The sequence below is a fragment of the Panicum virgatum genome, chromosome 9N (genome assembly GCF_016808335.1).
Source record: "Panicum virgatum strain AP13 chromosome 9N, P.virgatum_v5, whole genome shotgun sequence".
In the NCBI taxonomy this organism is placed as follows: Eukaryota; Viridiplantae; Streptophyta; class Magnoliopsida; order Poales; family Poaceae; genus Panicum; species Panicum virgatum.
Window position 1 is genome coordinate 6,831,855 of NC_053153.1, and position 64,420 is coordinate 6,896,274.

The 64,420-nt window shown below is 49.5% G+C and overlaps 4 protein-coding genes, 2 long non-coding RNA genes and 1 pseudogene across 7 annotated transcripts; 5 read left to right on the forward strand and 2 right to left on the reverse strand.

Annotated features, from left to right (window-relative positions):
• The window catches only part of LOC120689996, a 14,283-nt pseudogene extending 8,370 nt beyond the window's left edge, over positions 1 to 5,913 (forward strand).
• Positions 5,914 to 6,742: 829 nt separating this feature from the next.
• LOC120688648 lies at positions 6,743 to 8,676 on the forward strand. Its single transcript, XM_039971045.1, has 4 exons — positions 6,743 to 6,936; positions 7,103 to 7,563; positions 7,635 to 8,199; positions 8,487 to 8,676. The coding sequence occupies exons 1-4, from the start codon at positions 6,743 to 6,745 to the stop codon at positions 8,674 to 8,676; spliced, it is 1,410 nt and encodes a 469-aa protein (XP_039826979.1).
• A 7,768-nt stretch (positions 8,677 to 16,444) lies between these two features.
• On the reverse strand, positions 16,445 to 17,810 carry LOC120688649 (transcription factor APG-like). The gene is made up of 4 exons (XM_039971046.1): positions 16,947 to 17,810; positions 16,782 to 16,847; positions 16,628 to 16,693; positions 16,445 to 16,537 (listed from the first exon to the last, which is right to left on the reverse strand). The coding sequence occupies exons 1-4, from the start codon at positions 17,808 to 17,810 to the stop codon at positions 16,445 to 16,447; spliced, it is 1,089 nt and encodes a 362-aa protein (XP_039826980.1).
• An 8,281-nt stretch (positions 17,811 to 26,091) lies between these two features.
• LOC120689997 lies at positions 26,092 to 26,601 on the forward strand. The gene is made up of 3 exons (XR_005681540.1): positions 26,092 to 26,136; positions 26,217 to 26,390; positions 26,471 to 26,601. It is a non-coding gene; the product is annotated as an uncharacterized LOC120689997 (long non-coding RNA).
• A 398-nt stretch (positions 26,602 to 26,999) lies between these two features.
• Positions 27,000 to 27,540, forward strand: LOC120689998. The gene is made up of 2 exons (XR_005681541.1): positions 27,000 to 27,130; positions 27,321 to 27,540. It is a non-coding gene; the product is annotated as an uncharacterized LOC120689998 (long non-coding RNA).
• A 9,966-nt stretch (positions 27,541 to 37,506) lies between these two features.
• Positions 37,507 to 38,876, forward strand: LOC120690000 (zinc finger protein 1-like). The gene has a single exon (XM_039972503.1). The coding sequence runs from the start codon at positions 37,680 to 37,682 to the stop codon at positions 38,517 to 38,519; it is 840 nt and encodes a 279-aa protein (XP_039828437.1). The 5' UTR covers positions 37,507 to 37,679; the 3' UTR covers positions 38,520 to 38,876.
• Positions 38,877 to 54,990: 16,114 nt separating this feature from the next.
• LOC120690001 (probable N-acetyltransferase HLS1-like) lies at positions 54,991 to 57,916 on the reverse strand. Of its 2 annotated transcripts, XR_005681542.1 has the most exons (4): positions 57,122 to 57,904; positions 56,637 to 56,791; positions 55,370 to 56,536; positions 54,991 to 55,259 (listed from the first exon to the last, which is right to left on the reverse strand). XR_005681542.1 is itself a non-coding variant. In XM_039972504.1 (3 exons), the coding sequence occupies exons 1-3, from the start codon at positions 57,311 to 57,313 to the stop codon at positions 55,687 to 55,689; spliced, it is 1,197 nt and encodes a 398-aa protein (XP_039828438.1). In that variant the 5' UTR covers positions 57,314 to 57,916; the 3' UTR covers positions 54,991 to 55,686. The 2 variants fall into 2 exon arrangements, 1 of the variants encoding a protein (XP_039828438.1); XM_039972504.1 differs by having other exon boundaries at positions 54,991 to 56,536; positions 57,122 to 57,916.
• Between the last annotated feature and the right edge of the window lie 6,504 nt (positions 57,917 to 64,420).

Here is a 64,420-nt window from a genome sequence, read left to right on the forward strand (position 1 = left end):
TCGACCCCGAATCTGGTGACTATGGGGCTGAGAGCTTCCACACCGCCACCTACTTGCTTAACTGTCTTCCGTCCACTGCTTCTCCTGCTCCCACTCCACACCACGCTCTTTTCGGTACCCCTTCTCGCTACGACCACATTCGGGTCTTCGGGTGTGCGTGTTACCGTAACACCTCCGCCACTGCTCCTCACAAGCTGGCGCCCCGCTCGACTCGTGTGTTTCTTGGTTACTCCCCTGACCACAAGGGGTACCGATGCTTTGATCTCACCTCTCGCCGCGTCCTGATCTCCCGACATGTCATCTTTGACGAGTCAGATTTCCCCTACTCCACCTCCTCCACACTCTCTCCTGACCCCGAGCTGGAGTCCCTGTTTTCGACTGACCCGGTGGTTCAGCCACCGTTACCTGTCTGTCCTTTTCCTGCAGGTTTTCCCGGCAAACCGGCACTGCTTCCGGTGATCCCTGCTGCGCCGAGCGCGGCCCCGATGCCCGCGGTCGCGGCACGCGCGGCCCCCAAACCTCCGGTCCTGCCGCGCGCGGACCCGGTGTCTCCTGCTGCACCACGCGCGGCCCCGGTGCCTTTCCCTGTACCTGCGCGGTACGCTCAGCCGGTGCAGGTGTACCGGCGTCGTTCGGCGCCGACACCGGTGCCGCCTCCGGCTCCGGAGGCTCCTGCGGCGCCTACACCGGAGTCGTCGCTGCCGCCTCCTACACCGGAGCCGCCGCCGCTCCCGCTGACTCGTTCTCAAGTTGAGCCGGCGGTGTACCACCCACCAGTCATCCATCGGGATCCTCGGCATATCCATCCCATGGCGACTCGGCGGATGACGTCTCTCGCTCCTGGCCTGTGCACCAGCTGGATGTAAAGAATGCCTTTCTTCACGGCACTCTGGTAGAGACAGTGTACTGCTCTCAGCCAGCGGGATTTGTGGACTCGAGTCGTCCGGATATGGTCTGCCGGCTCAACAAGTCTTTCTATGGTTTGAAGCAGGCTCCTCGGGCTTGGTACTATCGGTTCGCCACATTCCTGCTGACTTTGGGATTCACCGAGGCCAAAGCTGACACTTCTCTGTTCATCTACCGCCGTGGGGATGAGACTGCCTACCTGCTGCTCTATGTGGATGATATTGTGCTCACCGCCTCAAGTCAGCAGTTGCTTGAGCGCGTCATCTCCTCTCTGCAGCAGGAGTTTGCTATGAAGGATCTTGGTCAGCTCCACCACTTCTTGGGCGTTACTGTTGAGACTCGCCCGTCTAGCCTGTTCCTTCACCAGCGGCAGTATGCACTCGACATTCTGGAGCGGGCTGGGATGACTGATTGCAAGCCATGCTCCACTCCTGTCGATACTCAGGCGAAGCTGTCTGCTGATCTGGGTGATCCCGTGGCTGATCCTACTGCCTACTGAAGCCTTGCCGGTGCCTTGCAGTACCTGACCTTCACCCGGCCGGATCTCACCTATGCCGTTCAGCAGGTCTGTCTTCACATGCATGATCCCCGGGAGTTTCACCTTGCTGCGCTGAAGCGTCTCCTCCGCTACGTCCGTGGCACTGTTGGCTTCGGCTTAGTTCTTCACCGCTCTCCCACCTCTGAGCTGGTGATCTACACCGACGCTAACTGGGCTGGCTGCCCGGACACTCGCCGCTCCACTTCCGGCTACGCCGTCTTCCTGAGCGGCAACCTGGTCTCCTGGTCGTCCAAGCGGCAGCCGGTTGTCTCCCGCTCCAGTGCGGAGGCGGAGTACCGGGCTGTCGCTAACGGCGTGGCGGAGGCGTCTTGGCTCCGACAGCTCTTGGCGGAGCTCCACAGCCCGCTCGCCAAGAGCACGCTCGTCTACTGCGACAACGTCAGTGCCGTGTATCTCTCCACCAACCTCGTCCAGCATCAGCGGACGAAGCATGTGGAGATTGACTTGCACTTCGTGCGCGACAGAGTCGCCATCGGCGATGTTCGGGTACTCCATGTCCCGACTACCTCCCAGTTTGCTGACATCTTCACCAAGGGACTGTCCTCCTCGACCTTCTCGGAGTTTCACTCCAGTCTAAATGTAGCCGGTGGCTAGTTGTGGCTGGGGGGAGGGGGTATTAGCCCTTTGTACTCTCTTCTTGTCCAGTCTTTTGAACACCGCTGCGCCGGTTGTTCAGACTACGGGGGTGTTGGCTTTCTTGTTGTCCAGTCTTGAACACCGCTGTGCCTGTAGTTCAGACTGCGGGAGGGGGTTGGTGTATATTGAGCCCATGTGTATAGAGGCCATCTATATGAATTATATATACCCACCCTTCTAGAGTTGGAGGAATACATCTCATTATTCTCTCCATCACCTGGAACAAGGTGCAGCAGGAGACAGGCCTGAGAGTTGGAGGAATACGTCTCATTATTCTCTCCATCACCTGGAACAAGGTGCGGCAGGAGACAGGCCTGCTGGACTGCAGCACGAGCTGTGGAGCTGCTGGCTTATGGTCTGACTGGAGTGGGGACCTATATTTTTCAATTTCAAAGTCTGACCTATAGAATTCTTATGATGCAAGTTTTCCTAGCATGGACTATGGTCTATGGTTTCTTAATTATGAATCTAGGAAAAACATCTTATAATGCTATGTGACGATCACATTGTCCTCTGCCTCTGACATTGAGACAACACGCCAGCAGAAGCGCTCGAGCGCATCACTTGCTGCTTTGCCTCAAGCCATCTTAGGCAGGAGTTTGAAAGAGAGAGGCATGTCTTCAATCTAAGAGCAATTCCAAGAGCCTCTCTAAAATAAGTTGGCTAGCTAAAAATAGCAAACTTGGGATAAAAATAGGATCCAACAGACTCTCCAAACCCTTGCATAGCAATCTGGCTCTGTATTGAGCCCTCTCCGTTCGTCATTTTCCCCTAACCCCCACTGCTCGCTATCGCTTCCTCTGGTCCTCCAGCGAGCCCCCTCCGCGCCCCTCCCAGCGAGCTGGGCAGCGTGGCCTGCGTCCGCCTCCGCGGCGAGGAGGACCCGCGGCAGCGCGCTCGGCGAGGTGGAGCGGTAAGCCCGTGCGGCCGCGCGGAACCAGGCAGCGCGGGCGCCGGCGCGCGATGCCGCTCCTGAGCCACGGCCACTTGGGCGCCTGCTGCTTCCTGAGCCACGGCCGCCGGATCTGTTGACGCGGCAGACTGGAGGGAGGCGGCGGCAGCGCACAGGAAGGAAGTGAGGGGGACTGAGAGTGGGGCGTCGGGTGGTCAGGGCCTCGCCTCGAGGCCAGTGAGCTTTGCTCGTCCAGAGGAACGAGGGAGGAGGAGGCAGATGGGCTGCAGCCTGCAGCGGCGGACGGGTGCCGGCATCCTCCTCGGCGTGGTCCTTGCAACCTGCTGCTGCCGCCGCCATGGATGGGAGCACAAGGAGGAGGTTGCAACCTGCTGCTGCTGCCGCCATGGATGGGAGCAAGAGGAGGGGAGTTGATGATTTTGTGGGGTCCACGCATCAGTGAGTTGGAGTGAGGAGAGGAGAGCTGGATATGAGGAGGGAGATTTAGCTAGTCTGTTGGAGGAAGAAGAGATATAGAGGGGGAATTCTAGCTAAATGACTAGCTAAGCAGAAGTTTGACTAGTATGATTTAGAGCAGGGGCGGAGCCAGGCTGAAGGATTAGGGGGGGCTGAGCCAACGTGTGATTGTGTTTAGGGGGGCTAAACACTGTTATTTGAATGCTAGACAAGATGATGAAGCATGGAGGCTCCATGTGCAGCCCCCCCTGGCTCCGCCACTGATTTAGAGAGTCTCTTGGAGATGCTCTAACGAGAATAATGGGCACTAGGAAAATATGCTACTAAAAAAATAACCATTCAATCTTCCCAAGGTAGGGTGTATTTGTTGATACTTTTAGTGGATACTTGCCTTCATGATTAATTTTCACATTAGATACTGTGATGACCTCTTGTAACAATTAAGTTTTATCACCTTGCTGGTGGCTGTGCTATTGTTTATTTTGTTTGAATAAATTACTTGCTTATTTCAAATTAGAGGTGTAGTGTAGTCACACTAATACATTTTTATATTGCAGGTTGTTCGGGCCACACTCGATAAAAATGCAGGTTATGATCTTGCTATTGATATTTGGAGCCTTGGTTGCACAATCATTGAGATGTTTACAGGAAAACCACCTTGGAGCGGTCTTGAAGGGGTAAGTTGTTTGTGGAGGTTTCCCTGTGTTTTGAGTTGTATTTATGTAATCGGAGTTAGAACATCTTTCTTTACCTTAAGTTCATCTGATGAATGCTGATAATTTGTTTTACATAGCACCTTGGCCTGATCGAAGATGTGAATACGAAACAAATAATGAATTTTTTATTGGTACATGTGTGATTGCCTGCCTAATCTTGGCCATATGAGATAACTCACTGTTTCCATTTATGGAGAGTGGTTTGTGATCAGCGGCCTAAAAAATGAATTGGTGTCTTAAGATTCTTAAACCATGAACTATGTATATTTTGTGGTGCTACAGCCTGCTGCAATGTTTAAGGTGTTGCGCACGGACCCACCAATCCCAGATAATCTGTCCCCTGAAGGGAAGGATTTTCTGAGATGCTGCTTCAAAAGAAACCCTGTTGAGAGACCAACAGCAAGCAAATTGCTTGAACACCCATTTATCCAAAATTCAAATCATTTCAACCAGCATGGCTCTACACCCTACAACCAGCATGGCTCTACACCCTCATTTGCAGCAATCAAATCCCCAGTAAGCTTTCCCACCTTTTCTTCTTCCTACATTCACATGATATCCAATGTTTCAACTTTGAAACTTTATGCACTTCTATAATTCAGCTCCTTGATGACAGGATACTGGGCACAACGGTGCAAGAGACAAAGTACCCTGGAAGAATGATTCGTGCATGAGAGGGAAACATGCAAATGGGTGAGTATTCTGTTATATTGATGAAAGGTTCGTGTTATTTGAGACTGTCAATTGTTAACCCCTGGCATTTTTTTTATTCTAGTAGTGAAACAAGCAGTGCTCGGTCTTCTGGGTCATTGGCGTTTCGATTGACAACACCCCTACCCAACTCAGGAACCAATACCTTGTCTCCTCCACCTTTGAGTTCGGCCTCCAGTTCTGGCTCTGCAGCCCATACACCAAATGGTATGAATTTTTCAGTCACATACCCTAAGCCTAGTCCATTGCCAAAGCCTAACGGGAAGGAAGCAATAAATTTGATTTTACATTGAAGCACGGCATGCCACCTATAACAATATCCTGGCCAAAAAGGCACACAAACAGTCTGAGGGTACCACCTTTCCCTAACCTCTGATCCGTGTATCGCCAGTCATATTTGACAATTTTCTGGGTGTTGTAAAGTATTTTCCATGTAAAGGAGATCGCCACGGTATGATCACAGGAAAATGCTGCTAAATGAGGGGACCTTGTGAAAGGGTGCCTAGCCGGATTGGTCAGGTGGCCTCAGTAGCACTCCTCAGGTGCTGGGTTCGACTCCTAGTGGGAGTGAATTTTAGGCTAAGGTTAAAAAAATCCCCTCGCCTGCCTACACGCCAAAGCACATGGAAATAGGTCCCGGCTCACCCGGCCCGCTCTCACACGGGTGGGGTAGGGGTTCGGGTGTTTTCTCGGCCTGCGTGAGGTCTTTTTCTTACATTAATGTCCGGAGGGCGGCTTGCCCCTCGCAGGTCGAGTTTTTTTTAGGGGGCCTTGTGAAGTCTGTTGTAATATTTGGTTCTGGGGGGAATGATTGCATTCCCCATGTAACATAGTATTTATTAGGATTTAGCTGTAGGTAAAACTAATGGTCCTGTTTGTCGACACATAGGACATTAGGTTTAGCATGTGTTGTTGATGTTGTATAATGGTCATACTTGATGTAATCATTGTTGATGATTTTTTGGGCCCAAGTAATAATATGTCAACTGGCAAGGTGGCTGCAGATCACGTATCAATTTCTTCGTCGTGGCATACTGCTCATTTGGTTGTTTATGAAGAAAGGGTTCATTCGTGTGACTTAACTGCCATTTCTTGACTCTTAGAGTTTGACCACCTTTTCGTGTGTACCCCTTACCAGACGATGCAACATTTTTGTGCATTGAACATAACATTAAGCGTGCTGGCGAGTGGTGTCATTGATTCTATATGATGTATTTCTTTGAAAGCTATAGGCTAATTGATTACGCAGGTTTTATTTCAACAGTGATGCGGTGTGTAGTGGGTAAGGAGTGGCAATCAGCATCCATGTTGAGATCTGTACTCTCCGGCTAACGGAGATAACTCTAATCATTACTTACAAAAAGCAACAACATACCATGCTGCCAATTAGTAATGTTAAAGTTATACAACAACATCAACAAAAAAAAACTAGCGGAACGCTTCATTATTGTTAGAAGATTGTGTAGCTGCCCTTTATGGGCTGTAGCTGGCTGGCCCTCTGGGCCTTGGGCGCCTAGCCGCACCAGCCTTGTTGGCTGCTGCGCCGGCCCTAGGGTTGATTAGTTAGGCAAGGACTCTCCTGATTGGCTCTGTTTCTATAAGCCCTAGGACTTCTTGCCTATATATGTGTACTACCCATGTACTCATCTAATCAATCAATCTGTTATCCGGTCATACTCTCTTTCATGGTATCACGAGTCCGGGTCTCCTCCCCGATTCGCCTTCGCCTTCTGCTGTCCTAGCGCGCCGGCACCCAGCCGTGCTGCGCCCACCTACTACGCGCCGGCAATCCGCCGTGCTACGCCCACCCCTGTGCGCCTGCTCCTGCAGTGCTGCACCCTACCCATGGCCAGGTCCCCTCCCCCATCTCCTACCGCCTCCGCTAAGGCTAGGGTTGCCGCCCAGCCGAAGCCGCCGCCGCTGCCGCCAAAGCCAAGGCGGATCGCCGCGCCGCCCGCGAGGCTGCCCGCACTCGCCTTGCCCAGGCGGAGGAAGAGGCTGCCGCTGCTGCTCGGGAGCGCGATGCGGCTGTTGCTCGCGTGTGCGACACCCAGGCGCGCGCTGAGCGCGAGCAGGCCGCCCTTCCCCTGCCTCCAACGACGAGGAGGACGGCAACCCTCCTGATCTGCACCACGCCCTGCTGCTTCACGAAGCTGCCGCCATTGTGAACCTTCATGCGCAAGCCGTGGCGGTTTAGAACATCAGGAGTCTGATCTCCGTCGTCCTCGACGTTTCCTCCGGCAACTACACTCGTTGGCGTGACCAGTTCCTGCTCACTGTTGGGAAATTCTCCCTTCAGGAGCACGTCCTCCCCGCCGATCCTGTCGCCACCTATCCAGACTGGGCACGCATGGATTGCGTTGTCAAGTACTGGATCCTCGGCACGATCTCGGACAACCTCGCCGACACCATCTCCTCGCGTGGCTCCACTGCTCATGACACCTGGGTCGCCATCGAGTCCCAGTTCCTAGGCAACCGCGAGACTCGAGCACTCTACCTCGACACCCAGTTCCGCGGCTTCGTCCAAGGTGATCTCTCCATCACTGACTACTGCAGGCGTCTGAAGCGTATGGCGGACGACCTCGGCGACCTTGGCGAGACGGTCACCGATCGCACGCTCGTCCTCAACCTCATCCGAGGCCTCAACGAGCACTACGCCAACATCGGCATGCATCTTCGTCGCAGCCATCCGTTCCCCTCGTTCCTTGAGGCTAAGGATGCGCTGCTTCTGGAGGAGCTCACCCTAAGGCACCAGGCTCCACGCCCACCGCCCTCGTCGCCTCACACGCTTCCGCCCCTGCCCCGGCGTCGGCAGGGGGCGACAGTGTAGGCGGTGGCAGTGGGGGCTCCGGGGGCGCCAACCCCAAGGCGCCCAAGAACCGCCGCAGCAAGCGCGGCAGCAAGAAGGACACCACTGGCGGCAACCAGGGCGGCCAAGGCTCCTCAGGCGGGAAAGGTGGCCAGTCTTGGCCCTCTTTCTGGAACCCCTGGATCGGGTCCATCCAGATGTGGCCCGGTTCCAGGCCTCCCCTCGCGCCGATTCCTCAGCCTCGGCCTGCTCAGCACCAGCAGCAGCACCCCCAGTACCAGCAGCAAGCGCTGCTAGCCTACCAGCAGGCGCTGCTGTCTCAGCAGCAGCAGCAGCCGCCTACTCCCTCCAGCGTCTCCACCGCCTTTGGACAGTGGGCGCCTCCGTCACCGGGCTTCTACAACCTGCTTGCTGGTCTCCCTGCCTGGGACCAGCAGTCGCTTGCTTCAGCCATCAGCACTACTACGCTGAACCTGCCACAGAACACTGACTGGTATTTCAACACAGGTGCATCTTCTCATATGACTTCCCGTTTATCAGCCCTGTCTCGTTACCTGCCACCTCAGGGTCTCACATCTCCTTCCATTGTTGTCAGTAATGGTTCGTTACTACCTGTCACGGCCACTGGCTCTACTGACTTGTCTTCTTTTCGTCTTAATAATGTTCTTGTCTCACCACAGCTTATTAAGAACCTTATTTCAGTTCGCCAGTTCACTACCGACAATAATTGTTCTGTTGAGTTTGACCTGCTGGTTGTTCTGTGAAGGATCTTCTGTCCAGGAAGCTGATCGTCAAGTGCAATAGCTCCGAGGCCCTCTACCCACTGCACCTTCCTGCTACTCACTCCCTAGTCGCCTCCACCTCCCCCTCGCTGTGGCACCATCGCCTTGGACATCCCGGTCATGACGCTCTCGCCAAGCTTGCCTCCACTCTTCCGGCGTGCCCTAGTGATGGCGCCTCCACCCTGTGACATGTCAGCTTGGACGTCATACTCGTCTTTCGTTTAGTGCATCATCGTCTCGTGCTACTCATAATTTTGATCTAATACACTGTGATTTATGGACCTCCCCTATTGTCAGTGTATCTGGTTTCAAATATTATTTGGTTATTCTTGATGATTGCTCTCACCATTTGTGGACGTTCCCTTTATGTTTTAAGTCTGACACATATTCGACACTCACCAATTTCTTTGCTTATGTGCGTACCCAGCTCAACACCACCGTCAAGGCAGTCCAGTGCGACAACGGCAAGGAGTTTGACAACTCCAATGCCTGCACGTTCTTCTTGACTAATGGCGTACACCTGCGCATGTCTTGCCCCTACACGTCCGCCCAAAATGGTAAAGCTGAGCGCATCATTCGTTCCATAAACAATGTGATCCGCTCACTTTTGTTTTAGGGTTGAGGCGCTCCACACTGCGACTCACCTCCTCAACATCCTTCCCACCAAGACACTGGACCTCTCCACGCCGCATACAGCCTTGTTCGGCTCCCCACCGACGTATGCGCATCTCTGTGCCTTTGGCTGTCAATGCTATCCAAACATCTCTGCCACCACCCCACATAAACTCGCCCCTCGTTCTGTCATGTGCATCTTTCTGGGATACTCGGCTCATCACAAAGGTTACCGCTGCCTTGACCTTGATTCCAACAAAGTCATCATCTCGCGTCATGTCATTTTTTATCAGTCCGTTTTCCCTTTCGCACAACAGCCCACTCCACGTTCTCCGGCAGACTTCAACTTTTTTGGATATCACTGACATTGTGCCGTCCCCCATAGGACCGCCACAACCCTTCTGCCTGCAAGTTCTCCCGGTTGTAGCGCTGGCTCGAGCCCCCAGCTCGCCAGGCGCTCCCTGTCTTCGCCACCAGCGTCGGCGTCGCCTCCTCCCACGCCTACGCTTGTGGCCACCCTTGCTGCACTGCCACGTGCGGCTGACGTCAGCCCAGGCGCTTCGTCCTCCCCCGCACAGCCACGTGCGGCTTGTGCCGATCCCGGCGCATCCCCGACCTCCGCACTGCCACGTGCGGCTACTGCGTCACCAGGCGGCGTCTCGTCTCCCTCGCCGCCCGCACAGCCATTTGCGGCCTCCTCTCCTGCGCCCTCACCACCTGCGGCTGGGTGGGTGTCTCCGGCGCAGGAGCTTCGCTTCGTCTACACTCGGCGCGCCCCTCGGGTCCCACCACCAGACCCCATGCTGGCCCCAACACCGCCCCTGCCAAAGGGGACTGCGCCTCGAGCCCCTGTTGTCAACCAGCACGGTATGACCACGAGGGCCAAGAGTGGCTTCTGGATGCCTCCCCGTCCACTGCTCCACGCCTCTCCGCTGTCTCTAGTGCCGAAGACCCTCCGCAGCGGCCTCGTCGACCCCAACCGGCGGGCTGCTATGGAAGAGGAGTTCGCTGCCCTTCTGCAGAACAACACTTGGGATCTCGTTCCGCGTCCCTCGCAGGCTAATGTTGTGACTGGGAAGTGGCTGTTCAAGCACAAGTTCAATGCGGATGGTTCTCTGGAGCGGTACAAGGCCCGTTGGGTTCTTCGCGGATTCTCTCAGTTGCCTGGTGTTGATTTTGATGAGACCTTCAGTCCGGTTGTGAAGCCGGCCACTGTGCCCACTGTGCTCTCCTTGGCACTCTCGCAGCACTGGCCCATCCATCAGCTCGACGTGAAGAATGCCTTTCTTCATGGCACACTTACGGAGATAGTCTATTGCGCTCAGCCTTCTGGTTTCGAGGACTCAGCTCATCCGTACTTCGTCTATCGCCTCAACAAGTCCCTCTACGGCCTGAAGCAGGCTCCCCGAGCATGGTACAGCCGTTTCGCCACTCATCTGCTGTCCCTGGGATTTGTGGAGGCCAAGTCTGATATTTCGTTGTTCGTCTAAGTCTGATACTTCGCTGTTCGTCTATCGTCGAGGCTCAGACATTGTCTATCTTCTTCTCTATGTGGATGACATTGTCTTGACTGCATCTTCAGCTGCTCTCCTTCGGCGCATTATCTAGTCTCTTCAGCAGGAATTCTCTATGAAGGACTTGGGCGAGCTCCACCACTTCTTGGGCATGGAGGTTCAGCGCCGTGGTGATGGTCTGTTCCTATCACAGCGATAGTATATGATTGACATCCTCGCCCGTGCTGGCATGGCTGAGTGCAAGCCCTGTTCCACTCCGGTTGACTGCAACCCGAAGCTCAGTTCAAATGGTGTTCCTGTTCAGGATGCTACAGCCTTCAAGAGCCTTGCTGGTGCTCTCCAGTATCTGACTTTCACCAGACCAGATATTGCCTATGCCGTTCAGCAAGTCTGCCTCTATATGCATGATCCTCGGGAGCATCATCTGGTAGCTTTGAAGCGCATACTCCGGTACATCCGTGGTACTTTGCACATGGGACTGCTTCTGCGACCTACCTCCACGACGGAGCTGATAGCCTATTCTGATGCTGACTGGGCCGGTTGTCCCGATACGCGCAAGTCCACATCGGGCTATGTTGTGTTTCTTGGTGATAATCTCGTCTCCTGGTCCTCCAAGCGCCAGAACACTGTCTCCAGGTCTAGCGCTGAGGCTGAGTATCGGGCTGTGGCGAATGTTGTCACTGAGGTGTCTTGGCTGCGCCAACTTCTTCATGAGCTTCATGTGCCACTTCGTCAGTCTGTCCTCGTCTATTGTGACAACATCAGTGCTGTATATATGTCTTCCAACCCTGTTCAATATCAGCGCACCAAGCACATAGAGATCGATCTGCACTTCGTTCGAGAAGATGTGGCTCTTGGTGATGTTCGTGTTCTACATGTGCCGACCACTTCACAGTACGCCGACATCTTCACCAAAGGCCTACCTTCGTCAACCTTCTGTGAGTTCAGATCCAGTCTGAACGTTCGCGGTGCTGCCGATCAGACTACAGGGGCGTGTTAGAAGATTGTATAGCTGCCCTTTATGGGCTGTAGCTGGCTGGCCCTCTGGGCCTTGGGCGCCTGGCCGCACCAGCCTTGTTGGCTGCTGCGCCGGCCCTAGGGTTGATTAGTTAGGCAAGGACTCCCCTGATTGGCTCTATTTCTATAAGCTCTGGGACTCCTTGCCTATATATGTGTACTACCCCTGTACTCATCTAATCAATCAATCTGTTATCCGGCCATACTGTGGCAGAACTGCCCGACATAAACCGGCTTAAGTGCGCCAACCATCTTTGCAAAGGCAATTAGGTTTAACTCGCACATCAGACGGAGCACATCGGCAGTCCGTCGGGTAAAATCCCGATGAAACCACTTAAACCTGGATCGAACAAAGCAGCATAACTCACGCGAAGGCGAGTCCAGAGATTACAACACTTCACCGAGAGTTTAACATAATTTTAGGATTACAAACCGAGTTCCACACTTAACAAAGTACTTTTGTAGAGCCAACATAAAAGAAGTTCACCAGAGTCCTTTATTTTTGCGGAAAGAAAACACGAGAACTAACGACGGTAGGGGTGTCACGATGAAGCCCAAACATGACATCACTCGCTCTTGTCATCGTTGGCCGGAGACGTATCCCACTCCACGGACCAACCAGGCGGGAGAGTGCAGGGCCAGGTCAGACTATCAATCATATCCTCGAAGGTTTCACCTAAAACAAAATTAGAGCCACAAGCAAGGCTGAGTACACTAATACTCAGCAAGGCTTACCCGACTGAGGGTATACTTAGCCTATTATCTAGACATGCTGGGTTTTGGCTTGAGGGGTTTGTTTTGCCGAAAAGCAATAAAGAATAGATCCTTACTTTCAAATTTTAGCCTCAAAGTTCTAGTTCAATTATCCAGTCTAAATGAGCATGTAACCAAATGAGCATGTAACCAATAGCAAACATGGTGGGAAAATAATTATCTTTCGACATTCAACCATATTCATCAGCACTATGTTCCTCTTCTTACTCTATGTGGTAAAAAGATCAAGCAGTCTCAATAACCGGTGAGAAACGGACGATTCGAATCGAATTTCTTAATCATGCAAGGCAAACCTAAACACACGTCACGTGGTTACTCCCAGAGTCACACGTGCAACTTTTTCCTTCAATTCCCGCTTCACGGAACAGGCCCACCGCCCTCGACTACAAGAATCCACGCCACGGTACGACGCCGGGTCGTGAGCCTCCTTGCACCTGCATGTGGCCGCATGAGAACAACGTTCAAAGACGGTGGGGAGGTATGTTCCGGCCCCGGTGCAATCCAGTACTTAAGCTTACCGATTACCATATTTCTCGGCATGTGGTTAGTACATTCAAAAGCTTAACCACCACTACCACACACTGCGGTCTTATCCATTTTCACTAAACAGATGGGGTATCACAAGTACCACAACCCCGCCCGTGAGCCTTATAGTTGTAGTATGTAGTAAATATTCAACTCCTATAATTCTCGCGAGTGACAGGAAATCACTCGACTTCTACCGAACCATTAGCCTAGCCATCTAGCGACCTACACATACTAGTGTTCAAGCATAGATACCTAGAAATCATGCAGCTAAGGTTCCAAGCAACTCCTTTAAACTTAAATGCGCAAGTAGATAGGAATAATAAGTTGCATAAATTTAAAATAGATAGGACATGCTCCGGGGCTTGCCTGGAATTAACACTAGGTCCGTGTTAGTTAGAGGATAATTGCTCGGCGAGCATCTTCCTTCGGTCGTGCACATCGGGATCCATTCGTCCATCTTCTAGATGTGTCCACCATTCATTGTCTTCTGGCTCGGCTCCATCATCACTTCATCCACGCGGTTCATCTATCGTACCTAAATGAAATGCAGCAATACATATGTATGAATGCAAAGTTCCGAGTTGTTTGTGATTTAGGTGTTATTATTTTTCCTTCACAATAAAGTTGTAGTCCAACATGACGTGAGTTTGGATGTGAAACTTCTTAATTAGCATTTCCTGGGCAGTCATTTATAGAGTAGTAATTTAACATGATTTAGCTCGTACGAGGAACGGGTGGTTTTCAAAATTTTGCTAAGTCATGCAAAACCACATCACAAGATTAAATTGTACAGGTCGAATCATGCAAGCACTGGTAATGAAATTTTAACTGAGTGTTGATGACCCGATGATGAGCCTACTGTACACTTTTCAAATTTAAAGGAGCACTACACAGGGCATGAAAAATAAAGCAAGTTATAGTGGCATAGATCAAGATTAATTTATGCAGACCATTCTACTAAGATTCTATTAAGTAATAAACCCTAAACTTTTTGTGGAGCATCTACACAACTAGGATATGATTCCATGCAACTTTCATCTACAAACATGCAGTATAATGACCAGTGCAAAAATAACAAACTTGACATAGGAATAACATGAGCTAAAAATTATCTCTGCTTCTACTAGGTATTTGACCATCAAATTTTTCCTGCAGGTTTATCTACTCAAATATAGCAACAGGTAAAAGTTTCGTAATTTTCCAAGTAACAAAACTATTTATCATGAGATAGCACTATTAACCATGGTTTTAAATCAAAACCAAAGCTAGAGAGTTGTGATGGCTCCTAAACTTTTACCATATTGTTCATTTAGTATCTAAAGCATACTGGAAAAGTTTTATTTGAAAATACCAAGTAGAGCATCAAGAGCAAAATACAGCATTTACTCCTAGCCTAGAACAAGATCTAATAAAAACCCATAGCTACACTTATCTTCTGGGCCTACAAATTTTACACAGGCTTCAACTTTCAGGTACATAGCTTATGTCCAAAAATCATATGCAGGTCATATATACAACTCCTATAATAATTATGAGCTATTATTTCTAATCTTTATCCTAGATTAAAAACTAAGCAAAATCTGAGTATGTGCATGTAATGAAACTTGTAGATCTTGTTGCAAGGATTCCAAAACATTTAGATTTGGATTTTTCTGATTTTTATACGAATTTTTAGGCATTTTCAAAGTTTGCTGTTTTGAGTTCATGGTGTTTTTACTCTTGGACCCCTGGAGTTTTGGCTCCTTCTCAGGGTGAGCCCCTGGCCGAAAAACAGGGGAGGGCTGGCGGCGCCGTTTCCGGTGAGCAGGGTCGCCGGCGGTGGGGCCCCGAAGGGGAAAAGAGAGAGGGGGCTCACGGGCTACCTCTAGAGGGTCTTGGGGCTCGCGGACGCGGACGGAGATGGCCTCGCCGTAGAGAGGGGCGGCCGACGGCGTTCCGGTGGGGGAAAAGGAGCGGGGCCGGGTCGGAGAGCACCAGCGGAGCATGGGAAATCGGTTCCCGGGCTCGGCTTGGGTGGAGGGAGGCCGGGGAGGGGAGCTTCGCGGCAGCTCAGGAGGGGGCGGCGGCCATGGTGGGCGGCGGCGGCCGTTCCTGGGCAAAGGGGATAGCGGGCTCGGCTCTCGAGCTCAGGAGGGAAGAAGAGAAGGGTGGGGACGTCTCTGAGCTCGCGGGAAATGTCTAGGCGGGTCAAGGGCGAGGAAAGGGCGAGGCGCAGTAGACCGGCTCGGCACGGCGTCGCCGTGGCGCCTCGACGGTCATCCTCGGCGTGCGCGCAGGGGACGGCGCCGCATGGCGAGGCCGAGCGGTTTGGGGAGACACCGGGGCGGGGAGGCGGTTTGGCCGGGGAGCTCGGCGCGTGGCCGGCGACATCGGTGTCGTCACGGTGCCTCCACGGCGTGAGAGGAAAAACAGAGGAGGGAGAGGGATGGAGTGAGGGCAATTTTGTAAATAGAGCAAAGTTCAAAATTTCCTTTTGTAAACTCAATTTTTCTCTACTTTCGTGGCCTCAAATGAAAAACTTTTGAATACCAAACTTGCTTAAAATTTCGAGATCTACAACTTTTGTTTTAGTCACTTTTTCATTTGAAGCCTACTTTAAAAGTTAATTTTAAACTCTTGCAAATTCGAAATATAGCCCTTTTCAAAATTCAAATTTTTCTCAAGTTTTTGCGTGGCAACTTGAAAAATCATGAACATGAAAATTGTTCATCTTTCGAAAAACTACAACATTGGTTTTGGACAAAAGTTAATTTGAGCAATAGTTTAAAATTTATTTTTAAAAATTGTTCGTTACAGTTTGAAAGATAATTTAAATATTTTGAAACTGTAATTTGAAGAACTCGTCATTTCATGTACAAAATTTTACTTTTTACATTGACTTCAACTAGACTTTGGTTTATCGTGACATTAGTGACATGCCAACTCATTTTCTTATACACATAGACACACATACACATAGACATGCATGCACATGCATTCATTCTGATGCTTCTTAGTTAATGATGCATGATGACATGTTTAATTTCTCCTGCTTAACATTTTAAAAACCTGGGCCGTCACACATACTCTCTTTCAATTATTCTTCAAAGATCGTGATTTGCTGTATTAGTCATCTGGTATTATTTGTTTCTCCATTACTCAAACTTCAACACCAATTAGGTGAGAGAAAAGATCGTATCAATTTTACATGTTACAACTACAGTGTACCTGACTGGGCATCGTATCAGTACAAAAATGGGCATATACGTCTTCCATAGTTGCATGTCTTCCCCTGTCCCGATGTACTAACTCTCAGTGTACGTATTGAAAAATGATCTGGTAAAAAGGAGCCAAAGAAGTGCCTCCAAGAAAACGACTGTGAATGACATCAATATTGCATCTTGCATATAAAGATGACCGATGACCCTATTAGACCGTAATTTTGTCAGTGACAAAGATAACTCTTAATAGTTGGCCCAGTTTTTTTAGTCTTCAGATGGTAACTGTAAGTGTAACCATGGAACTCGAGTCATCACTGAAGAGTGGAGATCTTCAAGTCGATTCCTAAGCTCATCCCATTGTAAGCGATCGGTGCGTACATCCACATCTCATCAGAACTCAGCATCTGGTCATGAACACAAATGATCTTGTGAGACACTAGCTGATAACAAAGCCGAAGCGCAACGCTTGAGAACAAGCGTGTCTGCTTAATTACCTTGATCTGCTGCTGCAGGAACCTGACGTAGTGAACTGCCTCCTCGAGCATTGTGCTGATGTCAACCTGCAGAGATGTGTTTCATGGCAATTAGCAAACACTACTAGCACTGGCAATTAGACATCACTGAACTGCGCACAAGACGATCAATTACTTTGGTTCCATTGGGCACCAGCTTCTGCAGAATCTTGAGCCTCTCATTGATCCTTTCCCTTCTTCTCTGCAATCGCAACAAGAATACTCTGAATCAATTCATTGTGTCTCGACTAGAACAATAGTGCAGTGATGATCCATCTGCACTGCTGCGCATTGGACTCACCCTTGCATAGAGGCTCTGGGGATCGGTCGCCGACCCTTTGGCTGCCCGGGCCTTCGCATTGCCGCCGCCGTGAACCCCCGACCGGCGGTTTACCTCGGAGCAGTTGGACATGGACTCGTCGGCCGAGCAGCTGCCTTTGCTTTGCGAACTCTCCTGACTGAACTTCTGCGCCGTCTTGGATGCCGCCTTCTTCTCCTTCTTCTTATGGCGTCCAATATCCCCGCCATCGTGGCCGGCCTGAGCCTTCCGCTTCGGGAGCGACACCGCGGCGCGGGCTGCGGCGCCGTCGTCATCGCCTCCGTTGCGGTGACCGGCCGTATGAGTGTGAATCAGCGGGCGTTCCGGGTGATCAGCGGGCGAAGAAGGATTGGGAGGGACCGGGTGGACCACGGCCGTGGTCCCCTCCTTCTCCCCGTCGCCGAGGAGGTTTAGGTCGATGGAGGACGTGCACGGCAGCGTCGTCGTGCGCGTGTTGATCCCGAGCGACACGTCCGGCTCGGCGAGGTAGTAGTAGCAGCAGCCGCTGCCGTCGAAGTACGCTCCGCTGCCGCTGCTGTTGCTATTACTGGCGTCGCCATTGGAAGGCCAGTAGCAGGCCCCGTTGCCGGGATCAGTGACATGGCCGGGCTCAGGCCAGTACGTGGAGCTGGTGGCACTGATCTCGCCCAGCTTATTATGGTGCTGATGCTTCTGCTCCTGCTCGTCGTCGTCGTCGTCGTCGTCGTCGTTCGGGTACGGGTACGGCGCCGCGAGGAACTGCGCCACGATCTCCGACTCCTCGTCCGGCGCCTGCGCCGCCGGGTACTGCGAGCTCCAGTGCGCGTCTCGGGTCTCGAGCCAGGCGGCAAGCTCGGCTTGCGACATTGCGCGAGGACCGAGGTGCAGCTGTGTAAGCGCAGCAGCGAGAGCAGGAGTGATTGGCCGAGGCTTGGTCTTGGTTGAACACAGTAGGTGTGGCTGGCCGGATGTCGTGAGATCAGTGAGTATTTGTATGGCCGTCGGGACAAAAACTTAACAGTTTCTGATACAGCTCAGATAGCTGGCTGGGAGCAACTCGGGGGGAGAGTGAGAGTCTTGCTTGCAAAAATCTGAACAAGTTTCAGACAAGAAAAATCACGCGTAGGTGTTCGTCATCAGAGAATGTGAAGATACGCGGAATGGCTCTGATTCGGGACTTGCTTGTTTATGAACCTCAAGAACAATCAGTTTGACCCCCCAAAAAAATAGAGCTAGCAAACTGGCAGTTTGAATTGCAGGGCGAACACTACTAGAAAACAAGTCTTAGGTCCACCCAAAAGTACCAGTACATAGATGAACCGGTACCTTAGAGTGGATGGAATTTATGAATGAGCCTTATGTACCGGTTAATATTATCAACCGGTACCTAAGGCTCTCCATAGGTACCGGGTGGTAACTTTTATATTAGTACCGGGTGGTACCACCAACCGGTACTTATAGACGAGCCTTAGGTACCGGTTGATAACACCAACCGGTACCTTAGGAGCCTTAGGTACCGGTTGGGTTACTTCGAAAGGAAAATATTTCCTTCTCAATCAGAACTGCTGCATAGTTGAGATGGTAAAATAGCAACGCGCGAGCCTAGAGGCACTACCAGAAACGGCTAATATGTCATGTGCCAAATAGTTTGCCGTGTGCTAAAAGACAGGCACACGGCAAACATCCACTTTGCCGTGTGCCCAAAATAAAACACACGGCAAACCCCATGCACACGGCAAAATTGCCTCTTTGCCGTGTGCCAGCCCAAGGAACACACGGCAAAAACCAAACACACGGCATATTAATATCTTTGCCGTGTGCCGTCCTCAAAACACACGGCAAACCTCGTGCATGTGCCACTCACGTGCGGAGGTGGAGAACGGAGGTGGACGGAGGAGCGACGGAGGTTGACGGTGCTCAACTTTGCCGTGTGCCGCATGGGGCACACGGCAAACAGGCCACTTCGCCGTATGCTACAGCTTGTCACACGGCAAACAAGACACTTCGCCGTGTGCTTTTTCTTGGCGCACGGCAAACAGTTTGAAAATTTTGAATTTTCAAACTCGAAACTTTTTCTACACTGCAGAGACATTGCTTGGCACTCTGTATTAAAGTTTAGTATTTTTGTCGTAATGTTCACTATATATAAAAATTGTGTATCTGTTAAACGAATTTTTCGGATGAGTCAAATTTTGAACTGCAAGTACATAAAATAATACAAGAATTTTTTTGGAAAAATGATATTCATGTTTCTGAGTGCACAGTAAGACCTCATGTCATAGTTGACATTGTCATTTCGAAAATGGTGTTCACAAAAAGTTCTCGTGAACGTAGAACCGAATAGTTGTGAAATTTTAAAAAATTCAAACGAAGTCAGAAAATTATGAGATTTGTCGATTTCTTATTCTATCATACATAGAATCTATGGTAAAAAATTGAGGGAGTTCCGCACGTGTTTGTCACGTACGCTGCTTATAAACTCAAACTTTCCTGAAGAAGATCTGGGTAACGGAGAAAGATGCGGTTAAGTTTGTAGGGGCAAACACGTTCAAATTTGAATTTGGTTTCTACAATTTTTATATAGACAATAGAGAACATAAATGACTTCATGTTAATTTTTTGCATTTTTTGGATATGTTTGATAATTTTAACGTATTAACTGCATTTATACAACTTTAATTGATATAAATTGAATTTGAACTATTAGTACATGAAATAATGATTTAACATGAGTGAAAAAATTATATTCATGTTCATCAATGAACTTTAAGGTCTTGTTTTCAATTTCAAAACAAATTTCCAAAATGACATTGAAAAATTTAAAAGAATACAAGATTCATTCACAAGAAATATAGAAATGCCGTGTTCGCCGTGTGCCAGGGATCTGGCACATGGCGAACTCATTACTTCGCCGTGTGCCCTGGATCTGGCACACGGCGAAGTCTCCTACACTTAGCGCTTTCAGACCGCTGCGTGCCTCTCTCACTCACTCTCTCTCACTCTCACTCTCACTCTCTCTCCCTCTCACCAGTGTCGCCCCGCGCCCCCGCCCCGCCGCGCCACCGCGGCCCCGCCCCGATGCTCCGCCGCAGCCACGCCCCGCCCCGGCCCCCACTGCCCTGGTCCGCCCCGACGCGCCGCCGCGTCCCGCTCCCACGCGCCGCCGCGGCCCGCCCCGACGCGCCGTCCCCGCCCTAACGTCGCCGCTCCGACGCCCCCGGCCCGACGCGTCGCCGCTCCGACGCCCCCGGCCCGACGCGGCGCCACCCCGACGGCGCGGCCCGCAGGCGCGCCCACCCCCGCGCGGCCCCGCCCCGCCGCCGCCCCGCCCTGGCGTTGACTCCCGGCGCGGACCCTGCCCGCAGCCGCCCTGCCCCGGCGCCCCCTCGGCGCGGCCCCGGCCCAGCGCCGCCCCGCCCCGATGCGCCTCTCCCTGGCGCGGCCCCCCTGCCACAGCCCCGTCCCGGCGCGGCCCCTACTGCCTTGCCCCGTCCCGGCCGGCCGTCGGCGCCCTCTGTGAATGCATTCTCAACCCCTCTCTCTTTGTTCATTTAAATTAGAAATTAGTTACAAATTTTGGATGGATAATTGTATTGCCTGTGGTGATATATGCTATATATATTGACCTTGAGCTTGAGCATGAGTGTTAGTCGAAGTGTGTTATTTCTGTTCTATGGATATGCATATCATGGTTGTCATGAAACCATGTGACACATCCATGCCCAAGTAACAACTCGGATGCGATGATGTTAAAATTGGACTGGATGTGTCACATGGTTTAATGACAGTCATGAATTTATTTTAGGTTTCTTATGCTTCAAGTTCAAGGTCAAATGAATGGGAACATATCTGAGGCATGTTTGTTGGTTGTCGACCACTGTGCTGTTTTATTTTTTGCAGAATTTGAAACTGAAATGTTCAATTATTGATACTATATAGTTGTTTTTTAAGGAGAGGTTGTGGCACCATTCTTGACTCGTCAATTTGCAGGACAGTTAGGTGAGTCATCACAGACTTTCATTTACTTATCTTGTTTGTGCTTCACGTAACCTAGGCATCTCCCGTTCGAAAGAGATACGGTTCGAAATATACAGCTCTTTGCATATATGGAACCGTATGTGTTTCGAATTGTCCACGTCATTTGGACAGCCCAAGGGTGCGTAGATATGGTTAGTTTTCATGGTCAACTCCGATCCGTGCCAGAGTTTCGGCATCACCTCCCTGTTGTTCTCCGGATACAAAATCTCCTTGACAGGACGTGTATTTGGAGAGCAGCGGGGAGGTGCTGCCGAAATTCTGTCTTGGCTAGGAGTGGATCATGGAAACCAACCATATCTACGCATCATCGGGTGGGATTAGGGCCTATCTTCACCTATTAGAGTTTGTTAGATATCATGTATATGAAATCGATTTTTAAATTTCTCGCTCATATGTTAAAGGATGGATGACCGTGAGTGGATGTACAAGGGCTGGCAGAGCGAACAAGAGTATATTGAGTTTGCTCTAAAGGTCAATGACTTTTTGGAAAAGGCATTTGATAGTGGACAGAGTAGAATGCCGTGTCCATGCACCAAGTGTCAAAATAGGATACATCAATCACAACTCACTATGGGTAAATATATTATCAAAAATGGGTTTGTGGAAAACTATACCCGGTGGATCTGCCATGGTGAAGCCCATCGTGCGAGAGAAGAGGTAGTCAGACAACGCATCGATGATTATGATGCTGATGCCGGTTGCGCAGACATGTTAGCAGACTTTTATGAAGCACACTTCGGAGAATGACCTAGAGAGGAACCGTCAGAGCCTACGGCAAAGCAGTATTACGACATGTTGTCTGCGGCACAGAAACCACTTCACCAGCATACCAATGTTTCTCAGTTCGATGCTATTGCACGCGTACTGGCCCTAAAGTCTGAGTGTGGCATTAGTCGAGATGGTTTCGACAAAATGTTGACGGTTTTTGGTAGTTTGCTTCCGGAAGGACACATTCTTCCAAAGAGCATGTATGAGGCACAAAAAACTTCTTCATAGTCTTAAGATGCCATATAAGAAGATACATGCTTGTCCGAAGGGATGCATATTGTTTAGGAAAGAACATGCAGATGCAAATTACTGAACAAAATGTAAATCGTCTCGGTGGCTGAAGGTAGATTCTGGTGATGGTCAAAAGAAACAGCTCAAAATCTCCGTAAAAATCGTACGATACCTTCCATTCATACCGAGAATCCAACGTCTGTTCATGACCAAGGATTCAGCACAACATATGAGATGGCACAAAAACGGCAAACGCTACCGTCCTGAGAAGACGATACATCCATCCGATGGTGAAGCATGGAAATATTTTGACAGGCGTCACACAATGAAAGCACTGGAGGCCCGAAATGTACGTGTTGCGTTGGCAACAAATGGATTCAATCCTTATGGAATGACGGCTGCCCCGTACAGTTGTTGGCCCGTGTTTGTTATCCCCCTCAACCTCCCCCCTGGAGTTATCTTTCAACGGCAGAACATATTTTTGTCGTTGATAATTCCTGGATATCCGGGGATAATATGAGTGTGTATATGGAGCCTCTTATTGATGATTTGCTCCATGCTTGGGAGGAAGGTGTATGGACATATGACCGAGCTACAAAGACAAACTTCAAAATGCGAGTGTGGTACATGTACTCCCTGCATGACTTGCCAGCGTATGCGATATTCTGCGGCTGGTGTGTGCACGGGAAGTTCCCTTGCCCAGTATGCAAGGCAGCTATGAGGTTCATCTAGTTGGCGAAGGGTGGCAACTATTCTTCGTTCGACAAGCACCGACAATTCCTCCCTATTGACCATCCATTCCGACATGACATCAAGAACTTTACGAAAGGTGTCGTGGTTTATGAACCTCCACCGCAGATGATGTCAGGTGTCGCGGTCCGTGAGTGGTTACAGTCGCTGAGGGTTAAAGAAGGTGTTGGTTTTGTGGGTTATGGCGAAGAACATGCCCGGACTCAGAAGTCAGGCCTGTGGAGGCTCCCCTACATGGATGATCTTCTTCTTCCTCATAACATTGATATGATGCACCCGGAAAAAAATATTGCTGAGGCACTCTGGGGTACAGTCATGGACATTCTTGATAAAACAAAGGACAATGTTAAGGCCCGAGTGGATCGAGCTAGTTTATGCGATAGACCAAAACTGAATATTCCACCACCCAAAGATGGTAAGAAATGGAAAAAGCCTGCAGTTGAATTTGTCTTGAAGAAGCACCAAAAGAAAGAAGTACTACAATGGTTCCAGACTTTAATGTTCCCCGATGGGTATGCAGCGAATCTAAGGAGAGGGGTGAACTTATCTACTATGTGAATCAATGGGCTGAAGAGTCATGACTACCACATATGGATTGAGCGGCTTCTTCCGGTGATGGTTCGAGGCTATCTCCCTGACCATGTCTGGCAAGTGCTGGCGGAGTTAAGCAATTTCTTCCGCCAGCTATGTGCTAAGGAGTTGTCTCGGGCTGTAGTTGAACAAATGGAAAAATTGGCCCCTGTGTTGCTTTGTAAGTTGGAGAAAATCTTTCCACCCAGCTTCTTCAATCTGATGCAGCATATGATTTTGCACCTCCCGTATGAGGCACGGAGGGGGGTGCTGTTCAGGGACGTTGGTGCTACTCGATTGAGAGACAACAAAAATCCTTCGAACCAAATGCAAAAATAAATGCAAAATAGAAGCTTCCATTGCAGAAGCATACATTCTGGAGGAGGTCTCGAACTACACAACAAAATACTATAGTGAAACCCTTCCAAGCGTGCATAATCCACTCACTCGTTACAATGAAGCCGAAAATGAAACGAACCTCAGCCTATTCAAAGGGCAACTTGGAAGTGCAAGTGGTGCGACTTCTAAGGCCTTGCTCAATGAAGAGTTGCGCACTATCATAATGTATGTGTTGACGAACCTAGTGGAAGTCGAGCCGTACATACAGTAAGTTCTCAACAAACTATTTCCTCGAGTATTAACTATTCTGCATCCAACCCCCTTTACCTCTCGTTTATATGGGGAATTTACTCAACAATTCTAGCGTCGCCGAAGAGATCCAACCCCGTAGGAAGTTGACGTCCTTCTTAAATCCGGTGCGGGACAAAGAGCCCCCGATTTCATTTCTTGGTTCAAGCACAAGGTATAACAAACCATCATGCTTGTTAGACATTTGAAGTTTCTTATTCGTGTGAATAGTATGACAAATCATCATGCTTCTACCTGCAGGCCCAAAATGACACGTCTATGTGTCCCGAGTTGAGACAGGTTGCCAACGGTTGTGCCTATAGGGTCTTGTCATATTCCGGTTATGACGTTAATGGATATCGCTTTCACACAAGAAGCCACGAGCAGAGTCGGCCCAATCGAAGAACAACAAATTCCGGAGTTTGTACGACAGCCTTTGATGGGGTCGAGTATTATGGCATAATTGAAGAAATCTATGAACTCACATTTCATGGTTGCAAACCTCTTAAGCCTGTCATATTCAAATGCCATTGGTTTGATCCTAACGAAGTGCGACGGACCCCTCATCTCGGCCTAGTCGAAATTCGCCAGTCATCAGTGTATCCAGGAGACGATGTGTATATTGTGGCTCAACAAGCCACGCAAGTTTATTATCTCTCATATCCGTGCAAAACTGACGATCGCCTTATGGGTTGGGACGTTGTGTACAAGGTATTACCACATGGTAAAGTACATATTCCAAATAATGAGGATTACAACATGGACCCAAATAGATATGACGGGGAATTCTTTCAAGAAGATGGGCTTGAAGGACATTTTGAGATAGACTTAACCGAAGTGATTGAAATGGAAGTACATGATGATGAAATGGTTGATGACGAGGACGCTGGTGAGGAGGTTCGTAATGCGAAGGACCTAGAATTACTTGAGCAATTACAATTAGGCAATGACAATGAGGATGAAATTCCACCGTTAGAGCACGGGCTTTAACTTCTTGACTTGCGTGATAGTGATGATGAGACATATGATCCAGCTAATCCCGATGAAGATGATTATTTCTAATACATGTATGATCCGTACTAATTGATTTATTAATGTTACTTTCTAATTATGTCACATTTATTTTCTTTCTCTTTATAAGATCGTTTTGTATATATGTGTTGATTGGTTTACTATTTTTAATTGCAGGTTATTGAAGAAAGATGCCGGGCGGCTATCGGTCGCCTCACTGTATAGAAGAATGATGCCACACTCGGATGCTGGTGAGGGCTCCGATAGGAGTTCCGGGTTGGGGCGAGGCAAGGGTCAAGGGAAGGGTGGACCCAAGAGGGGTCGAGGGAAGGGTGGAGGCAGGAGGCGTCGAGAGTCTTCGCCTATACCGCCGTCTCAGGAGGAGGAGGAGGAGGAGGAGGAGGAGCCTGCCCAGGACCAGGAGCAGGAGCGGGAGGAGGAGGAGTGGCAGGCGGACGCGCAGGAGGAGGAGGGGGAGTCGTCTGAGGAGGACACGGCCGAGGATACCTCTACGCCGGCTGTCTGGTTGCGAGGTCCTTCGCGACTCCCAGATAGGCCGATACCGGTTGCCTTGCGCCCGCTGATTCGACCGAGCGGGGATATGTAAGTAATTTGACATGTTATTACTACTTTTTCATTTCCTAACTCGAAAATCACGGTACAAACTAATATTTTCTCTTAATCACTTTTGCAGGAGTTGGACTGTCCTTAGTGGCGGTGCTCACAAACGCAAGGTCAACGGCATCCTGGGTCTTTTGTGCAGGGACCACTTCCCAAGCCTGGTCCACTATCAAGGACGGTACGAGCCGGCCTGGACGTGGGACCACTACATCGCCGCTAACAACGATCAGTTGGATCGGAGCGGCAGAGCCTTTGAGAACAAGGCGGAGCGGGTAAAGGCCGAGCTCTGGGTAAGTTTTCCCCGGCAAAAAATGGTCAATACATCACATTCATTGAACATTTTGTTAATAATGACATGATCCATCGTCTTTATATGCATGATTTTTATAGTTGTGATGAGGGATACGAGGAGCGGGCGGCGATTGTGGCTCACAATCGATGTGTTAAACTCGTGAAGGACATGCATTATGAGGTGCAAGTCCGGTGCGTCATCAACTATTGTGCACATTTCCTAAAGCAGAAGATCGGGAATACTGAGGCGAGGGATTTGAAGCTGACCCGAGAGCAATATTTACAGGTAAGCTCAAATTTATTGTAAGATGAAAAACATCGTTAAATGTCTCTCTTCTTACATGTCATGCATTTGATCACGTGTAGGTTCCTGCGTGGTGGTGTCGTAATGACACCGTGTGCTGGGAGCGCATAGTGGACAAGTGGTTCGACCCCGAGTGGCAGGCTTTGCACGACGCTGGCCGGCAGCGGTGATTGCTGATGTCAGGTCTAGCGCACCATCAAGGCAGCCTCAACAATGACGAGTACAGGGCTAGATGGGTACACACTACACAGACTCATTTCTCTAATCTAACGTTCAATTCAGCATAATTTGTAATCAACTTCTTCCTTTTTCGCAGTCGTCCTCACATGAAGGCCAGGAGTGCAACCCGTTCGTGGGATGGGCTCTGGCCCGCAAGGGCAAGGCGACATCCAACGTCACCTACAACCCTGACGACCCGCCCTCGGCGTATAGCAACCCGACCGTCCACAGTCGTATTCAGGCGTACACAGAGATGGGAAGACAGATCCATGGGCCAGACTGGGATCCGAGGACCCAGCCCCTTGATGGAGAAGTCATTATAAGGGTGGGAGGAGGCAAGAAACATGGGCGCTACTACATTGGCGATGGCCTTGTAGACACGGCCAGCACTCCCACCCTCTCCCAGATTCGAGCGAGGAGCACGGCCAATAGCCCGGCCATACGCCCACGACTGTCCGCGTCGCAGCTCCAAGTGCAGGAACTTCAGATTATTTCTTATTTATTCATAGTTCTTTCATTTTGTACATATATTTGCTTTCCATTGTAACATTGTCATAAACTATTGTAGCAGCAAATGCAAGCGCAACATGCGGCGTATGAGGCGGCGTTAGCCGAAGAGAGGAGGATACGACAAGAGAACGAGCAGAAGCAGGCGGCCGAGATGGCCTAGATGTACAACTACATTCGAAGTCTTTCTGTCCAAATGGGTAATCCCATCCCAGCCTTCCCTGTGGCTCCTGCTCCTACTACTCCTCCGGTGAGTATCTTGAAAACCCTTTAGTTTCTTTTGAAGTATTAGATACTTAGAGAACTTTATACTTAGAGATTGTGACTTACATTACTCACTTAACGATTTAGGAGACCTACATATTTAGACTTGTTTAGATTATAACTTGAGAACTTGGTTTTTGTCTCACCTGCAATTTACTGTCTTACATTTTTTGCAGAATCTATCGGCGGCATCGAATACGCCATACTTGTCGCCGGGCATCTCACCGACGCTCCCACAGTAGTTGTTCCCACCTCAGTTCGGCGGCCCACCACCGTTCGACGGCCCACCGCAGCCATAAACTAGTTTATTTAAATATTTATGGACTTGTGAACTTCTGGATATGTATTTGTGAACTTCTGGATATGTTGTGAACTTGCAGGACTTTGCATTGGACTTCTGGATGTGTTTGAAGTTATTTGTGGCTAGTTGTGATATATATTGTGATATATAGTGTCTGTGATGTTTGTTGTGATATATATGTGATATATAATGACTGTGATATGTATGTTGTGATATGGGGTCCTTTATACGTGAAAAACAAAAAAAAAAGATTTGTTTGGTCACTTTGCCGTGTGCCAGGGACTAGGCACACGGCAAAGTGACCATATGGCCAGCCCTGTACACCAAGTTCGTCGTGTGCCTAGGCCGTGCACACGGCGAACTGACCATAGTTCGCCGTGTGCCCTTGGTAAGGGCACACGGCGAATCTGGCAGCGTTGCCGTGTGCCTGTCGTCCGGGCACACGGCGAATCTGGGAGCGTTGCCGTGTGCCTGCCGTCCGGGCACACGGCGAACAGCCGCCGACGTCGTCAGCTGGCCGTGACGGCGTCTACCCGCTTTTTTTCGCCGTGTGCCTATATATACACACGGCGAAAAGGTGTGTCGTGCAGGGTTTACATTTTCGTTTTTGAAAAAAATTTCGGTGGGCACCGGAAACAGTATACCGGCCGAAATTTCACGGTTTTCCGGTGATTTCAACTGGAAAGAGTTCTCAAATTCAAAATTCTGAAATTTCGGTTTTCCGGCCGGAATTTCGTTGTATTTTACCGGTATTCCGGTGCATTTCACCGAAAAATGATGGTAATGGTTGGAAAATTATGTATTTATGAAAAAAATTGAAAATTTTGGCGGAGTTTGGCCTAATTATGTCTATATTGATAGATTATAATACACAATATATAATAAACTCCAGCACACAATGAAAAATAAAAAATGAAACACACTACAATAATGCAAAGAAGTAGTATAGTGTAAGTAAATACGCTAGACATTCACGGAAGCTTATAAACTAAAAATAGCTAGCAGCCTAGCACTCAAGCATTTATATATGATAAGGTATTTTTCGATCATGCAAATCATTACACTCAAGTATTTTTCGATCATGCAAATCATTAGGTATTTTTATATGCAATACCATAGCACTCAAAAATTTCAATCATGCAATATGCATAACCTGTAGGGATTTTTCTATGAAATAAAGCCTTATGATTTCTAACGAATAATCAAAGTTCAAATCCACTAATAAATAATGAATAATCATTACAGAAAACTCACAGATTTGCGGCTGCGGAAAGCCGGCGATACCGGCCGGAATACCGGTGCCCGGTCCCGGAAAACCGGTGCCCACGTGCGGAAAACCAGCGGGTCTGTAACGAGTTCGAACCCAAACTATCAATTTTACCTACCAAATCAATTTAGATTTGAATGATTTTAAGTGCTATTAGCTAATAAAAGCCCCTAGTTTTTTATCATATTTTTTCCCAATTTTTTTGATAGTTATTTATAAATTTTTTTAAATTTTTAAAATTCAAAACGAAAAATACCGGAAAACACCGGTATACCAAAAGCCGGTGCGGACCGAAAACGGAAAAAAACACCGAAATTTCGGCGGTATGCCGCCGAAATTTTAAACCCTGGTGTCGTGTGCCCGACTTTTGGCACACGGCAAACAAGGTCTTTGCCGTCCCCGTGGCTGCCGTCGGAGCTTTGCCGCCGGCCACCGTCAGCGAAGTCTTTGCCGTGTGCCTACGGGTCTTCGTCGTGTGCCTCGGGCACACGGCGAACTCGTGGTCTCCGGTTGTGAGGTCGTGGGTTCAAATCCTAGCCAAAGGATATTTTGCGTGAATATTTTAGCCATAGGTACCGGTTGTTTTACCCGGTACCAAAGGCTCGAGCCTTTGGTACCGCTTTCGGGGTACCGGTTCAAGAAACCGGTACCAAAGGGCATTTTCAACCGGTACCTAAGGGCATTTTCAACCGGTACCCAAGGGCATTTTTCTAGTAATGGAATTTTGTGAAGGAATAATCGAGCGGAGAGATCGTGGAGGCGTGTAAACTGAAACGGGAATGGAGACAGCTGCATGATGATTGTGATGCCTCATTTACATGCGCTTATATTAAGCTGCACATGCATAGCTGGTCACTCTATTTCCCAAACAATATTCAGAGGGAGTGTGTTTTGGAGTGATCATTTGTCTGTCAACTGTAAGCAGGCTCTGAATCCCAAAGTTGTGCTCGACATGATCTGCAAAGCTGTCTCCATCTGGTTTTGCAACATCTAGGAATGGCAAGTCCATACCATTAGTCCATGCGTGCAAATTACAAAATCAGAACCTGTACGTATTGGCCGGAGCTGTCCAGCCTTGAACTTGTATCTCCATTTTTTTGTGTAGTTTTGAACGTTTGATTGTGGAGTATATAGGCTAGCCGGGCGCTGGGGATCGCCTCTTCGATCTTTCCAAAGTGCGCGAGCTCTAAATTATACCAACCCAAGAGCAATCATTTGAAGGTTTATACTGTATGATAAAATTGTCCTGCCGGCTGCCGCAGATCAAATCGACCTAAAAAACAGATTTTAACGCGTCATCGTGTTAGATCATTGATACTTCCTTTTTGCGATTATGAACAGCTTAATTGGTTGAGTGTTCATTTTCGTACTGCTTTTTTATCCCTTTCTGAAATAAGAAGAAAATGTTGTCCTGGACGTTTCTAGTGGCTTAATTCTTTTGACTTGCATCAAGGGTAATTTCCATATCTTTGGACCTAGGCGTTGGAAGCACGTATACATGTTGACAGTCTTGCAAACTGCAATGCTGGAGATTCTGTAGCTGTCATATATTTTAGTTTGCTCCTGGACTTTCCATTAATACCAATGCTTCGACCAACATTACTGCTGTGCTGGCCCTTCTGATTTTGCAGGTTTTTGAGTTCTACAGATTAACATCAACTCTCGATTCCTCTCAAATCCTGATCGAACCAATTTGATGAATGGCAGGTTTGGTTGGTAATGTTTTGTCTGTCAAAGAATGGTACTGTAGAAATAAAACCCCGAACCAAACAGTCACTGAACCAAACCAGTGAGTGGATTCACAGGGCGTCCGCAATGGTAATAGCTGATGCTAGCTACGTAGTCTGCTGGTGTGGAGATAAGAGACAAAATCAAATACTTTTATATTATTAGACCCACATGTTATTCTCACATATTCTTGCTACGTGAAATAGGTCAACTATTTGCTGGTCGCTTGTGACTACTCTCTATCATACTTTTTTTCTTACCACATCACATCTGGTTGGTTTTCTACATCTCGGCCAACCACATCGGATGCAAGGGAGCCTTGATTGGTTAACCTGGAGGAGGTACTTCCTGGTTTCACGGGTGTAAAAGCAGCGCCTGGCTCACGGGATAGAGAAAATTTGCTCGTTTATCCCGAGCTAGGTTGATGCAGTGCGAGATGAGCACTCGGTTAACGTGCAGATTGGGTAAAAAGCAGTTGGATGTGCTAGCTATGCAGGTAACCAGACAAATTCACTAGCCACCCTGGCTGCAAGAGAATGAAAACCTTGTTTGGTTTGGACTAGACTAAGAAATGTAGTAGTTTTGACCGCTAATTACGGTGTCAAACAAAGTCAATTTGCAAAACCAACTCCTAAACCCCTGCGCTAGGAACCCTGAAGAATCTAACGAGGTCTTTGACCGCGTGATTAGAGGATGGTTACTGTAACATCACTGAAGCCAATCATCGATTAATTACCATCATTAGATTCGTCGCAAAAAATTACACACATCCCTGAAAAGGTTTTACAAATAGACTTCATTTAGTATTTCATATTTAGTATTTCATACATGCGAGATTCCCTTTTTCAAAAATATGCGCGCTAGAATCCTAGCGCGATCCAAACACGGCCAGGGCCTCTGCACCTTGAAAGCCTGGCCAGCGGGGGCTTGTATGGCTGGTACTAGCCAGGCTGAAGCGGGAAGAAACCCTAACTTCTTGAAGCAAAGTCATAGATGACTTTCCGTCTTTCCCCCTCTTGGATGCCACTCATTCTCCATCCAACAGCTGCTGCTAAATCCCTTAGGATTTTTATGCACAACTTTTAGCATAAATGATGGTTGAACCCAAATAAGAGCCCAGCTTAGGTGGGGAACGTGCCCAACTTAGTAGAGGAGACTATAAACAGGAAGGAATGAGTTGAAAAACATATACACTGTATTTTGTGCAGAATTAAACCATAATTTCACTTTAATATTTTGAACAGTTCATGCTCCAAAATAAGAAAATATTCTCTTCCTTAGACTTATATCGTGCAAGGAATTTATTTTGCTACTTACAATTTCATATTCTTGTTACTACACGTTTTATGGGAAGAAGAAATTGCAACTCTTTTTCGTTACACATAAAAAGAGTTTCAAAAGTCAATTTTCTTTTTAACATATTTCTTTTTATTTAGAATCTTATTTTTGCTCTTCCACCAATGCAATAGAGAGCAAATGAAAAAAGAACTTATTTTCCCTTAAATGATAAGCTTTGAAATAGGAAAAATGATGAATTCAGCTATTAATTTTTTTCCAAGCTGGGCTTATATGAGTTGAGAATTGAAGCTGGACAGATTAGTCTTGGGTTGAGTAAGGCCTCCTCCAGTGGTTACCGCTAGTGACTAGCAAAGTCGCCACAGGAGTGTGCATGTGAGGATGAGAGCGCTCTCGCTAGGCGGTGCTCGCCACAGGAGTGTGCATGTGAGGATGAGAGCGCTCTCGCTAGGCGGTGCGTGCTTCGCTAGCGCTTGTTTTTCACTGTTCATCAAATTAAACTATACATTTAGCTGGCGACGTCGCTTCCTGTTGGAGGAGGACTAAGCCTATCTCCAACCATTCCCCCCATCCAACTCCCCCTATATGTACTTTATATTATATTTTACTACCTCCTCCTAAAAAATTTCTCCCCCTATATTTCTTTCTCTCCAACCATTCCCCTCATATTCATTCCCCATATACACTATACATCATTCATTAATAATTTATTTATCATTTTTAAATGTTTAAAAAAGCATACTGTATTTGTACTATCATAATGCATATTATTATCATGTTACGGAATCCAAATAAATTTTTTATCATAAACAAATATCATAATTAAAATATAGCGGGAGATGTAATCCCCTCCATATATGGGGGGAGAATCATCTCTCCCCCCATAGAGGGAGAGCTATGGGGGGAGCCGTTGGAGGGCTCCCTCCCCCAAGCTCCCCCTACGTAGGGGGGAGGGCCATTTACAGGGGACTGTTGGAGGTCGCCTAAGCTATAATATGTGGCAGCCGTTGGATGGAAAATGGGTAGCATCCTAGAAAAGGAAAGTCACATGTGACTTTGCTTCAGTAAGTTAGACAATCCACGTCTGAAGCACTAACTAATCAGGGTGCCGCCACTTTTAACTATGCAACTAGCGGTATCTGTAGCTTCTTAGATGCGTATACCAAAGAGGACTACATTGCCAATCATCCATTTGTTAGCCCCTCCCCTCCCGTTCTTCCAAAACCAATCAAGCATTTATTTATAGGAATTTCCTTTTCTCTTAGGAATCTGGTCCAGGCTTGTTGGGCCGAAGGCGAAGCGAAGAACATTGTGGGCCAGATTCGAGGTTGTCGGCTGCTCTCCACGCGGGGAGATTCGAGATTGGTTCCAAAAAGTTCGTCTAAAAAAATGGTTCCAGCAAGGAAAAAAGAAAGAGAGAAGGGGAAAAACCACACCCAAGACAGAGAAAAAGAGTGAGGACAGACTGTGCTTGGAGAGCAGCAGCTGGTACTGGTACTCTCGAACGAACCCAGACTTTTTCCTGCTGCTGATCCCGTTCATAGGCCGCCAGGCCAGGTAGGCAGGTGCTTTCTCCATCACAGACTAGATCGCCAGCCACGAGCGCCAACCGCGCAACCACCGCGAGATTCCCGTTCAGATTTGCGTCGCGGCCTCGTGGGAGCCGAGCAGCGCACACTCCCCTCCCCGCCCCGCTCCCGCGGCCTGTGTGAGATCCAGCGCCGCGACACGTCGCGCCGCGCGCAAGCGCAACCACCGCGGGCGGGCCGGCGCAACGCCCGGCTGCTGCCACTGGGCGCTGGCGCCACTAGCTAGCTACGAGTAGTACCAGCAGTCAGTAGCGACCAGCCAGCTCCCAGCGATAAACAACCAAGGCACGGCAGGCAGGCGGAGGCAGGTGGTTAGGCCGCCGGCCGCCCATCGCTCTCGCTCTCCTCGCACCCATCGATCTAATCGCGCGATTAGGCGGGGCCGTGGCCCGTGGCTGGCGGACGTCGCGGTTGCGCGCGGACGTACGGCGAAGGCGCGCGAGGACCACGTGGGGAAAAGGATCGGGTGGAGATCGAACACCAGGGCCGGCACGCCGGCACGCCGCTAGGCCCCTGGCTCGCCGGGGCACGGGACGGGGACGTGTCGCTTGCCGAGCTGCCCCGCACGGAAGCTGACGCCGACGCCGACGCCGCGGGGCCGTGCACCGAACTGACGAGGCGCGCTCCGTGACCGGCCGGCCCGCCTTAATGGAACGGAAAAGGTCCGGGGGGCGGACGGACCAACGGCGGACGCGCGCGGCCGCCGGCCGCGCCGCGGAGCCAATCAGCGCGGCCCGGCCGCCGGCCGAACAGCTGCGTCGGGGCGTCGGGTCATGGACGCGATCGTACTACGTGGGCGTGGCGTCCGCGGGGACGTAGGGGTCTGTGGAGTGTGGGGGGGCGAGGACTTGGTTTCTCCCACGCATGTGCCAACTTGCCGTAGCTGCCCGCCTACTAGTTGCTACTACTCCTACTACGTACTAATCCACATGCGACTTTTTTTTTTCTCTCCAGAGAGGCGAGCGGCGTGTTAGGTGCGTGGTGTGCAGCGTGACATATCGAGTGACAGCAGAGGCTGCTAGGGACAACAGGTGCGTGGAGGATTAACAAATAGGGCGCCATGCTTATCTGTTAGTGCGTGGTGGTATACGTGTGGCAGACTTCTCTCCTAACTGACCACATGAGGTGGTTTTTGCAAATTGCAAGGATGAAAAGTCATGCTGCCGTTGTTAGCACGTTTTAGGTGCTCCAAGAAGCACACTGCTGGCTGCTGGGAGAAGATTAACTGGAAACGCTACGTGAATTTCCTACTTTTAACAATAAAAGTGCTAACACCTTGGGTTTTCTGAAGAGAAAGGCAAAATCTTGTGGTAAACATCCTTCCTCCTAGTAATTCCTTCACTTGCTTACGTGGATGACGTCTGGCTGTAAGAGTTGGCGTGTCAGCACCTGCCGCCGTCCGTCGGGGCAAACCATGGCAGCCGCGCCACGGCCTGCCTACCCAGTTGACGCAGAAGATCCACGCCTGCAAGTGATGCCACTTCGGCCGCCGGAAGCTCATAGGCAACGGCTTATTTTAAGCGACCCCCCGCGGTGACCAGTCTGTTGGAAATTGGAACCTTCCATGCACGAACCTGCGCCCTCACCGCGCGGTCTGCGCCTGACTCGCTACCCGCGAAATCCAATACCACGCGCGAGCGTCAGCGAGCGTGCTGGCGCTGATTCTCAACCGCCCAACTAGTTTCACGTGGGTGGGGCCTGTTGACCGTTTTTATTTCTCATCCAATTCCATCCTCCCACGTTAATTGATTTGCATTAACTAACTCCACGGTGTGGGATGTGACGGCGACATAAGCTGTGTATATGATTGTCGTGCATATACATATAGGAGATATAAGAGCCTAGTTGTCTAATTTAGAGTTGATATGTTCTACGTAATAGGCCCCCAGCCACATACTCTATGTATTCGACCTACTTGGCATTCTCTTTTCTTTTTCTTTTTTCAATCTTTTTTGTTTATCGTCTTTATGTTCTGTTTTCAAGATGTTCTTTTAATAAATATTTTGTATAAAGTAAGCTAAAAGGTTAACTCAATAAGTTGTATCACGAACTTATGCATCAAAGTTGTGTGAGAAGTTTTGGAAAAAGTTATGTTCAAAGTTATCATTTGGTAAGGAGGTTGGAATAAGTTATGCGTAAAATTTATACGTGTCATGTTAAAAAATTGTCCTACAAAAATTTGGTTGAAAAAAGTTATGCATAAAGTTACAAGTATAGTAAAAGTTGTGCTGAAAAATTATCATCTAGGAGTAATAGTTATACGTAAAAATTTATACGTGTCAGCTAAGAAGTTAGCCTACAAAAAGTTGGTTGAAAAAAGTTATGCATAAAAGTTACAAGTATAGTAAAAGTTGCGCTGAAAAATTATCATCTAGAATTAATAGTTATGTTGAAAAATATCATTCAATAGTTGTCTAAAAAAGTTATACATACAACTTTCTAAAAGTAGAAAATTGTGGAGAAGAAAAATTTTCCAAAAAGGAAACTCAGCCGCTGGCATCTCTCCTAGCGCGTGCTCATTAGCCGAGCCCCTGTATACTACTCCAATGGTCCTGAATGATTTCATAAAGAGAAAGGTTATGTGAGCTGAATCAGAATTTTTTTTCCTACGTGAAATCGCGGAAATCAAAAAACAAGGCGAAGGAGCCGGATATTTTATCCAGGTGGGGACGCCAAGAGGGGGATGGAGCGCGGAAGCCGAAAATGGAAAGGGAAAAATGCGGAAACCAAAGATGAAATGTTTTGGGCTGTCGGAAATCGTTTGTTAGGTTCGCGGACTAGCATGCCCCCTCGCTACCGGGTCGGTTTGGTTTGGTTTGGACTTGTAACCGTCTGCCCTGATCTGTGGGGCGAGCCGGCAAAGCGAAGACCCTTTCAGGCTTTGCATGTCTATCACGCATGTGCTTCAAAATGCTTTCCGACTTGCGCAGTCCTTTGCTCCCACCACAGCCAGTGGCGTCCTAGTAGGAGTACTCCCTCCTTCCCAGTTTATAAGGCATACACGTATATCAAGATTCAAACCTTCTCATATTTGACCAATAATTTGACTATTAAATTTTTGTTTTTATAATGCAAATTTCATATGATTGGATTCATAATCAAATATAGTTTACAATGATTATAAGCTTATAATCAAAAGTGATATAATATATGATAAATAAATGGTCAAAGTGTTGTTTAGAAGACCGTGTCATGTTCCACCGTGCCTTATAAACGGGGAAGGAGGGAGTATTATTTAGCGAGAAGGATTGACTCGCTTTGATTTTGCACTGTTGTTGACCTGGAGCAAAAGAAACTAGTTATAGCTAGCACACCATTTGAGGCTCAGGCTCTGAATCATACGAAGCTCTGAGGTAAGCATGACGTTTGTTCAGCCTAGGTAAAAAAAATTCCCTAGGAAAGGTAGAAAATTACATGTCGTACTACCATTCCAAGTAATATAATAATATAAGCACCAGTTAAATTTCCGCTTCAAAAAAAAATCCTCATTTTTCCGCGTACAACAAGCAACAGCAAAGGTTTGTGACAGATTAACTCCATAGTTCACTCTAGCTGAAGAATGCCAGCTTAATCCATTGTTAATTGCTTATTAATCCGATCCGGGCTCGTCAGCCCATCTGGCCACGTTCAGCGGCGAAAATGAAACGAAGTGTGCCTTAGCCGGTGAGGCGGGATCGGGTATGCCTGGATCCGTCGAGATGCATCATCCCCAACCGCCAACCGGCGACGACCGCAACTCACATCCATCCACGGCGACGCAGTCGCCTCGGTCAGTCCTCCCCACACTTCCTCCCACATCCACACTGGCTGACTCCCCTCACACTACCACCATCCAGTAGTCGTCGTTCTCGTTCCACCACGGCGCTCCGCAAGTTGCGCTCGCCGGCTTCCCCTTCGCCTCCTCCCCCTCTCCCCGTTTCTTCCCCTCCACGTTGACCACGACTTTTTCGTTGCCGCCGAGTATACCCGCCTTGCCAGCCTCACTCCACTCCACCCACCCGCCCCGAGTGAGACGAGGCCCAACCCCACTCCTTCGCAGCCACTCCACCGGCCTCCCACCCGCTGCCGCCGCGCCCCCACCTGTCACTGTGCCGCGTGCGCGCCCACACCGGCGACCCCCTCACTTCCCCCACCTACGACGCAACTTCCCACGCCCGCCACCGCTTTAAAACCTCCTCCTCACAGCCTCACTCTCCCCCACTCATCACACACCATCAGAGCACAGCCGAGAGCGAGACGCCCAAGCAACCACCACTCCACAGCTAAGCCAGCCACCGCGAGAACAAGTCGCAGCGGCGGCCAAGAACTCATCTCCGCTCTCCAGCGAAGAAGCCTTCCAAGCTTGCCGTGCGCCATGACTTCCATGGAGCTGCTCCACGCCGTGATCCCGGAGAAGCAGCGCGAGGACGCGGCGGCAGCTCTGGCGCCGGCGACGACGACGAGCAGCAGCGCCACCGCCACGAGCGGCGACGAGGGCTCCCACGTGCCGCAAGGGTGGACCAAGAGGAAGCGCTCGCGCCGCCAGCGGTCCGAGGAGGAGAACCTCGCGCTCTGCCTCCTCATGCTCTCCCGCGGCGGCAACCACCGCGTCCAGGCCCCGCCGCCGGTCCCCGCCGCGGCGCCGGCCGCCGCGGAGTTCAAGTGCTCCGTCTGCGGCAAGTCCTTCAGCTCCTACCAGGCGCTGGGGGGCCACAAGACCAGCCACCGCGCCAAGCTGCCGACCCCTCCTGCTTCCGCGGGCGCTCCGGCCGCACCCGTCGTGGAGGCCCCCGCCCTAATCACCGTCGTCGTCCCGCCGCCGATCGAGGTCCGCGAGCCGGCCACTTCATCCACCGCCGCGTCCTCCGACGGGGCGGCCGCCTCGAGCAGAGTCCACAGGTGCTCCATCTGCCACAAGGAGTTCCCCACCGGGCAGGCTCTCGGCGGGCACAAGAGGAAGCACTACGACGGCGGCGCGGGCAGCGCCGCCGCCGCCGCCTCCACCGATCTCCTGGCCGCCGCCGCGGCCGCCGAGACGTCCGAGGTGGGGAGCTCCGGCAACGGCAGCTCCGCGGCCCGGGCGTTCGACCTGAACCTCCCGGCCGTGCCGGAGTTCGTGTTCCGGTGCGGCAAGGCCGGCAAGATGTGGGAGCAGGACGAGGAGGTGCAGAGCCCGCTGGCGTTCAAGAAGCCCCGCCTCCTGATGACCGCGTGAGGACGCGGGTCCGATCGATCCGTCCAAAGATTTTTGGTCTAGCTGCTGAGAGCTGGGTGGAACACTATTCGTTCATTCATTCGTCTGGTACCAGTAGTACTATTGTTTGATTTGTTCTTGTTATTACAGCTCTTGTACAGAGAGAGAGTGCGAGTCAGATACAACACACATACCATACGTACGTAGGCCTTCCTCCTCTTGGAAGAAGTATACTTGTATCCCCTTAGCCGTCAGTTAGTAGTATACCGTAGCTCATACTCCATTCTCGTGCAGAGAAGATTGGTGAACTAGTGATGCTTTCTTGTAACATATGGTATAAATGGATTGAGGATTATGGAAGAATCAGATGCCTTTCTCGCAGAACTTTTCTTTCATGTCTGGCTCAAGTTTAGCTGCTGGTTGATCGATCCATCGATCCGTGCTCTCCTATCACTCTTTCCGGCTCGGTTCGCCCCAGTCCTTGCTTCCATGGGAAGAAAGAAACAGAGCCACACCGATTGCTTTGCCCGGTTCTCGGCTGGGCCGGCCACGATCCTCACGTACTCAGTGACGTGGAACCCCTGCCGATAGCTTGGTCCGTTCCGTTCCGGGCTTCCACGCGCTTCTTCCATCCACCACTTGCCCGGCTGCTGGTTGCGGGGCGGGGCGGGGCGGCGACGCCCTACGACCGCCGCAAGTGGGAACAACAAACCTGGGGCCGTTGCGGCTCCGGGAACGCCGACGGGCGGCGCCCACTAGCGGGTGGAACGGCCGCCGACAGCGACGCCGCCCCGCCCGGGCCCGCCGGTGCCTGCCGACTCGCGCCCGCCCGCCTGCCCCGGATCGCTTTCGACGCAACAGCTCCCCGCGGCCGGCCCGCATGGTTTACTTCGGAAAGCGGCGCGCCGGCCTTCCCCGCCCGAGCGCGCGTGTACTTCCGCGCCATGACGCTCCCGTCCCGCCCGCCCGCCCACTTCCGCGTATGGCCGACGACGGCTTGGGTCGCGTATGGGCGGGGCGGCGTCGAAGGAGGAGGGACGGGACGGAACGGAAGCGTGCGTCGGCGACGGGGCCGGGGGCATGTTTCACGTGGCGTGGCGGCGTCGCGTGTGGCGTTGAAGATTTCGTGGGCGACCCGCCACCGGTCCGCGACGGTGCGCACGCGTCCTCGGAGAGTTGGGGGCCGGCGACCCGGCGCGTTCTGGATGCCGGGATATGTTCGCGCCGGTTTCGTTCCGTCCCGGGCTTACCTTGCGGTCTTCTGGGTCCACGCCACGCCACGGTGACGTGCGCTATGCTGGCATAGTATTTGCCACGATGGGACCTCCTGGAGATGCCATTTGGAGCATGTGTGGTGGTGCTGCACTGCTGCTGCTGCTGCTCTGCACATCTTCTCATCTACTCCGTAGTATAAAGTAGGGATAAGCCAAAGCAAAGCCGGCCAAACATGGCATGTCCAAAAACAGGACACCTCTTCCCTACTGATCTCACGAGTTTTTTTTTTTTTGCTAGACGTGGAAAGGACTAACTCCAAAACTGCTCCACCTGTCAGTGTGACAGTGTCGCGTACGTAGCTATGAGCTGTAGGGTCTGTTTGGTTCACTTGCTTATACTAGCCTGGCTAGAATATAGAGCCAGACCAGTTTAAGCCTGTCTTCACAAGTACATTTGTCCATGTTTGGTTGCCTATATAACTGGAGCCTGGTTTAGTTTTGTTGTGTTTGGTTTACCTGCACTACTGGATAGCATCACCTCTTCTTTTCAAGCGGTGAACTATTCAGTCCATCAGCCCCCGTTCTTCTCTCATTTTTCCAAGTGGAGGAAGCATTCAGACAGAGGGAGGCCGAGCTAGGGTTTTTTTATCCAACCGCCGGGACCTAACCGCCGGCCACCGGTTCCGGTTTACCGGACCGGTTGGACCGGTTACCGGTTGAAACCGGTCAAACTCAAGTTTGAATTCAAAACCCGCAGTTATACCGGTTTCGAACATCTAACCGGCCGGTTAGACCGGTTTACCGGTCCGGTTTGACCGGTTACCGGTCGGTTTAGGCTAAATTCAAATTTTTTTCTTTTTTAGTTTAAATTCAAATGCCCGCAAAGTATACTAAATGAATGTTTGTATAATATGTTTTAGCCTAAATGAACCCTCCAATTTTTTTTACTACTTTTACATTGTATTTGTATACTTTTGTATGCATGTTTTTTTGTTTAACTTCAAATGCTCGCAAAGTATACTAAATGAATGAATATTTGAAAAAATTTGACACCATTAAATTCGTCGCAACTTGAAATATTTTTAAGATTTTTTTGGAATTTTTCCATTTTTTCGAATTCAAATTTAAAATTTGAATTTGGGCCGGTTTCTAACCGCCTGGAACCGGAACCGGGCTGGGCCGGGCCGGTTAGACCGGTAACCGCGGTAACCGGTCCGGTTCCGAGCGGTTTGGTGAACCATGGGCCGAGCAGCCATGGCAACAGCGCGCGCACCTCCATTCCTAGCAAAGGCAATGAGGAGATTTCCGTCAAAGAACCCTCCTGATAGGCTCCTCGTCTTCCAGAAATCACGCAGTCGAAATGAATTCCGCCGCGAACACGCAGGCGTCCGGAGCTTCACCCCGGCGGCCGCACGGGCGAGCACTGCCACCGAGAACACGCAGGCGTGCGGGAGCTCTGCCCCGGCGGCCGCACGGGCAAGCGCCGCCGCCGCAGGCACGCGGGCGTGCGGGAGCTCCACCCCGGACTGGATTTATTTACTCACGGGAAAATTGGTTTTGTAGCACTGAAAGATCCTGAGATCCGGAAAATACCACCGAAAGATCGCGGACACGTAAAATACCACCGAAAGGTCGGAATTTGAACTGAAAATAACACTCTGTTAACGGACCTGTTAGTCTGCCACACATTTCTAACGTGAAAAGACATATTTGCCCATGTCCTTATCTTATCCCCATCGATTGAGTCCTTGCAGCTCAGAGCCGGTCCATCTCCATCGAGCATCCGGGCGAGCGCCGCGCCCCGCCTCCGCCGGCGACGTGCTGCCTCCGCCGCGCCGGCGACGGGCCGCCTCCTCCGCGCCAGTCGCGCCCCGGCGACGCCGCGCGCGCCTCCGCTGTGCCAGCCGCACTACCTCTGCTCCGACAGCCGCGCCTCCGCCCGCCGCCTGTGCTCCGGCAGTGGCCTATTGTTGATCCCAGGGTTCACCAAACCGCTCGGAACCGGACCGGTTACCGCGGTTACCGGTCTAACCGGCCCGGCCCGGTTCCGGTTCCGGGCGGTTAGAAACCGGCTCAAATTCAAATTTTAAATTTGAATTCGAAAAAATGGAAAAAAATCCCAAAAAATTCTTAAAAATACTTCAAGTTACGACGAATCTAATGGTGTCAAATTTTTTCAAATATTCATTCATTTAGTATACTTTGCGAGCATTTGAAGTTAAACAAAAAAACATGCATACAAAAGTATACAAATACAATGTAAAAGTAGTGAAAAAAAAGTTGGAGGGTTCATTTAGGCTAAAACATATTATACAAACATTCATTTAGTATACTTTGCGGGCATTTGAATTTAAACTAAATTTTTTTTTTGAATTTAGCCTAAACCGACCGGTAACCAGTCTAACCGGCCGGTTAGATGTTCGAAACCGGTATAACTGCGGGTTTTGAATTCAAACTTAAGTTTGACCGGTTTCAACCTGTAACCGGTCCAACCGGTCCGGTAAACCGGAACCGGTGGCCGGCGGTTAGGTCCCGGCGGTCGGATAAAAAAACCCTGGTTGATCCCGGGTTTGTAATGTTGCCTCCAAAGCTTGAAAGGTCTGCAGGTAGGCCAAGAGTGAAGAGGATCAAAAGTAAGGGTGAGCCAGGAAAAAGGGGTCCTTACCAATGCAAAAGATGCTTCCAGTTTGAGCATATTGAGAAGGGTTGTACTGGGCCACCTACTAATCTCACTGTTGAAATGCCACCAGTAGCCCCAAAAAATTCAAGGTAAATTGACCTACTCACTTTTTCTGTAATTTCATTTTTTCTTACGTATGGCTGATACGTTCCTCTTGTACAGCAAAAGGAAAGAAAAGGGCAGTACATCTACCTTCAAAAAAGCTCCAAAAAAATCCAAGAAAGAATCTGCACCTTCTACTTCCTTAGTTGCAGAACCACCTGTTAGTCCAGGGCCAACAACAAGAAGGATAGCAGCTTCTACTTGTAGTCCTATCAGTCCAGGACCTACAACAAGGAGCAGGGCAGCCGCAGACATATCCCCAAGAGGAATTGCAAGAAGGCTTATCATAGGCTAAGAAATGGCTTTGCTACTATAATGTTTAGTTAGACTATGGATGTATCTATTGAACTGTTGTGTGTGTTAGCAGACATGCCCCCTTTGCTATGTATGTGCTGGATCCCAAACTGTTACTCTATTCACACTTATTCTCTACTTTAAGTGTTGGGTGCTTTATATGTGCTGGAATGTGTCTATGTGGCTGCTTGAATGTGCTTATACGCCTAGTATGGCCGCTGAAATGTGTTTATTTGCCCACTGTAGCTGCTGGAATGTGTTTTTGACCACTATAGCTGTTGGAATGGCTTTATTTGTCCACTGGATTGCATGTACCGGTTGGTTTTGTGTGATAGATTTGCCCACTGGAATGCATGTACCGGTTGGTTTTGTGTGATAGACTAACTGCTCCGTTAGTTATTTTAACGGAGTGCTATTTTCAGTCCAAATTCCGACCTTTCGATGGTATTTTACGTGTCCGCGATCTTTCGGTGGTATTTTCCGGATCTCGAAATCTTTCAGTGCTTTAGAACCAATTTCCCCTTTACTCACAATCACAGCGAAGGAACAAGGTCACTAGACCCATCCAAGCACAGGGCTACTCACCAGCAAGAGAGGTGATCCGAGCCCGGATGGATCTCCAGTCCCCGGTCCACGCCAGTGCAGCACCACTGCACCAGTAGGATGCGGAGACCGCGCCTCTTGACGAGAGAAGACTTCGGGTTGGTGCGGCCGTGTCTGGTGCCAGCGCCAACAGACCGCGCCTCTTGACGAGAGAAGACTTCGGGTTGGTGCGAGACCGCGCGGGCGAGCGCCGCCGCACAGGGCCAGGCCGACCATGCCGGCGAACAGCGCCGCTAGGGGCCAGGCCGGCCGTGCGGGCAAGCGCCGCTAGGGGCCAGGCCGGCCGCGCCGGCGAGTAGCGCCGCTATGGACCAGGCCGGCCGCGCGGGTGAGCAAACTCACCAGCAGAGCAGATGCGGCGCGCGTTGAGCGAACTCACCGGCGGAGGCCAATGATGCTAGCGCAAGCCTGGCTCCAGATAAACGGCAGTTTCTCGCGTACTAGCAGAGCCTGGCTAAGGAGGTGAAGTTGCATTGTTAGAGCCTGGCTAAAGAGTCTATCCAGGTAACCAAACGTGAGCTACCTGGTTTATGGGAGTCTGACTAGAAGTTAGCCAAGCAACCAAACGGACCCGTAGTGTCGCGTACGTAGCTATGTGCTGTAGCACTAACCCGACGAAGAAGATTTTTTTTTATAAAAGCTTTTAGGCAAGCTTTATTGATGAAAGATGGTTACATCACTATATAAGAACTGGGCAGAAGGAAGATTGGCCGTAGTGGGGGTGGGGGGGGGGGGGGGGGGGGGGGGGCGGAGGTCTTTTGTGACGGCACCCACCGCTTCCATGGGACCTGGAACAGTGTTTATGAACCGCATGTGTGCTGGGCCAGTGAAACAGTGTTTATGAACCGCATGGGACCTGTGACGTCACTCGCCAGTTACGACCTGGAACAGTGTTTATGGACCGCATGTGTGCTGGGCCAAACAAGGCCTTGCATTAGCGGATGGGCAGCTTGTCGCTTCTCGGACCCCGCTCTGGGCTGGGTTCCTACAAGGCCGTGACTGCGCGTTCACAACACATGGGCTCCGCTTTTCTCTGCGCCCCGCCCATCTAATTTGTGAAATGGGCTTTTCTTCTAACTCCTGCCGAAGCCTCATGTATCAGCTCTTTCTGGGCTTTTCATTCCCACCGCGCGCCCACTCCCCGCCCACGCGTCATCCATGGGCCGTTCGGCGCTTACGCCTTCTTGAATTAACAAAACAGGCCCATTAGGTGGTGCCGTCCGAGTTACTGGCTGCCTTCAAATTAGTTTCTTCAAGTTTTTTTTTCCCGCTTCTAAAATTCAGGAACGAATTCCATTCTAGAATACCAAAAAAAGGCCTTGCAAGCATGAAGCGTGTGTATGTGTGTGCTTCTATACCTTGTAATACAGCAACCGTCAATCAAGGTCAACAGGAAGTGTGCGGTTAACCATGAGCCAGTGACGAAAGGAGACAGAGAGGCCAAACGTTACCTGCTTTGCAAAATTCTGTTCTTCCTTTCAGCCAGCCAAATTTGAACCGTAAAGATTTTCCAAAGGTTCATCTCTAGTGATTTATTCTTGCATTTTTTTACTATAGAATATACACTAACGTCCATATATTCCAATCTTCGTGTCTTGTGTGGATTCACTCTAATATTTTTTATCAGAATATACAGCAAAATGGCTACATTAGCGGATATTCGATGTGGACATCTGCTCAATCTAAAGAAGATTTCTTTCGCATCTGTTGTTCTCCATAATAATGTAAACAAAACAAACTACACTTTTCTAGAAAATGTGTTCCAACCGTACTGTACATGTAGTAGCTTTGCATATATGGGCTATGCATCTTAACACAATTATATTTTCGTTGCCACTAATGCATGGGAACGTAGCCATCCAGATGAGATGGCCCTCACTGTGTGACTGAAGTTCAAAGGCGTTACTGTATCAGAAATGGATCCTTCTAGCAAGTAAACGATGATGCCGTTCGAGATCTGAGGCGCGCGGCATGTGATCTTCTTCTCGTACGTTGTTGAGGTTGAAGACGACACATGTGCAAAGGTTACAGACACAGACCCACTGTTGCAGAAAGATCGTATGGTCAGTAAAGTGTCGGATCTTCAGTGGCCATGGTCCAGACCTGAAATTAGGACCCCACGAATATGGTCGGTAGCTAATCTAGGTTGCCACGTCCAAGGCCGGTTTGTAACAGCGCGGCGCACCGTAGCGATCGAGGAGGCCGGGCCGGAGGCAAGGGAAGCCCGGCGTAGGACGGCAGGAGCCACAGCATCTAGCGCTAGCAGGCACGGCCAGGGACCAGGGGAGTTCAGGACCAGCGATCGGAACAGCGTCAAGCCGCTTCCAGTGTTCACAAAACCGTTGGCAATCGGTCCGATTTGACCGGTTCCGGTCAAACCGGTCAAATCGGTCCGAGGATTTAGTATAATTTAAATTTTTTTTAAAAAAAAATTCCCTAAAAAATTTTAAAAATACTTTAAAGTGCGACGAATCTAATGGTGTCAAATTTTCTCAAAAATTCGTTCATTTAGTATAGTTTGCGGGGATTTGAAGTTAAACAAAAAAAACGTGCATATAAAAGTATACCAATATAATGTAAAAATAGTACAAAAAATGGTTAAAGGGTTCATTTAGGCTAAAACATGTTATACAAACATTCATTTAGTATACTTTGCGGACATTTGAATTTAAACCAAAAAAGAAAAAAAATTGAATTTGGGGGTGTGACATCCCGAAAATCTATCAAAAATTAAATCACGCGCTAAAATATTTTGTTTCCAAAAACTTTTCATCATTGAGCTCAAAACCCGCCTAAAACCCGGAACCCTAATTCCCGGAATCTTTCTCCGTTCCAAACATCCGATTTCCAACCCCCCGACCCCTTTCCATGTGACCTCGTCCGCGCGCACGCGACCGCTGAGCGTGGCCGACCGGCCCCATGGTCGTCGCCGCGATGAGCGCCGGCGCGAGTCTCTCCCTCTCTCTCTTCTCTCTTTTCCCCATTTTCTTTTTCATTTTCCTTTTTCCCTTTCTTTTTTTCCATTTTATTTTCCTTTTTCCTTTTTCTTTTCCTCTCCCTCTCTCCTTCCTCCCTCCCCTCTGCCGCTCTCCCCCGCCGCTCCGCGAGCAGAGCCACGTGCGCCGCCCCGCCCTCGCCGCCGGCCGCACAACGCCGCCTCGCCGCTCGAGCCGCTCAGCGCCAAGCACAGCGCCTCGAGGGCCCCTCCACGTGCTCGCCTTCCTCCTGCGCACCGTGCCGCTGCCCGAGACGTCGCGTCGACGCCGCGAATCGCGCGTCGCGCCGCTCCGCGATGCCTGGGCGCCATTAATGGCCGCCGGCCGGCCACCACCGGTGCCTCTCCCCTCCACCGCCATGCCTTGGCTATAAATACGCCCTCCGCGCGCCTCCGCTCCTCCACGAACCCGCCCAGCCCCTGCGCCCCCCCTTCCAAGCCTTGCCGCACCGCCGCCTAGAGCCGCCGTGGCCATCGCCGCACGCTCTCGTCGCCCCACCTCTGAAGCGCCCCGACCCGAAGATCAAGGCTAAACCATGTATTAATTACCGAATAAAGTCTCCGGCATAATACATGTTACATCAAGTGGAGTCCAGAGTCATACAGAGCTTTATTTAACACATACATGAGGAGTAAAGTGACAACACAAAGCTACACAGAACAACCATAGGATAACAACTAGCATAGCGACATGTAGGACTAGCTCTTCATCCATCACGGCTCCACTCGATCAGCTTGGGTGCGGACACGATCTACTCGTAGTCTTCTGGCACAAAGTCAGGATCCTCTGGAGAAAAATCAACAGGGGTGAGTACAAAAGTACTCAGCAAGCTCCACCTCACCCTACGGGAGGGGAAAATGACATGCACGACACACATTGAGCACCATGCATTAGCAATGCAACTAATGGTAAGCAACTCTTCCCGACACAACCCACCATAGGTAGCTCACTAGTTGTCAGGACCACACCGTAGCCTGTCCATACCGTGGACACGGACCATTCGAATGGATTATACACTCTGCAGAGGTCGTACACTGTACCCACACGCTCGGCTGCCCGAACGGACAACCGACATAGCCGACACCCAGCCGTGGCTCAACCCCGACTAGTCGCCCCCAAACCCTCGGGTCTGGACCAATCCAGGTCTCACCCCAAAACATATCCACCTCGGACGACTACCAGGTTAGCCAGTGGGATTAGGCTAGGGTTTGCCCATACAAACTCATGTGGTCGTACTGAAAGTAAGCTAGGTGAGATGTCAAAACAACTCGGTCCTTATGGTTCACCAGGGCAGCAACCATCCCTCAACATATCAACTCGAGCCTACCACCACGGTAGCACTCACCTGCCAGTCTACCACCACGGTAGCGCCGGCTCCAGCATACCCAGCTGCCCTGGTCTCAGCCAGATCCCTTCGTATCCTATTCTCAGCTCCGGATATGCATAACTACTCAGATGCATGCATGAGCACACTCAATCACTCAAGTACTGGTATATGTAATCGATCCTAGACCCAGGCTACAGCAAAACGTCCTCACATAGATGCAACCGCTCACGTAGGGGTCGATGAAACTTGCCTTCGCTTGCGTACGCGTCGTCGGCGGCGGCTTCCTGCTCGTGGTACGGGTCTTCTGGCTCCTTGGCAGGCTCCTCCTCGGTCACTCCGTGATCTATGAGCGAAAACGGCACAACCGGCAAACAAACACAAGGAAGCAATAAGCTCAAATGGAGACGAAAATAGGAGGAATAGATAGTATATGATTTGAGGAGAGTTAAGGAAAAAGAGTTAGGTGAAGAGGAGTTGATATGAAGGAGATATTGAGTTTACAGTATTGGTTGGTAGAATGATTTGGATTAAGTGCTCACGGCCTGGTGGGTGTTTTGGGCCTTTGTTGTGGAGTTAATGGTCGGGGGAGCTGCCTGCCATCTCACCTTGGCGCGGAACAGCTTGAGGAAGAGGGTCAACTGTTGGAGCTTCGTCTCGTGAGTGAGCTGGGCTCGGGAGGAGTGGTTCAGCTAGCGGAGCGAAGCGGCTCGGTGTGCTTGGCTGGTGACGGGGCTCGTCACGGCCTTGCTCCTTTTATAGGCGAGGAGAGCAGCAGCGGCGTTGCGCAAGGATGGGCGACGGCGTGGGCTGCGGCAGCTCGTCGTCAACGCAAACAGTGGCAGCACTGAAGGCGTGAGCGCCGAGGCGGCAAAGCCGGCGAGGGCGCTGCAGCGGCGTGGGCGAGGTAGGGACGCGGGGGTGGGCGACACGGCGTGATGCCGGCGGCAGTGCGCGGTCCCGTCGTGGGGCCGGCGTGTCGCGCGTGCGCGAGCGAGAGCGAGCGGGTGAGGCGGTTCGGCGGAAAAAAAAATCTCGGCCGGCACTGTGCGTGGCGACCCCGATTTTTAGCGAGGTGGGTGCTGCCATGACGGGTCTTTTCAAGGTCAATGGTGTGGGTATTCTGTGGCTTCCAGGGAATGATGAAGTCATGGCAAAGTAGGTAGGCGCTGTCATGATTGTCTGGGAATTATGACATGGTTCGGTGACTTAAGAGATTTTTATGGAAACGAGATGATTTTTGTCGTAGGTGTAAGCATGCGTATGCCGGTTACTGGAGGGAACGAATGTACTAATGTAAGGCAAGAGTATAAAATAGTTTACCTAATAGTTATGTAATACCTCGTATAACATTAGTATTATTTCACCTTACTAGTTTAATTGCATCCTAAGTTTTATTTTAGTGATTGCTGGAATTTGAGGTGGCCCTACTAAGTTAAGGATCTACACCAACTCACTTCAGAGTCGATCAGCTTCTAGTTACTTAGTGTACCGGGTCCTTTTGACGGCAGAGCCGCCTTTTGCTTCCGGGAGGCAGAGCCTACCAACAGATGAAGCTGGCTTCCGGGTGGCAGAGCCAACCTTCGATGAAGCCCAGACCCTTTTGTGATCCCGGGTGGCAGAGCCAACCTTCGATGGATCACAACTTATACACTAAGTACTTAAATTTAACCGGAAGACTAACACTTATAAGACGCTTACCTTATTGAAGGAATAAAGGAACACACTCCTAGCACACTCTACCTATGCTCACTTCTACCATGCCCTTGGATGTGTGTGGGATGGAGTGGAGTAGTATGGCATGGCAAGGGGTGACACCCTCCTTATATAGGCACTCATACCCTCTTGGATGAGTGACACATGTCACACTCTAGGAGGTTCCCTACAAATATCTAAGTTCCCTACAAATATCTAATTCTAGAAAATTCTAAATTTTACCATGGCAAGAAAATATCCAAGCTTCTTGTCTTCTTATGATTTTTGTGGAACATTCTAGAACCTTGTCATGGTGAACAAAATTACGCCATGGTTTATCCTTATTTTTATAGAACCTTCTAGAAATTTGCATTATAAATTTCAACACTCCCCCTTAATCATGATAAAAACTGGGATGTTACAACCTCCTCGCGCGATCCCAGCCCGAGGTAGGATCGGGAATCGAGTCCCCGTAGCCCCCTCCCTCTTTTCCCCCTCACCCCAGCCGCCGCCGTGGCCCGGAGCGCCGGGATTGACACCGCCGGCGCCCCTGTTTTCCCCCTCCCCTGTTTCGGTTGGGAGGAAGGAGAAGACAGGGTAGTTTTGCCAAAAGGCCCATGGCCTTTCTTTCTTTTATTTAAAAGCCCTTCCACCCTTTTAGTCTTTTGCAAAAGAAACCCCCATGTTCTCCTTATTAAAGAAAGACCCTTCCACTATATAGAACTAATTATAGATAGACCCCTACCCTTTCCAGAATATTCCAGATATTTTTGGAAATTCTATTCAAGTCTTGTCACTCCCAGAAATAATTACAAATAGGCCCCTGAACTCTGATTTAGCCCCTGAACCCCTCTTCGGCCTATCATTTCATGCGCCAAACAACTCCCGATCGATCTGAAACTTTACCATGCCATTCCTAACATAGTTTTGGCCATACCATTAGGAAACCACCCTAAAATATTACTTCTATCTCCATACCTTATTTCTTTTCTTGATTGTGTGCTTGTTTGTATATGTCGTAGATCACGGTGTGAACGAGGGAGAACCTGTCGACGAGCAGTACTGCGAGCAAGTGAACGAGGACCAGTTCCACGATCCCGAACCCGAAGGACAGCACCTCGATCAGGACTTCCCGGAAGGCTTTGAAGACGGCAAGTTCAATCCAGCCCTTTGATGCATGTTTTGTCCTAGTTTTTATAAACACAACCTATTAGCCTGTTTTAGAAGATTGCATATGTTTTGCCTGCTGAAAACACGGTTGGATAGTCACCCCTTGACTTGTTATAACCATTCCTTGACCACCTAGATTAATGTCTGAATGTGTTGTTTGGACGTTAATCACTGCTAGAACGCTTAGGATCTCATACACAATACAACTTGTTTTATAAAGAAAATGTGTGTGTGTGTGGGAAGGGAGAAAAGTGGAATTTCGAAAGATGAGTTTAGACGGGATGGATGGCATTTCTGTGTGATTTGCCGATTGGTGTGCTCGTGCCTGTGTGGCAGAGCAAGGAAGGGAGATATTCATCTTGTCACAACTAAGGACCGAGTTGGTGTGTCATCTCACCTAACTCCACTATCGTGCAAACCACTCGACCGTTGAATGGGCAACGGCTTAGCATAAACCCCACTAGTTAGTCTGATAGCCATCAGGAGAGCTGAGAGCAACGGGTGATCAAGGAGAAGGGATTAGCTCTGTGTGACTTATGCCCCGGTTAAAACCTCTGTGATAGGTCAATGACCCCTTGGTGGATCCCGTGATGGCTAGTCAGGTCTAGCTAAGGTGGGTAATGGCTTTGCTGGGATCTGCACCGACACTAAGGTGATCGAGTTGCGCTACCCCACTTGTGTGTAAAGTTGCACACCTCTGCAGAGTTAAAATCTATTCGAATAGCCGTGCCCACGGTACTGGGCGAGTTACAGTGTGGTCACATAACTAGTGTTTCTTCTGGGAATGGATGGGTTGGCGTGAGTTGTTTTGGGAAATGTGTCCGGCAGTTGTGTCGTGTGCTACGGCAGATGAGGAGTCCGGTAGCAGCTTAAAACTTGGATCCTGTGTGGGTCAACACTACGTGTTACTCGGTGCAAGAAAAACTTGCTTTGAAAATCCTTTATTTCAAATGAACCCCTACATAAAATATTGTTTTCCGCAAATTAAACCCTAGCCTTATCCTTGATTTACCCTGTGCATTATATTCTGTTTATACCCCCTCCGTGGGTGTGGTTGGACTTGCTGAGTACGTTTGTACTCACCCCATTCTTAATTTTTACATAGGAAGACCCAGACTTCGTTCCTGACGCGCTGAGTAGGGGTACCGTCCTGCACCCAATCTTGCCTGTGGATTAGGGTCACCCGCAGGAGGTTCCGCATGGCGCAAGACTCTGATGACCCCCTCTTCGTAGTTAATGTAGTTGTGTGGGGTTTAGTGGTAATCCTCGCGATAGTGGCGCTTCACTGCCCATTACCGCGTAGAGTTGTACGGTGATGTACCATCTGATGTAATAAATGTGTCATTAGCCTCCTGGGACTGATGTTTGTATCACATTTAAGTCTTCTCTTATGAGGGGACGCTTCAGCGGGTTACTAGTCAAACCGACTTGTATACCGGTACGAACCGTTTGCACATAGGATTTTAAATTCAAATTTGACTTCGACCGGTTTGGACCGATTTCCGGTCAAACCGGTCCGTATACCGGTACCGAACTCCACCGGTTTGGTCGGACCGGTCGGTAACGTAAACCCTGGCCGCTTCTGCTTGGTACTTGCAGCGGCGGCGACCGGGACAAGTGGCGTCGATTAGGCGGTTAGGCCATGGGTGGGTGGGGCTCCGGAGACGAGGACTAGAACAGGGTGCAAATTGCGGCGTGTCCACTGCCCACCAAATTTCTTTAATTCAATTATCAGTAGTTTCTTTGAAACGCGGCATTTTTTCTTTTAAAAGGGAAAACTCTGCTGTGGTTCAACTAGAGAGCGCCAGTGTAGTTCTTGTAAGACGGACGGCACATTGTGCTGTCTGGACTCTGGAGAGCGAGTGTTCGAAGTTGTATTATATATTGTGAGCTACTCAAACTTGACTGTACTATTCCCAAGTTCAGAGTGGAGCTAAATGGCTAGGAGTAACCGGAGGAAAATAGATCAGATTGTCGAGCTTACAGAAATATAATTATGCTATGATTGTGCACGGGTCGATCCATCTACTACGTTACATCAAAACCCACCACAATTAGACGTCCGCTTAAGCTTGACCTACGAGGTCACTAGATATGAACATGTCAGATCACACCCTATGTTTTCAGTTTTCATAAACGCCACCCGGTCAAGATTCTCTCTGCATTAGCTCTGCATGTGAGGTCATCACAAGTTACATCACCGGCACCCTAGGGTCATGCAGCCAGTAGCCCTAGCTTTTCAGAGCTCCACTCAGAAAGCCCAGTCCTTGACCTTTAACAGAGCTCGCCATCTATCACCCCGGACAACAAGGCGTATGCAACATCATACCACGGCGCTAGTCGCTACCAGGGCGCGATTAGATTAGCCGATTAGGTCAAAACGCCGACGGGTTAAACTAAACACGTACGGCGGCGATCCTCGCGTCCTCCGCATGATACGGAGGGGGGGGGGGGGGGGGGGGGCGCCGAGCCGGCGCAGTTATTCCAGGTCCGGCCATTGTTGGCAGATCACGTCGGGCGGACGGCTACAGTGCCGTGACGGCCTTTAACATGCAGGCCGGGGTGCACGTCGCGATGTGATGGCGAGGCGCGGTAGGAGATGAAGAGGAGGAAGGAGCTCATCCGTGGCCGCCGCCCGGAGACGCTGTCCCACAGGCGGCTCTCCGGCTGGCCCTGGCCTTTCACCTCCCCGTCCTTTCGCGTTGGGAAAAACACACACGAGTGACGGCGACGCGACCGTGCGCGCGCGCGCGCGCGGCAGCGGCTCGGCCGGTCGACGGCGGATCACCTGATGGGCCCGGCATCGGCATCGCTTTTTTTCACGCTGCTGTCCGGCAGCAACAGTTCCCGCATTCAAAGTCTCCAGCTTGTCAAGTCAATTCGTCGGGTGACTGGCTGCTGACTCGGTCCTTCGCCATGACCGGGAACCCTCTGCTGCTTGGACGATGTGGAAACCTGTTCATGCAGTGGTGTCCTCTGTGCTGAGTTCCCTTTACCTTTACCGTGAACAATTACAACCAACTTAACGGCAAAGGCGTCCTATAATGAAAGTGTATACCGCACATGTCACAAAATACCCGATAATAACTAGGGTAGGGACCCGATTCAACCAATTAGCACGATACCTAGCTACAGTTGGCTAATGTTCATTAGCGAACAATTGACATAATCATGACGATCAACATCTTACTATTACTAATTAGAGGCTCCTTTGAAGCCTCCACGTGAAGCCACCTAGGATCCTAGGTGGACACTCTAAAAAAATAGAGAAGTACTAGAAATTTCCACGAAAATTAGAAACATCTGGCCATCCATCTGACTACTCTAATCATAATAGTCATTGGATCTGTTATCTTTTTTAATAAATTACCCACATTTCCCACGAAAATTAGAAACATCTGGCCATCCATCTGACTACTCTAATCATAATAGTCATTGAATCTGTTATCTTTTTTAATAAATTACCCACTTTTGCCATTATAAAAATAGATTAAATAACCCTCTAAGCATGTATCTAAATTACCTACCTCTGCCGTTATTATAAAAAACATAAAGTAACCCCCTAATCTTTGTGTAAATTACCCACATATGCCATTAAAATAATAATGCAAAACAGCCCCTAATTTGTATATAAATTATCCAACTATGTTATTATTCCTAAATCTGAATCTAAATTATAATAATTATAATAAAATATTAAATTATATCAATATAAAATTCTAAATTAATATTTCTATTAAAGTATATCAATATAAATTCTAAATTAATATTTGTATCACTATTGTATTATTATGTATATAAAATACTACTCATGATGTGTCACTGTGTATTCATGTACGATGGAAGAGATAAGAACATTAATTCATAAATAAATAGTTTAATTAAATATATATATCAAACACACATAGAGATGTGGTGCAAAATAAAATCTATTGCAACTATATTATAATAAATATATATTTTATAGTATGTGTTAGAATATATAATAGATGGGAGTGCGTGAGATAGATAATTATAGTTATTAGTTGTATGATTTATTTTTAAAATAACTCTATTAGCCCGTGCGGGAGCACGAGTTGATAGACTAGTATAATAGAATTATAAACACCACCGATAATATCGTTAAAGTGCATCCATGGTACATAACCAATCATTTCAAATAAAGGTATGCCGGTTGCGGCATGGCTTGGTCCTGACAACGATGGTTTAGTTTATAAGACCAAACGTCGAGCCAATTTAGCCAGAAGAAATACGCATACTGCGGTGTGGTTAGGCCGGGCGTTTACATGCGTCGAGGACACCATTGCAAACGATGGTAGTAACGTTTCTGTCTAGTTAATAAAGCTCTCGTTTACGCGAAAAATGAAAAATCTAAAACTCACTATAAAACAAAAATAGGAAAAACAGTGGAATCTTAGGAATATGTTCTCGTTTTAAGGAGAAAACTCTGCTTTCAATAAAAGCAATCAAAAGGTACAGTACACCCTCACACACGCACAGTCTGCTAGGGATACCAGCTTACAATTACAAGGCGGAGCTAGCAAAAGAGGATAAGCCTATCATTACCAGCTAAGGATTATGTTCTCATTTCATTATCAGATCTGATTACCTTGACAATCACATCTAACCTTTGCTCGATCCGGCACACCATATAGAAACCACTACGTCGCACGTAAGCTAAACCTGAACAACCACAGATTTGCAAAGAATCCCAAAGATCACCAGGCAGCAGCATCTCTTTGTGGGGGAAGGATGCATATATGCTCCAAACAAAAGAAGCAAATCTAACAAACCTTTCTAGTTCTCTGAAAAGGACACGAAAAGGAGAAGGTACTAAAAGGCTGGTCTCCACTCTGGTCCCACAAGAACCGGTTACAACTAGGCAGCTCCTCCCATTCCCATCCAAGTAGATGGAACAGCAGCTGTATTCACATCTAAACAAATTAAGGAAACGTTAACTTAGCTAGGTTCTAGCAGAAATTACGCCTAAACGTACCAGCACATGTTTGAAACGCAAAATGTTGAGCTGGAAAGCCACTCTAGCTACGCCATCTGACAGGCGAAGAGGGAAAAAAAATATAAAGACCTAAGCATATGATTTTATATCTGCCTAAAACTCCCTCGGGTCGATGAATATGGAGTGCCCGGCCGGCGCCTTGGTCCAGTCGCCGAGCGGCCCGTCGCTGTAGCCGTCCGCGAGCCGCTTGATGCACCAGAGGTCCTCGGCGCCAAGCCGCGCCCAGTGCGGCACCCCGGCGCGGACGGGCTCGCAGGCGCTGACCTCGGTGGCCACGACGCCGCAGCCGCCGTCGCGGGCCATGTTGTGCGCGTGGCGGCACAGCGCGCGGGCGAGCCGGGGGGCGCCGGCGCCGGCGCCACCGAGGCCGTAGAGGAAGTAGAGCCCGAACGGCGCGAACAGGTTGGGGATGGAGGGGATCCCGAGCCACGGCGCCGCGCGGTCCACCAGCCGCGTCGCGCCCGCCGCGGCGCGCATCAGGCGCGGCGCCCCGCGCACCTCGAGGCGGAAGGCGTCCATGCAGTTCCACACGCTCAGCACGGCCCACGACGGCGGCGGCGCGGCCAGGAACGCCTCGACGCCCTCCCACCGCGCCCCCGCCGGCACGGCCAGGAACGTGCCGAGCGACAGGTCGTTGGACAGCACGGCGTCGATGTCGGCGGGGAAGAACTCGACGCCGGCGAGGTGCCACCGGTAGAGCAGCTCGGCCTCCCGCGGCTGGAGGCACACGATGGCCGCCCTCCGCGAGGGCCGGAGTGCGTGGCCGAACACCGGGTGCACGAGCACGGACGGCGTGCGGAACTTGGCGTAGCCGCAGCGGCCGGTGAAGAGCCGCACCGACGCCTCGTTGTCCTGCTCCGTCGCCATGTACGCGTACTCCGCCCCCGTTTGCCGGAACCACTCCTCCATCCGGTCCACCAGCTTCTTCCCGACTCCCTTCCTCCTGCGATGCAGGAGCCACTCGAGTCACATTCTTGCTTTGATGATAACGACATTGGGAGTGCTATACTTGCACGTACTAGTTCCTTCCTACGTGGACGTACCTGTGTCTCGGGGAGACGCGGAGGCCGAGGACGTAGCCGACCTTGGTGTAGATGGGGTCCTTGGAGTGGGTGGTGCCGGAGACGACGGTCTTGACGCAGCCGCGGACGAGGCCGGCGATCTCCGTGCTGTTGGGGCCGGTTGCTGTCTCCGCGACCTTTCCATATCGGCGCGGTTCAAACATGCGTTTCAGGCAGTCCATTAATCAGTTGGGTTTCTCCATCCGGGACCCACGCCGGGCCGGGCCGGGCCGAGAGGAAACGAAACGAAACGTCGAAACGAGAGGAGGCGAGAGGGCGGGGGGCATGGGGGGACGGGGCGGAGGACAGGTGGTAGGCTGCCTTAGCTAGCTAGGTCGAGCGAGCCCGCGCGGCGGTTCGCCGCCTGCATATGGCCGGGCCAGCTACCTCGCCTCGCCGCGGCCACCACGTAAGCAGCATGAGGATTGAGGAAGACCGAGCACACACGCCACGTAATACGTACGTACCAGCATGAGGAAGGCCGGCGAGTGGCGAATGCGGCAGAGCGGGTCGCCGAGGAGGTCGGTGAAGAGGCACATCTTGCCGCCGCCGCCGGACCCGACCTCGCACGCGCGCTCCACCGCCTCCACGCCGCGGCGGTCGCGGGCGCCGTCGTACTCCCGCACCACCACCACTGTCGCCGCCGCCGCCTCGACCATCTCCCTGCCCGGCCGGCCTCCGCAGGGGCGACGAAGACGCCGGCTAAGGGAGGAGCTGGGTGTGTTTGGTGCTTGATATAGTAGTTGCGTTGCGAGAAGAGGCGAGCGAGGCGAGGAGGCCGCGAGTATGAATCACGTGAGGGCGCGGGCGGGAAGGCGAGGGCGTTCTTTTTGCGTGCCTGGCTCCTCCACAATTACTCCTCCCCGCACACGCACGGAGGAAGGAGTAGCAGCGCGGCTATCCGCCGCCCACTCAGGCAGCGATATCCCCGGTGCAATAACTGGCGGCGCCTCGCCTAGCCGCGCGGCCGGGGCTCGATCGCGGGCGCAGCGGGACAGGAGGCGGCTGGCTAGCAGCAGCTCAGCTAGAGCTTAGCAGCAGCGCCGCTATCGGAGGAGGAAAGCGGGCGTTCGAGCTGCGCGCTTTGCAGAGAAGGGAAGAAAACCGGTGGCGGTGGGATCGGAGGGAGAACTGGGCGCCACAGCCTGCCTATAGGAATGAGGGTGCTGCGAGCGGGTGGATGTGGTGAGTAACTGGCGAGTGGTCAGTGGTGTAGGAGTCCAACAGGCAAACAGGGGAAGGCGGCTGGCTGGCTGGCCACTGCTAGGTGAGGGCGGGTTGCGGCTGCTATTTATACACCGGTTTTTGTACCCTGGACATCGGGGTGGACCCCCACCAGGTGAAAAGGGCTTTGTGTGGGGCCATGCATCCCCCGCTGTGGCGCTGTGTTCCATTTTCACTTTGTTTTAAATAAAGGTAGCTTAATCTTCTCCTCGTCTTGTGAAGTTGTGATGTTTCGAGGGAACCCACTTAGGTGCGACCTAGCTTGGCGGAGGCGATCATGCTTCTTGGCGGAGGCGATCATGCTTCTTGGCGGCGGCAGAGGAGCCCTAGCTTGACAACCTTAGCATATAGCAGAGCCTTAACGTTGATCTTCAAGGCTAAGAAATACGAGAAAAATAAAACTGAAATTATCATCTACATGTTGCAAATTACATACCCACCACACAACTTATACTACCGGTACAAGTTATCTCTATTACCCACATAAATAAAGCCTAACATTTTTCCAGTAATCTCTGTTGTCGCAGCTTGTGCATTATATAATCATCGAGAGTTAATAGTTGACTCAGACAAGAAGTTCTCGACTCTAAGTATTCCCTCCGTTCCAAACTATAATTCGTTTGACTTTTTTCAGCTTAAGTTTGATCACTCCTCTTATTCAGAAAACTTTTGCAAATGACATAGTCAAATTTAAGTCATTTTTGAAGAACTTTTATTAATAAAGCAAGGCACAACAAAAGAAGTGGTATTTTAATTTGCACAATTTTTTTAATAAACGAGTGGTCAAATTAAACTTAGAGTAAAAAAAGTTAAATGAATTATAGTTTGGAATGGAGGGTGTATGCTAAAAAGCATAGTGGTGTTGAAATGAAAGACGAACTCATTATATGTATGGATCTATAATTGTGGATAATAACTAAGACGATAATAGCTAAGACGGATGCATAAAAAAAGAATGCTAACACCCATATGACCATCGAGACACCGACATCAATGTGGACAATAGTCGGTATGGGAGGGAGGATATACCAGCGTTGCACGTCCATAGCTCGAAGTCACCGTGTCAGCTAGGCAATAGTAAGATGTAATATATAGGCTTTGTTAGAATTACGAGGCCTGGCAATGATAAGGAACACCGTGCAACCATAATAATTTGAGAAGCTGGACTCATGAACGGACAACACAAAAGAAGGAGAGTTGTTTGTGTCATGCTTGGGGTTAAGGTGTTAACCAAGCAACATGTAGCTCAAAGACCATTGATGGTGGAAGGAACAACTACTTCTAGCTAGTGGATCGTTGCATAAAACGGTATGAGTGAGGAGGATACTGGGAAAGTTATTACATGAAGGTAAAACATGCGGTAGCTAAGTAAATTGGCCTGGGCTAGTCTTGGTTCCTAGCTAATTTCAAACTAAGGGTCTATTTGACAGACCTCCCAAAGCAGCTCCATTTCTCGCACATTTATTTCCCGCACATGATCACTTACACCTTAAAATTTAACCTAAAGAATCATAGAGAATTACTTCTAGTCGCAGGATTATTTATTTTAAGAGAATCACTTCCGAAAAGTTAGAAGTAGGAGGAGCTCTGCCAAACATGTCAGTACTAGATTTTGGGTGTTGCATTGTAAACTTGGCTTTTTTTCTCTCGTATTCAGCGTGACGCCAACCGTGGCATACATTATGCATGACTAGGGTGTGGCTCTAGGTTCTTGGATGAATACATAATAATGTCGTGACTGTTGATCGAGCGATGAAGAACAGTATTTAGTTTTGTCTAGCACGTCAACCAAATTTAAGGATCATAGATCAATTACCTCCTTGGCTTATTTTGTTTGTTTCATCGCAGGGAATTCGTATCTGTTCCAATGGGTTTAGTTTTTACTGTTCCCCATGTAAGAATTTTGCCGAGAAGAAATCCATATCTATTGTACGTCTGTACCCTACCTAATAACCCAGAAGCAAATGATTAAGGCCATCCCAACTCACTCATATACGTTCTTGTGTGTTATCGCAGATGTTGTGATCTCCACGTAGGGATGCAAGTTAGATAATTTTTGGGTTATTGGGTCGACTCAAAAGGTTGATAAAATGAATTAGAATGGTATTATACATAAATAATTTAGAAGGAGAAATGAACTAGAGTAGCATGCCATCGTCATTAATTAGCTGACTCAAAAACACCATTGGGTACCCACTTGCATCCTTATCTCCACGACACCATGAAAAGCATCGAGAGTGAACTGGAATTTCCTTGTCGTTCATGCGGAAAAATCGTTGCTTATCTGGACGTGCACTTTCACTCTCAGCAGAGATGCGAGAAGGGGATAACAGAGAGGATATTTCGACAACCAAACAAGGAGTTCAGGCAAAAAGAACTTCGGCATGACATAGAACCGTGTCCTTTTCAGCAAGTTTGTGTTATACGGCGATACAACTCTCTGCACGCCGGTGTTGAGCTCTGAGTTATCTACTGAAGCAGGCAGCGTGAGATCGACGACCATACGGCACCGGCTCTGAATTATGCAAAGGTGCAGGTGGGTTTCAGTCTGAGGAATGTGCGCTCGACGACGTTAACGTCGAGCATGCGAATAACTGTATAAAGTCGTTGAACGTAAAGCCTAGAGCCGTTTCATGAAACTGTCAAGCATGAAGCGTGTACGAGTAGGAGGTTTTATTTCACCGCTCCGAATGGGGGCCGCGACCTCGGTGCCGATCACCAAGCTCTGGCTGGGATCGGAGGAGGAGCGTTAACATCGGCGGCATTGCAGAGCAAGTCCAAGTGCGCGCCTGGAACCCAAAAGGCCGTAGCCCGTCCTTGTCGTCGACCGGAGTCCGGAGGGGAACGGACGAAGAGACTCGACAGGGCAGCGAGAACTGAGAGCTTGTGGCGTCAGACCGCGTGGCGCATTACCCGTAGCCAGTTTCAGGAGATAGAGGGCCGGAGCAGCATGATGGCGCCGTCATTCTCTGCAGCGCCGTCGCCGCTCAATTCAATGCACGAAATGATGCAGCGATGATTACGGTTAATTACTAGTAATAACCACTCACTTCTAGTAGTCACTTGACTGATTAACTTTATGAAAGAGGCTGCCCCACTAGCTAGGAGATACGGGGAGTGTGTAGTACCATTGTCATAGGGAGGCCGTCAATTGGTTCTCCCTCTAAAAACGGCTCCGTTTCTTCTACTCTCAAGTGCTTTATTATTGCCAAATTGGCATCAACCATTGAGCTAATAAGTAGTATTATTCAGAAAACTTTAATTTGCGCAGCAGCCTGCCAGTGCCACACAGAAGTGATGCAATTAGAGCTGCTGGCCTGTAGTTGATCAACGGGGCAGAGAGATGGTACGGAACATGTACAGGATCTTTTTCTCCTCTGAACGTTAACGATGGTCGATGAGGGTTTACGCGCAGTAGTTTGTTAGCTCGTCTCCCGAGACTGAGAGCGTATGGAGGGCGTCGCCGCAGGAGTCGATCTCGACACAATCCTTTCCTGAGGGGGACGGAGAGCAATCGGTGCTGGATAGCAGCATAATTCTCATAAATTCCCCATCCGTCCGCATTCGCCTTGACGTAACCTCCGCATGAGATCGACCCCTCTGGAACTAGCATGCAGCTTGCTGCGTGCGTGGCTCCATGGATTGCTACAAGCTTCGCTAGGTTATGATGAGCTCGTCGTACTAGCAACAAACCACACTCTGTGACTTTCGCAGAGCACTCTGTTGTGTCTATGTGTACAGACAGAGCCTAGCTTGCGGCATACGGCGACGATGCTATCCGATCCTAAACTCATGGTAAAAATCTTCCCTGAACGTCCTTTCATCTGGAGATATGCAGTAGATCTCTTGTTGGCACGCGCCGCTGGTGAGGTGCTTTCGTTTTTGAAAGGTTATGCGCGGCGCTTTGGCTGATAGATGCGTGACCATCAGTGCAATCTCTATCGCTCACTCCTGCACGTAAGCGTTTGTGATCTCTCAAAAAGGTCCGCCCAGTTTCGATTTCATGCAATTTTTGAGGACGAAGAGAGAAGGGTCAGAGAGAGAGAGAGAGAGAGAGAGAGAGAGAGAGAGAGAGAGAGAGAGAGAGAGAGAGAGAGAGATAGCAATAGATTAAAAAAATTATCATTGTCCTGTCTCAACGCCTCCTCGCAACCATGCACACTGTATGATTTTTGCAATGCAACGTGGCATTCTTTTAAATACCCATGATATGTCTTTTCTTTCTTTCTTTCTTTCTTTCTTTTGGAATTCAAGGTTTGCTTTTGCATGATGCTGTATCGCTAATCAAGATATAGCTGTTAAAAAACAAGTCGGTCCTTTTTTTATTGTTCCAAATCTTAATGCAAATAAAAAAATATTGACAACAATATAATAGATGGAGCTAATTGAACCAATATAGGATAATAAACTAAATTTATGATTTCATATAGAGACGTGTTTGAATGTTTGGACACTACTACAGAATGCTCATTTAGTCCCGGTTCCCAACAGCTTTTAGTCCCGGTTCTTCAACCGGGACTATCCAGCCGGGACAAATGTAAAAAATCTTTTTATCCCGAATAAAAAAAATAAGCTCGCTAGCTCCGACATGCTAGCTCCGGCATTCGTGTTCGGGAGCCAGTTCTCCTAATCTAAAAAATTATCCAAAATTGTAGTCTCAAAATGAAGATCTAATTCATCACATATCAGTACATACAAGAAAACACAACAAAATTGATTGATTCACATCACACAAGAAAACACATCTTATCTCACATATCCAAAATTGATTGATTCACATCGCACAAAGATTCACAAACGAAAAAAATCACCAACAAAGCACAAGTTCATCGCCAGTCTTGCCCTCGCCGGCCCATGGCGGCAGGAGTCCCCGCCCCCCTGTGCTTGCTGCACCCTGCGGTGGCGGCTCGCCAGGCACCCTCCCACGCCGGTCATTGCGTGGCGGCGGCGGCTGGGGCCAGCCCATGGCAGCCGGCGCCTGGCTGCGCGGTGCGGCTAGGCGGCCCGCATCAGTCCCCGCCGGAGCCTAGCCTCGCGCGTCGCTAGCGCCTCGCCAGCCCCGACCCGCGTCCCTGCCGGCGCCTGGTGGCGGCGGCTCGCCGGCCCCTGGCGCTGAGCGACGGAGGAAGCTAACGGAGGGAAGAAGATGAGGAAGAAAGTTGTGGCTGAGAGGATGAGAGAAAGAGATAAGGTTGAGAGGAAGACAGTGAGGGAGCTTGCGATAAATAAAACATGAGAGTCGGAGCCGACCTATTTTATCCCGGGTGGGCAGTTCAACCGGGATTAAAAGACCCTCTTTAGTCACGGCTGGGGTTACCACCCGGGACTAAAACATTTTGTCCCGGGTGGTGACCCCACCCGGGATTAAAGAGGACCTTTTGGTCCCGGTTGAACTGCCCACCCGGGACAAAAGATTTTTTTTGCCTTCTACCAACCCTAGATTTTAGAACCGGGACAAAAGACCTTATTGATCCCGGGTTGAACCATAACCGGGATAAATGTATAGGATCAAAAACCTTTTCTGTAGTAGTGGGACAGGGAAGATTTTAATAACATTTTATTTGGTTACGCAAGTACATACTTTGCTCCGGCATAACACATTCTTAAACTATTTTGATTTTGTAGATTGTAGACATTTCTAAAGGGACTATGGTGAAGAAAAAAATAAAAAAAGAGTTCCTCCACTGACATACAATATATCATTCGAAATGGTTCGGCTAGATGCTAACAAAAACTTATTTATTTGATTTTTTTAACTGTTATGTCACTTCCTTTTTTAGAAAATAAATATAAGGTGCAGTTCAATCTGGTTTATCCAACATTGCACATCGAGGAATAATATGTATCCCGTATGATATAATATTAATTAATGACTATGAAATTGACATATTATGAAGTGTCGATCACCAAAAAAGTAAATTAAAGTGTTTGAATTTTGAGTAGTTATGTGTGCGCCTTAACAATATGGGTGTTCCTAATGCATTTCCCTAAACCCTAAGAACATGCAGCACTTGAGAGGTAATTAAGCTGGAGTATATACTAACATCACCCAACATAACAAATTTTCAAGTGGGTTTATTCAAAAAGGGTACTCTAGGATGTGGAAATAATTAACAAAAACAATGGAAATTTTTTCAAGCAAACATTCACGGACCAAGAATGTATAGATTTGCTTATTCTGTTTACAGTGGACATGTTTCTCTCCTAGAAATTAAAGTAGAATGAATAGTTAAAGGCAACTTGTTCACTAAACCTATGCCTACTTTTTTTTTCAGCAAAAACCATTGATCAATAACTCAAAAATAGGCTTTTGCTGAAAAAATACTGTACTTCCAAGCAAAAATATTGGCATCTCGGTAAATATTCGTCTGTTGTGAGAACCACCCTTAGGATATTTTTTGCGGACAACTGTTCTGTACACGTAATCAAGTCTATCTATCACAGCTATCACACCAATTTCATTCCTAGGCATGAGTGTCTTGAAAGATTAGGGCATCATCCTCGCATCATACCATGCATGCAAATCAAAGTTTCCTCGTAAT

Coding starts and splice junctions, on each gene's coding strand:
- LOC120690000 (XM_039972503.1), top strand. CDS start 37,680: ATGACTTCCATGGAGCTGCTCCACGCCGTGATCCCGGAGAAGCAGCGC.
- LOC120690001 (XM_039972504.1), bottom strand. CDS start 57,313: ATGGTCGAGGCGGCGGCGGCGACAGTGGTGGTGGTGCGGGAGTACGAC. Junction 56,792..57,121: donor CGCCGGCCTTCCTCATGCTG/GTACGTACGTAT, acceptor CGATATGGAAAG/GTCGCGGAGACAGCAACCGG. Junction 56,537..56,636: donor CGCGTCTCCCCGAGACACAG/GTACGTCCACGT, acceptor CCTGCATCGCAG/GAGGAAGGGAGTCGGGAAGA.
- LOC120688648 (XM_039971045.1), top strand. CDS start 6,743: ATGGCCAGGTCCCCTCCCCCATCTCCTACCGCCTCCGCTAAGGCTAGG. Junction 6,937..7,102: donor GCGATGCGGCTGTTGCTCGC/GTGTGCGACACC, acceptor TTAGAACATCAG/GAGTCTGATCTCCGTCGTCC. Junction 7,564..7,634: donor CGAGCACTACGCCAACATCG/GCATGCATCTTC, acceptor CTTCTGGAGGAG/CTCACCCTAAGGCACCAGGC.
- LOC120688649 (XM_039971046.1), bottom strand. CDS start 17,810: ATGTCGCAAGCCGAGCTTGCCGCCTGGCTCGAGACCCGAGACGCGCAC. Junction 16,848..16,946: donor CCCAGAGCCTCTATGCAAGG/GTGAGTCCAATG, acceptor TTGCGATTGCAG/AGAAGAAGGGAAAGGATCAA. Junction 16,538..16,627: donor TCCTGCAGCAGCAGATCAAG/GTAATTAAGCAG, acceptor GTTCATGACCAG/ATGCTGAGTTCTGATGAGAT.